The sequence below is a fragment of the Muntiacus reevesi genome, chromosome 6 (assembly GCF_963930625.1).
Source record: "Muntiacus reevesi chromosome 6, mMunRee1.1, whole genome shotgun sequence".
NCBI lineage: Eukaryota > Metazoa > Chordata > Mammalia > Artiodactyla > Cervidae > Muntiacus > Muntiacus reevesi.
In genome coordinates, this window is record NC_089254.1 from 113961515 (window position 1) to 114033603 (window position 72089).

Sequence of the window (72089 nt, forward strand, 5' to 3'; positions counted from 1 at the left end):
CATGACACGGCCGCTGCTTACTTGAAGTATCCAGGCTCACTTACACGGCAGGAAGAATACGAAGTACACACACACACGCACATAGAGGCACTCACATACCCAGGAGCTAATCTGTACTCCTACTAGGGCGGGCAATGGTGAGAGCAGGAAAGACATCACTCTTGCTACTTCTCGGGTCCTCTGCACTGACAGAGCCTGTTTTACCGATTTCACTGTGGAGAGTGCGGGCTTGGAGCTCCCTAGTCTGTGGTTTGCTGTCCAGCACCTTGTGCTTTATTCATTCCACTCTACCCTTTCTCCTCAATACACAGTCACCATTAAGAAATAAGAATCTGCACACCTCACATTCAATTTTCAAATCTGAACAAAGTTAAAGAACACAGAAACTGAGTTATTGTGGAAAAGTTAGTGAGGAAATTTTATTTATTCTTGCAGCTACCGATATGTTCCGATATAGCATAAAAGCTTACTAATTTTAAAAATCAGGAAAACAAAGTGATTCCTCATGACTCTTTTTTGCCTATCACCCACCTCTGCCCCAGCTTCTGTCACACTGGGCTCACCCGATGACATGCCTGTTCTCCTGGTTTGGAGACTTCTTTCACACTCATCACTGTCATCTATGCTCACTACACACCTGAGGCCATGGTAGCCCTTCACATGGTGAATCAGGGGATTTTTCTCCAGTGAACCTGAGGGATGCATTTTTTTTTTTTTTCCTTTTAATAGAAACTTCTCCCATCTGTTCTCTAAAGTCACAGCCTTTACGGATGCTGTAACAAGTGGGTGTGAATGATAGAAAGAGGCTGTTTCCATATCAGTCCCTGAGTTGCCATATGCCTAACAGAGTGGTGGATGTTACTGGCATTAATATTTCCTGGGTGGTGTTAGAAGATCCAGGCTGAAAGCAGAAGCTGGACAATTTGGCAAGACACAGATCAAACCAGGAATGAGAGCAAGTCTCTCATTGTTTCAATGTCAAGACTCAGCCACCACCATCCTCCTCTGCATCCTCATGTAGGACGGTTGAGATACTGACCAGATAAGGTGAGGAGACAGAAACAGTCATGAGAGCCAAGCCTCCAGAGCCCTGCTAGATACCCCAGGCATGAGTCTCCAACCACTCACCTGGGGAGGGGGGGGGGTCTCCTACCAAACCACTGGCATGCAGAGATATGGTGAACCCTCCTCTCTCTGGGGCCAAAACACTATGGGATACTCCCCACATAAACAGGGTAGTAATGTTTCCATTTTACACAGAAAAAAATGAATGTCATGTGCTGTTATACTCTGATTAGACCTATTTGTTCAGTTATTTAATTAATATTCAATTCCTGATATTTACACAAAATCCCAGGAAACCCTCACAGTGATCACTTGGGGAATCTTGACTCCACAGAACAAACACCACTCTGAAACATTTCCATAGCTAATTCTTGACCAAATGCATCAGGCTTTGTTCTCCAATACCCACCAAAGTGGTTTAGAGTTCCCCATCCTTCCTGCTGTGCCTTCCCCTGACTCTCTGGATGCAACTGCCTTCAGTCATCTTGACTCCTCCGCATGTGGGAATCAGGCAACTTTGGAACCCTAACCTTAGTTCCATCATCCTTGGCCTCAGACATGTTGCCAAGCCTCTCTGAACCTTTCCAATGGTGGGTGAAACAGTCTAAGGGGTCATGTGTTGTTGGAAGTTCAGGCACTCTGGTCACACAGATATGCTCTCAAAGCCCCTTGCACAGGAAATAAGCAGGAGCATGTACACCATAAGGCCCCTGGTGGGTGACACAGTCCCACAGGGCCGGCACCCTCATCAAATGCAGAGGAAGTTTAATTTGGGGTGAAATTTAGTTGACAGTTTCAGAGGCATTGATGAAATACTACATGGATTTCTGCCCTACTAAATATTATTGACAGAAACATTCTTCATTTCATAATTTTTGTATAGGAAGGTATTTGTCTCTAAGGAAGAAAAAATAAGCTAATTACTTTCTTCATTGAACAAATCTGTGTGCTCACTCAAAACGTATTCTGACATTTAGTTGACATTCTCCATCTTCTTAAAAGATAATAAATATAATCATTTGTTTCATTTCGCCCTGCTCATCTCCAGGTTTCCCATTGTCCCAGAAGGGTGTGCTTCCTCTGAGTGCAAGTCCCACCCACTCTCTGGTCTTCGTAAGAGAGCTCAGGGCTCAACCACAAGTTCAGCCCTTGAAATAAATACCTCAGATGACCTAGTGGCCCTAGGAGAATGAGAAACTCTCCCCAGTGTGGTGACAACCCTTGGGTTCCCTCCCCAACTAATCTCCTGCCAAGCCTCCCTCCCCTCAGGGTTATCATCCTAAATGACGTCTGTGGGCAGCAGCTGATGTGAAAGAGAAGAGTGTGGCCAGAGGCCCAGCACCGCCTCATCCTCTCCCCCAGCAGCTCTGTTTCTGGGCCTGGCTTCTTTTTTTGTTTGTTTTACCATGAGTACTCTTTCTAGCCATCCTAGGACTTCCTTTAGAATAGTTCTTTAAAGGTTCCTCAACCACCTTTGGCCTCATTTGCCATTGGTATACTTCCCTTCTGGAACTAAATTCAGTTTTTTAGAAAGATTGAGTCCAGGGACTTCCCTGGTGGTGCAGTGGGTAAGAATCCACCCGACAATGCAGGGGACACAGGTTTGATCTCTGGTCTGGGGCGATCCCACACGCCACAGCGCAACGAAGCCTGTGCACCCCGACTGCTGAAGTGTGCATGCCCTGGAGCAGGCACTCCACAACAGGAGAAGCCACCATGAGAGAAGCCAGGCAGCGCAGTGAAGAGGCGCCTCTGCAGGCATGAAGGCCACACTGCCGAAAGCTGGTGTGCAGCAGTGACGGCCCAGAGCAGCCAAAAGAAACTAGTTAACTTTTAAAAGACTGAGTCCAGGGAAAAGAAATGGAATGACATTTCTCTTTATTTTCATTCCTCTTCTGACATTTTGTACCTGATTCTGTTAGATATTTAGAATGCTGACAAAACTCCAGGTCACAGAAAAGGAGGAATTCCTAGTTAGTGTTCAGCGTCTCAGGGAACAGGTACACATCACTTCTGCGGAACAGTCCAAGGAGATGTGAGGGTAGCAATGAATGAAAACCACCAGCAAACCCCAAGAGGAGAGCAGCCCACGGACCCCGGAGCAGCTGTCTGTGGGCTCAGCCAGGGACAGCAGAGGGCCCGCAGGCTGGCTGGGCTTCCTGAGCCCCAGACTGTGGGGAAGGCTGTGGTCTTTCAGTGATGGTTCAGACTCCCCACCAGGAAAACCAGGCCTGACCTCAGCATCTCTGACTCATTACATACCTTCAGGACCCACCCCAAGTCCGCCCTCTCCTCCTCTCTCTCAGGCAGAACAAGTCGACTGCATGCAGTTCAGGCTAGGTCACTGATCATCCTGCGGTGCTAAGGCCAGGGAAGGCCACATAACTCAACACTTATGATTCTTGGGATCATAGGAACTTATCTACTTCCTCATTCAGGGTGAGGAACAACAGTGGCTGTGACAGGCATGACGTCCCAGTTAGGCAGAGGGACAGGCTGAGTCAAGGAGAAACGACACGAGGCTGTCTGTGCGGGAAGCTGACCAGGGCGGCGTGGCCAGCCCCTCTGTTCAGGGGGAGGCGGACGCCCTTGTTGCCAGAAGCAAACGCGAATCAGCCGGGGTCCCAGGGCTGTGACTCACAGCAGGTAATGACTCCAGGTTCTTCGTCCTTGTACCAGGCGGGCACTTGTGAATCTGGGATGGGCACGGAGAGCCAAGCCAGGTGCACGGTCAGCCCATGGAGCCTGCAGACCTTGACACCCACTGGGGCGAACACAGAGAGAAGGGCTGACCGGTCACCAACTCTCAGTGAGGGGAGAAGGTGGGAAGCTTTGGCCTGAGTCTCACTCCTAGGACCTACCTACAAGGTTAAAGACTGATCTGACCGTTACTAGATTCTTCTTAACAGAAGCCCAGGGTTCCTACTATACCCAGTTTCTAATGGGCCAAGGTGAAGTTGGAAGAAGATGTTAGCATCATTCCTTCTTGGATTCATTTGTAAATTTATCCAATATTTATTGGACATTTTTTATCATTAGTGATAAAAAACAAAATCTCTCTTAGAGAAACTCATTCTCTGCTGGTAATACAGAAATTAACCCTTACCACAGGGCAGTGGAGTGTCCACTTGCTCCCCCCAGGAGACTGGAAGTCCTGACAGTCTCATAGGGGAGGGGATGTTCAGGTGAGTCTTTAAAAGTGAGACTTTTTTTAGCTGGAGGTGGAGGCAGCTAGTGTGAAGAGCAAGAACATTTGTAAAAATGAACCTCATTTCCCCCCTTCTCCTCTCAGGTGCTCAGATAGCATGGCACCCTGGGCTATTCTTTGAAATCTCCACGCACCCTCCAGGCATAGAGCATTTCCCTTTTCTCTGTGATTCCCCTGAAACACACTTCTCTTGCAGGGATAGAAAGCTCATTCCTTCACTGGCTCAGGTTACACTTAAATGCTCCCTCCTTGGGAAGAGTTTCCACACCACACATGGAAAGCGTCAGCTCCATCTTTCTCTGTCCACTTGTCCTGCTCTCTCATTTTCTCTCTTATTATTTGTATCTCTGACAGCCTCTAGGAATGGGTCTCTGGTGAAGGGAGATGTGGGGAGAGGGTAGGGTGCTATCTTCTCTCCACAGGCTTTGCTGGAAAAGAAGCTGTTTTTTTTTTTTTTTTCAGAGACAAGGCATGATTATAAGCTGAAGGTAAATTGAAACTTAATTTGAATGTATTAATAAATTAAACATTAAGTGTGGAAGACAAAAAAGCATGAAATCTTCTGAAGCATACATAGCAGAATGCTATCATGATGTCTGGAGGATTAAGGACTTCTTTAAAAAGCCAAACAAATGTGTGAGCAAAAGATGGATAAATATGACCATGTTACAAGTGACAACTGCTGCTCATCAAAAGACATCATAAAATGAGTAAAACAAAAGCCAGGGAGTGGGAAGTGACATGTGCAACAAGTGTAAAGATCTTTCACCAATAAAAATGTTTAAAAAGTAGATGTCAAAAACACATTAACAGGCATTGCATGGAAGGCGAAACATGGAAGGCCAATGAACATTTAAACTGCGATCAATTTCATTTGTGATAAAGCAAATACTAATTAAAATTGCAACAAAACACCATCTCATACCTCACAGTTGAGCAAATATTTATGAGTGACTATGAAAAGGCTGACTCAGATGTGGAACAGAAGAAACTGTCATTCCTTGTTAATCGGGATGTCAACTGCTGTAACATAGCTCAGCTGGACAAGTTCACACCTTTAGTTTCATTAATTGCCATCCAGCTCATAAAGTAGATGCATGTGAATGATATTCCTAACAGCAAAGAGCTGTAAACAGTTCCAACATCCAGCAACAATAGAATGGATAGATTTTGGCCCATTTAAAGTATGGACTACTATATAGCAGTAAAAGTAATTCAATAGCATGCATACGAACAAATGAACCCCAGAAACCATTACCACACACAAAATAAATATTATTTCACAAAAGGATAATTACTGTGATTCTACTTACATAAAGGGACAAAAGAGAAAAATCCTTTGTACTGTTTAGGAACTCAAATGCATGTGCAACTCTCAAATAAAAGACAGGGAATGACATAGAATTGAGATATATGGAAAAATTAGAATCTTTTTAAATGAGAGTGGGTGTTGAGAACATGAGAATTTGCTTTACTATTATTCTGCAAATTATGAACTTATATTACCTACAAGTTTTTCTTTGTATACTTTATTTCTCAGTAAGATTTGTGCCACACATCAAAATAAATTCCAAGTGGCATTTAATATAAAAGTTGATACCATAAACCCTAAGAATAAAGCATAAATATGTATGCAATCTTGAGATGGGGAAGACCTGGATAATAAAATATAAATATATATGCAAGCTTGGGATGGGGAAGACCTTGATAAACTCTGATGGGCTGGGTTTGTCCACCCGGGTAAATGATTTGAAGTTCTAACCTGCAGAGACTCAGAATGTGACTGTATCTACAGATAGTTTTTAAAGAGGTAAATAAATTGAGGCCTTTAAGTTGTGCCCTAATCCAATATGATTCTTGTCCCTGTAAGAAAAGGAAATTGAACACAAAAAGAAACCCCAGGGATGGGTGCACACAGAGGAAGGGGCAAGTGAGGACCCAGAGAAAGTGATGATCTGCAAGTCAAGGAGCAAGTCCTCGAGAGACTCAAGCCCAACCACACTATGATCTTGGATGCCCAGCTTCTGGAGCTGTAAGAAAACAAATGTCTGTTGTTCAAGCTTCTGGGGATATACTATTTTGTTATGGCAGCCCCAGAAAACTAATATATAAGCATTACATTGAATGCCAAACTAAATAGAAGAGTCTTTATGGGTTTTACTACAACACTGCTAAACACTTACACATCAAAAAATAAAAGGAAAATGACAAACTCATAAAACTAGAACACATTTGACAAAAGCCTGACATTACCAATAAATAACTCCTACAAGTGTGTAATAAAACAAGTAATCTAGTAAACAGTTTGGCAAGATACATAAGCTGAAATGTTCATATAAAAAAACACAAATGCTTGTTAGAAAATAGAATAAAAAAGTAACTTCCATCAACAAATTAAGGTTGAGATATTATTTTGTCTTCTATTAAGAGACAAAAGCCTCATAAAATAATAGCACACACATTTAACAAAGATTGTAGCTATCATCCTTAGCAGATCTAAGTATTCAGCATTCCTTCTTGTTTGGTCCTTTGACAGCACATACAGATCAAAAGCTGTAAAAATGATTTATATGTGGCATCAAAATTTTAAGTCTCACCTCAGGGAATTTATACCAAGTAATTAGGTAAAAATTTTGACTATTTTACTTTATAATCTTTACTCTCAACATAAGGATTTGGTTCAAGAAAGTATAGCAGCTTTCACACCATGGAAATGTTTAAACTGGAAAGAACATAAACCAAAATATGAAGCAACCTCATCTCTGATAGATTTTCTGAGCTGTATGCAGGTAAATTTAAATGGTGTCTTTCATTGTCACCAATATTTTTCAAAGTTTGGTATGATAAAATATAGATTGTTTTGATAATAATGTGGTGGTGGTTTAGTCACTAAGTCGTGTCTGACTCTTTGTGAACCCATGGACTATAGCCCTCCACTCTCCTCTGTCCACGGATTTCCCAGGCAAGAACACTGGAGTGGGTTGCCACTTCCTTCTCCAGGGGATCTTCCTGACTCAGGGATGGAACCCATATCTCCTGCACTGCAGGCAGATTTATTACAGCTGAGCCTCCAGGGAAGCCCAAGAAGTCTATAAAGTCACTTCAAAAGCAACAGGAAAGCCACTGCTGAGGAGTCTGAGTAGACTGGGAAGTGGACCTCCCGGGGGTCTGAGGCCAGGACAGGCCCATCTGCATCTGAACCGTGGGCACTCTCACTTGCTCTGCAACCTTGGCTGGGTTTCTGAAAGTGCTAAAGTCTGAGTTTCATCAGCTGCCTCAGAACCTTGTTTCCGGAACTCAAAGGGCTCGGAGTGGGCACAGAGAAAGGCTGCTTCTCACCAACTCCTCCAATCTTGTACAGTTAGAAAGAAGTCGATTTTTAAAATTGAGAGTAATAAGGTCTTTTTGAATCAGGGAGGATGCAGAAGTAGAGACAGGCTAGAGAGATGGAAAGAATCCAAACAGGACGAGAATCCAAAGATGCTAAGCATGATCACCCTGTGCTCAGTATCACGAGTCATTCCCTGGGAATTGGGCGATTGCTAGCTACCCTCACTATGCGAGGAAACCATCACTCTGCTAGCTACCCTCACAGATGTGACGAACGGGCTCATTGGAAAAGACCCCGATGCTGCTGGGACATATCAAAGGCAGGAGAAGGGGATGACAGGAAATGAGGTGATTCAATGGCATCACCGACTCGATGGACATGAGTGTGAGTAAGCTCCGGGAGTTGGTGATGGACAGGGAGGCCTGGTGTTCAAGGGGTCACAGAGAGTTGGACATGACTGAGTGACTGAACTGAACTGAGCTACCCTCATATAAGTGCCAATATATGTCTTAGCTCACGTAATTTCCCACACAGCTCTATGATGCAATACGATTGTCATTTCTGTTCTAGAAGTAAAGAAACAGGTGATTAAAGACAGTAGGTGTCCTGTCCAAAATCACACAAGTAGACAGGGTAGCGATAGGATGTGGAAGTTTGTGTAACTCAGAGCCAGCTTGTGTCCATCTGCCCAGCATCCCTGTTTCTAAATGCATTCGCCCCGACTCACACAAGCACAGTTTACTTCAGGCTTGGGGGCTGAAAATGACTGGCTTCTTACCTCAGCATTTGACAACATTTTGCTTTCTCTTTCAACTGGGTATCAGAAGGAAGAGAAAGATGGAAAACTAAGTTTGCCTGGGACATGTTGCAATATCAGGTCATTTTCCCCTGATTAATGTTGTTTTCTTCCAGTGGTGATCCCTCCTAGTTCTGGATGCTCATCTTTGTTGGCCGGTGCTTGGCTGGTGGTCACGATGCAGGTGCAAGGCCCTTGGAGCCACTTTGGGCATCACCGTCTCAGCTCAGCTGTCTCCAGAGCATCTCCAGATCTAAGTAAGATCATTAAAACACAGCCCTCCCACTGTTTCCCTGAGGCGCCTCTGCCTGCAGTCCCTTCCTGCCCACGAGGAGGGCCTTTCGTATCTACCCACATCTTCCCTTCCCTCTCTCTCAGGAGAGTGGCTTCTGAATTGCTTTTCAGAGGATACATAGTATCGAGTTGCCTTTACTCATTCTAACTCCCTGATACAAAGAAATTCTTCCTACCGCTAGGGGGGCCATGTGTCTTTTAAAAAGATACATTTTTTAAAGAAAAAATGTTAAATTTTGAAGAACTTCTTCCTACCATACAGTCCCATGTATCTTTAAAAAGATACATTTCCCTACCTGCTCATTTCTTATTGTTGGTGTAAGAAACGAGCACAAGCTCATTTTCTCATCCTAGGAAGAGGTCCAATATGGATCTCGCTGTGTGCGCATCGAGGCGTCGGCGGGGCTGCGCTCCTTCTGGAGGATCGGGGTCTGTTCTTCCTAGGGGTCACCGCACTGCTCACTTGTGGGCCCAGCAACCACTTTGGTCCCGCTGTGGCTCGTGTCCGCACATCTTCTTCACCAGCTGTGACCCACCTGACTCCCGCTCTGACTTCTGAGGACCTTTGGGACCACATTGCACCCGCACCAGTAACCCAGAAGGGCCTCCCCAGGTGTAGGTCCTTTCTGTAATCACGCCCACACACGTGCCTTTTGCCACGTGAGTTAACAGAGTCACAGGTTCTGGGGATTAGGACCCGGACATCATTTCAGGGGAGGGGAGCTGTTGATCACACTACTCCTTCTGCACAACTTGAAAGAAAATTACTTTAAACAATTGCAAAGTAACTTCACAAGAGCTCAGAGTATAATCAACTACTAAATTATGATATACAGATAATAACACAATTGGGTCATAATGAGGGTCAGAATAAACAGGCCTAGAAGAATGCTTTCCTAATTTTTCACCAGCAAGAAACAATGATCAGACTGTATTTGGATGACGCCTGTCAGGGCCGTGTCCTGAAGCATGAGGTCGGGGAGGGTGGGTGGGGTCCGCACAGACAGGGCTGAGCCCGGAGAGGTGCCGGTGACCTCAGGCCCAGAATCCACCGGACAGCGAGGCCTGCTGAGGGTTCAGGCAGGAGGACCCCCAGACACTAGGGCGGGAGCTGGGTGGGCAGGATGTGGCTGCGGGTGTGGGGGTCCCTGAGATGCTGAGGCTTCTCACCACCTATTTGTGCAAGTGCCCCACCGTCTTTAACTCCTAGTTACCACGTGATGTCCTGATCTGTAGCGTCGATTCAACACAAAAGCACCACGTTTTAACAGCAGCGTGGCAGGGACTGCAGAGGGCGGTCCGGGCCGCTGAGATCAAGAAGTGAGAAACGGAGCACCGCCGCTGAGCCCGGAGCCCGGGGGACTCCTCCCGCCCCGCCCCTCGGTGATTCCCAGCCCCGGAGCTTCCAGCTCGGGTCCTCTGCGGGGGAGGCCCGGGCGCCCGCACGTCTGAGCTCTGGGCCCAGCGACCGAGCTCGGGGACAGGCCGCGCACCGGTTCTCCCGGTCCTCCGCCCGCACGTTCCCGCGGAGGCGGCCGAGGTCCCAGGTCGGGCCCGGGGAGGCGAGCGGGCGGAGTATACGCGGCCCTGTCGGTGGCCGCGTGCGGGGAGCTGGTGCAGTTTCTTCCCGCGGGGCCGAGCCGGTTCGATCGGAAGTCCTTAGCCCGGCAGAGGAGCCGCTGTGCCGCCGGCGAGCACGCGGGTCCTCCTTCCCGGCCCTCGGGGGATTGGGACCGTCACCGGGGCCCGGAGGCCGCCCGGCTCTCTCCTCGCCGCCTCCCGGCTTCTCGGGACACACCCGGCTGCCAGGTTCCCGCGCCCCCAGCGGCGGCCAGGGGCCCAGAGCTCCTGCGGGGACGGCTCTCCGGATCGCGCCCGGCCCCAGGCCCTCAGTGCGAGTCGCCTGCCCCGTGGCGAAAGCAGGGCTATGTCTTGCTCATGGTCCTTGCTGGCACCTGACATGAGTTGATTCTCAGTCACTATTGAATGGATGATTGAAGGATGAGTGACAGGGGTGTGCTGGAAAGGGCCTGGCTCTGCGATGATCTGGAGATACCACACATCTTTGGAGGATCTGGAGTTTGTCCTAGGTCAATCTCTAACATTCACCAGCTCTGACATGTATTAATCTTTGGGCTAACCCCCAAGCTTGTTCCATTTGCTCCTGGATATTTGATTGAACATTGGTTGTACTCAGTGACTTGAGATTCAAGATTAGGCTGTGGATAAAAAAGTTAAAAGTGACAGCAGTTTGGTTGCAGATAAGTACAGACAAAATAATCTACATAATTTCTGTGATCTCTTTGAGTTACACAATTCAGAGAATAGCCACCACAATCACATAGTCATGCACTTGGCCAGATAGTTTCCTGGGTACTAAATTACTATAGCCAAAGAACCAAGTGCTATTTCTGAAGGTTTGGGAACCAGCCACATTTGGCCAAGGGAGAACTTGACTTATGCCAGTTTTTACCTTTTGCTAAATATAGACACTGGAAAGTGATAGCTGACCCTCCAAGGGGACTAATCAAGCAGGTTAAAACTAGTACTCTAGAAACACAAGGGATCCTCTCCATGGAAATGTCACTTTATTCAAAGCTTTCAACATCCTGTGAAATGGGGAACATACAGGGCAAAACTCTGCCAGCTATACTTGCAATTAAAATTTGCTTGTGGCTTTTTATATGAGTGGATTCTCATTCATATCTGTCTGTAGATTCCAAGATCACAATTAATGTTTCCTGAATTACAGAAGTCAGTGCTGCATCACCTAGGATTAGGGCAGATTCAAAACCAATCTTGTGGTTTAATGTAAAAACAACCTTCTGTAAAGGCCTATAGAACACATGGTAAGCTGACTCTGTGGCTAAAATCTGGGGAAAGTCTCTTAGGGAGTTGTTTTCCTGCCAGATGTTTGATACTCCAAGGGGAGAAGTTCAAGTCTGGACTTGTGTTTCCAAACAGTTGCTCTAATTAATGCAGTGTTTATCAAAGGTGAGGTCCATTATCTCCATTGTTGGAAACAGAGTCATTACTGAATGACCACACATTTTTCTGATGTGGAGTGGAAATGCCCCAGAGCCACACACTAGGCCTGGGAGAATCGGCCCCATGACAGGCGGTGGGAGGAGATCGCATTCCTATCTCAGGGAGTTTATCATCCACTGAATGATCATTCTCACAGGCAGTCCCAAGACTCCACATGGAATGTTGAGAGGGTAACTGATCCAGAACCTACTAAGACCTGCACTAGCCCTGCAGGCCGACAGAAAAAGGGTGATCCAACTTACACGTGGCATCTTAAGATAAATAAATAAATAAATAAACAGAGCACCAAAGTCATCAATACAGGACACAGATGGCTGCTTGCTGTGTGGGTGTGAGGAGTGGGCGGAGGTGGTCAAGAGGAACAGACTTGCAATTATAGAAAAATAACTCATGGATGGGGTCATCATATGTAGCATGGCAACTATAGCTAGTAATACTATTTGTGTGTGTGTGTGTGCACTTAAAAGTTCCTAAAAGAGTGGATTTAAAAAGTCTTCATCACACACATGAAAGTTGTAGGTATGTAAGATGATGGACATGAGATGGACTTATGGTGATCATTTCAGAATATATACAGATAAGGAATCATTATGTTGCACACAGAAAGCTAATATAAAGATAAAAGTCAACTATGCATCAATTAATAAAAACAAGAAAAAGTGGAAGTATGATATGAGCTCTCACAATTGCTGAGAATGATAAAGCATTGAGTTTTGCATTGGGGTCTGAAGTCTTCCTTCCATCAATAGAAAGGATACGTACAGCCTTGGATACAGCAGATGGGATAGGCCTGGGGTTCTGTATTTCTCATAAGCTCTCAGGAAATGCCAATTCCTGCAGATTCCTGGCTGCACTTTGAGTACCAAGATGTTAAAGCTCCTGAGGGCGGAGATTAACTGGGCTGGTTTCTAAGGGATCCAGTTACAATTATGATGAGTACAGCACAGGGGCTTTTTTGGGCTCCATTCCTGACAGTGTGAACAGCTGCGGGGTGAGCTGAGATGGCAATTCTGTGTGCAGAGAGGAGGAAGATGACAACTTTCATCAATCTAGAAATGATGTGGTTTCATGTTCATATACCAACCTCTGCAGACACATGGAGCCCACTAGCAAAGACCTTCAGAAATAAACGCTAAAATAACACTATGATTTTTCAATTATTATTTTGGAATGCTATCCACAATAAATAAACTAGATTAAAACAAAATGATTTTATGCCACAGCTCAAGTTGTTCAAATGCCTGGGAGTTTTTTTCAAGTTTTTTGTTTGTTTGTTTGTTTTTTAATTGGAATGTGTCTAATCTTTTATTTGTTTATTTATTTTCAAGTTTTATCTTGAATTAATCTTGGAGGGCTCAGCAGGAACCCTTCTTAGAAGTGTCTGCAATTACATGAGGGCTCGACCGAGTGTGTCACTGCTTGTCCAAAGCTCTGGTGGCAAATAAAACATAAATGACATAGCAAGGACCCTTTACTACACTTGTTAAAATATGGCAGGGACTTCCTTGGGAAGCTATAAGTTCTTGGTCACCGTGAGGAGTAGAAAGTGAGCCTGCAGAAGACGCAGACGGGCCACAGGCGAGGAGCCAGCCGAGCTCCTCGCCCTCTCAGCTCCTCTGATAAAGGCTCTGTCTGACCCCCAAGACCCTCAGACACGCCTCCCGATGGCCGCGGGTCCTGAGAGGCCTGGTGTGGGCCCAGGTGTTCTCCTCTGACTTGAGGGAGGAAGCGGTGGGCTCAGGAGAGACCCTGGGCGTGGAGTGAGGACCCCGGGCTCGGGCTGGGCCACACACCGAGGGACACCATCCCCGCGCTCCGCTGGGGTCAGCGTCCACGGGGGTAAGATGAGCGGCCCGGCCGCTCTGGGGTGTTTCTCACGGTCTCCTGATGGTGCAACAGTCCTTGGGCCCCAACGAAGCTGGCAGATGTCGGAAGTGTGTGACCTCGGGCAGGACTCAGCGGTAAAGAATCTGCCTGCCAACGCAGGAGGCAGGTCCGACCAAGGAAGCCCCCACACGCCGGAGCAGCTAAGGCCGCGCACCGCGACTGTCGCCGGTAGAGCGCGGAGCCGCAACTCCTGCCGCCCGTGCCTCCCGGAGCCTGCCTCTGCAGCCGGAGAAGCCGCGCGAAGAGAAGCCCGTGCCCCAGCGCTGGAGAAAAGCCCCCACGGGAGTGAAGGCTCGGCACAGCCAGAATAAATGAACAAACAAAATTATTTAAAGAGAAGAGGTGTGTGAGCTCTGGGCCCTGAGCAGCCCCTGGAGCCCGTGGGGAGGCTCTGGCCGAGGCCGTCTCCACAGACGAAGGTGCCGTGGGGCTCGGGGCGCAGCTGGCCCCTGACACCCCGAGAGGACTGCTCTCTTCCTGCCACCGTGTCCGCCGGCAGGCTGGCAGGGGAGCAAGTAATGGAGCCTGTCCTCGCTCAGAAGTCCGTGTGGCCTGTACACGGGGTCTGTGTGAAGCGGCACAGGGCATTTCCGTCTGTCGGTGCCTTCTCTGTCCCTCCCCGGCCAGGAAGCCCCTGGAAGGCAGGGCTGGTGAGCTCTGCACACGGTGATCCTGGGCCCACGAAGCCCCAGCGGCAGCAGACCCTGGAGAGTGACCGGGAGAGGGAGCCAGGGTGTATGCGGTGGAGGGCGAGGGGCTCTGCTGGGGAGATGGGGAGATGGGAATGGGGGCTTCCTAGTGTGAAAGCTGCTCCCCCACAGCATGGACACGTCCTGAGATGAGACCCAGAGGGCCCTGCAGGCCTGACGGGGGAGCCACAAGCCTCAGTCTCTGAGCAGGTGAGCAGTGAGCACCTCTGGGCCTGAGCGAGGTGTGGAGACTGGATTCTGGCCCTCAGGAAGCCCTGGGCCTACGAGGGGCGTCAGGAAGACATAAGTGCCCCAGCTTGTGGCAGGTGCTCACCGAGAAAAGGCACTCAGGACCAGAGGAAAGACCAGGAGTGACGGCACAGCCTGAGGGAGTCAGAGGGAATCAGCAGAGCGGTGGTTTTCAAGCCAAGGCCTCGGAGAAATGCAGTTCAGCAGCCAGGAACCCAGAGCCAGGGGCCAGCAGTAGGTGCAACAGAGAGAGAAAGACCCCCTAAAAAGGCCGATGTGAAGGCAAAGCATTCATCTAAACTCCTGGATGATGTCAAAGGCGGCGTGGACTGCGGGGTGGATGCAGGGGGTGAAGGCTGGCAGAGGAAGGGGGCAGGGAAGAGAGTGAAAGACCGTCAGAGCCTGGCCGTGGCTGCCACTCTCCTTGCAAGGGAGATACGAGTCACTCAGATGCCATGAGTAGAGAACCAGTTAAAGCAGATGAGTTATCACAGGCAGAAAGCTAACAGGAGGCAGAGAAGCTGCAGCCAGAGGGCGGTCAGGAGCCCAGCAAGAGCACCAGTGAGAGGAGCCCAGACTGAACTCAGGAGGCAGAGATCTGGAGGAAGGAAGCCCATCACAGCAGTCCTGGAGGAGGAGAAGGAGGAGGCAGGACAGCAGGAACATGGAGAGCAGCTCCTACAGATGCTGAGGACCCTCGTTGTTTGGTGATGAAGGGAAGCTCAGAGAAGTCAGTCCCTGAAGGAGGAAAGACTTGTCTAATCTCTGTCCAGTGTTTCCCCAGATGCTACTCTCCATCAATTCCCTAATGAAGGCTGTGTTTTAAAACTAAACGAATTACATTACTGTAACCAGTTATAATCATCAAAAAAGCTATGAAAGTGTTTAAAAACTTGATCATTAAAAATTGAAATAAACAAGTGACCAGACAAAGCTAAAATAATGGGCAAATGACTGCACCATTATTTACAATAACCAAGTTGTCCCTTGACAGATGAATGCAGAAAGATAAGGTGTATACACACATATTCCCTGATAGCTCAGTTGGTTAATATTCCACCTGCAATGCAGGAGAGCCCAGCTCGATACCTGTGTTAGGAAGATCCACTGGAGAAGGGAAAGGCTACTCACTTCAGTACTCTTGGGCTTCCCTTGTGGCTCAGTTGGTAAAGAATCCACCTGCAATGTAGGAGACCTGGGTTCAATCCCTGGGTTGGGAAGATCCCCTGGAGAAGGAAAGAGCTACCCATTCCAGTATTCTTGCCTGGAGCATTCCATGGACTGCATAGTCCAGGGGGTATCAAAGAATTGGATACATCTGTGTGCCTTTCACTTCATTTCACTTCATACACACATATACTGAAAGATTATTCAGTTTTCAAAAAGAAGTCAATCCTGCTCTTTGCAGGGACATGTATGAACCAGGAAGGACATTATGCTAAGTGAACAAAGCCAGAGGCAGAAAGAGAAATCCTGTGTAATGTATACAATGAATAAAATAGTCAAACTCATCGATGCAGAGAGTAGATTGTGGTTGCCGGGGGCAAGAGAAGGAAAATGGGGAGCTGCTGCTCACCAGGTAAGACGTTTCAGTTCTGCAAGATACACACCTTCTGGAGATGTGCTGTATATACTTCTCTATAACTAATGACACTATGTTGTTGTGTAGTCACTCAGTCATGTCCAACTCTGTGACCCCGTGGACCATAGCCCACCAGGATCCTCTGTTATGGGATTTCCCAGGCAAAAATACTGGGTTAGGTTGCCACTTCCTTCTCCAGGGTGTCTTCCCAATCCAGGGACTGAACTGAAGTCTCCTGCACCGGCAGGCAGATTCTTCACCATGAGCACCAAGGAAGCTCCAGTGACACTGTGTTCTACACTTAGAAATTTGTTCAGAGTGTAGATCTCACTAGACTACTGCTGAATGTTCTCACTACAACTTAAATACAATATCCACAGAAGATCTGAAAGGACTTACTTCAATAGACATTTCTCTAAGAAGATATACAAATGGCCAACAAGCACAGAGAAGAATGCTCAATGCAAATAAAACTCACAATGAGATACCAGCTCTTACCCCTTAGGATGGCAATTATCAAAAGACATAAATAAGATGTGTTGGTGAGAATGTAGGTGAAAATTGAATCTTGTGCAGAGTTGCTGACAATATAGTATAATACAGCCACTGTGGAAAACACCATGGCCAGTCCTTAAAAATTGGAACTAAAATTACCACATGATCCAGGAATTCCACCTCTGGGTGTATATTCAAAAGAAGTGAAAGCAGAAGTTTGAACAGATATTTGTGCAGCAAGGTTCATAGCTGCATGATGCACAATAGGCCACAGGTGGAAGGAACCCAAGTGTCCAGTAACAGATGACTGGATAAACAGACTGCATAACCTGGAATATTGTTCAGGCTGAAAACATAAAGGGAACTTTGGCACAGGCTACAGCATGGATGAGCTTTGAGGACATCATGCTAAATGAAATAAGCCAGACACAAAAGGGTAAACACTTACGTCCACTTACATAAGGTACCCAGGGAGTGACATTCTCTCAGTCATGTCCGACTCTTTGAGACCCCATGGCCTGAATTCTCCAGGCCAGAATAGTGGAATGGGTAACCTTTCCCTTCTCCAGGGAAGCTTCCTAACCCAGGTTCGAACCCACGTTGGCCACATTGCAGGGAGATTCTTTACTAGCTGAGACACAAGGGAAGCCCATGAGGTACCTAGAGTACTTAATGAATCAAAGTAGTCAAATCATAGACACAGAAAGTGGAATAGTGGTGGGCAGAGGCTGGGAATAGGGAAATGGGGACTGGTTCAGTGGGTGCAGAGTTTGAGTTTTGCAAGAAGAGTTCTGGAGCTGAGTTACACATTAATGTGAACGTACATGTCACAGCTGAAGTGACCACTTAAAGTGGCTAAGAGGCTAAATTTTCGGTTATGTGTATTTTATCTCAATTTTAATATATAAATAATTATTCACTCATCTTTCAGTTATTCAAAAGCCTTACATTTTGCATGATGCACTCAGCAAAAAAAAAAATGTATATTTATGAATAAATAATTATTTACTCAGCTTTAAGTTATGCAAAAGCTCTACATTTTGCATGATGTACTCTGCATATAAGTTAAATAAGCATGGTGACAATATACAGACTTGATGTACTCCTTTCTCGATTTGGAACCAGACTGTTGTTCCATGTCCAGTTCTAATGTTTCCTTCCTGGCCTGCATACAGATTTCTCAGGAGGCAGTAAGGTGATCTGATATTCCCATCTCTTGAAGAATTTTCCAGTTTGTTGTGATCCACACAAAGTCTTCGGCATAGTCAATAAGGCAGAAATAGGTGTTTTTCTGAAACTCTCTTACTTTTTTGATAACCCAACAGATGTCGGCAATTTGATCTCTGGTTCCTCTGTCTTTTCTAAATCCAGCTTGGCTATCAGGAAGTTCATAGTTCATGTACTATTGAAACCTGGCTTGGAGAATTTTGAGCATTACTTTGCTAGTGAGTGAGATGTGTGCAATAGTGTGGTAGTTTGAACATTCTTTGGCATTGCATTTTTTTGGGATTGGAATGAAAACGGACATTTTCAGTTCTTGTGGTCACTGCTGAGTTTTCCAAATTTACTGGCATGTTGAGTGCAGCACTTTCACAGTATCATCTTTAAGGATTTGAAATAGCTCAACTGGAATTCCATCACCTTCACTAGCTTTGTTCATAGTGATGCTTCCTAAGGCCCACTTGACTTCACATTTCAGAATATCTGGCTCTAGGTGAGTGATCACACCATCGTGATTATCTGGGTCGTGAAGATCTTTTTTGTGCAATTCTTCTTTCTGCTCTTGCCACCTCTTCTTAATATCTTCTGCTTCTGTTAGGCCCATACCATTTCTGTCCTTTATTGAGCCCATCTTTGCATGAAATGTTCCCTTGGTATCTCTAATTTTCTTGAAGAGATCTCTAGTCTTTCCCATTCTACTGCACCAAGGGCAACTCATATTTAAATATTTCTAAACACACTCATCATATCTTTTAAAATCTTTTGGATAGCTTTAGTCTTGGACATTTTCCAGCTTTACTCTTGGGAATCAGTGTGACTTTTCCTTTCAGAGAGCATTGTTTGATATGCTTGGTCTTTTCCCACAAATCTTTTCCCCAGGGTTAGTTAGTAGAATCAGATAGTGAGTCACCTTTTTCATCAGATGAAATGTGGATAAGAAATAAACTTGTTTTAAAATAAATATTTGTACACAAAGTGTAGAGACCTAGTCACCAAGCTTCTCACTTCTTTCCAACTCAACATGCAATAGACTCTTGTTGTAGCCTCCCAGCTCCCAGGGACAGCCATGCCCGTGAGTTCTGGCCAAGCTAAATTGAGTAGAAGTTCCACTGACTCTGAACAGGCCTGGCCTCTGAAAATGTCCCAGAAGGCATCCTTTCCCCTTTCTAGCTGAGCAGAATAGACACAGTGCCAGGGCCAGATTTGAAACCACAGGTTTTGATGACAAACCTATAACTCAAAATTACCATGGCCCTTAAACCTTTTCTTGAAAGGAAATCAATAAGCAGAGTCACTTGACATTTGGAAGCCTATGTTCAAGTAAAGGTAAGATTTTATGATGTTCATGCAGCTGATATTTTCTTGTTTATATGCTACAGTGAGTAACTTTACCTTACAGAATTATGGATTAAAAAGTAAACCAAAATTCTTTAAAATTATGAAATAGAAAATATTTTTTTGAATATTTGAAAAGATAAAATATACATTTGTTTATTTAAGAAACATTCAGCATGCTGTCTCAAGCATTGTTTTAGAATTTCAAGATGTACATTTGCGCCTGCATGCTAGGTCACTTCAGTCATGTCCGATTATGTGTGACCCTATGGACTGTAGCCCGCCAGGTTCCTCTGTCCATGGGATTTTCCAGGCAAGAATACTGGAATGGGTGCCCTCCTCCAGGGGATCTTCCTGACCTAGAAATCAAACCCATATATCTTACAACTCCTGCATTGGCAGGTGGGTTCTTTTACCACTAGAGTCACCAAGATGTACATACACCAAGATGTATATGCATTAAATATAATCCCATAATTTTGCTTTCAGACATTTTATAGTCAGTATAAACATACAAAAGTGGCCACCACTCCTGCTTCGGATAATTGAAGCTGACGTGTGGTGGATATGGGTGGAGAGGCAGGAGGTGTGGATCATCTTTGTTTCTGGGAACACTCTTCGTTCTGGCTTTTGACAACAATTTCAATATACAGAATTTTGTAAATCCAACTGGAGCCAAGCAACTTCTCAGCTCAATCTGTGAAACCGTAATCCATAATCTGTAGCAACCAACCCAGATAGCCCGGTCACAACCCCTACAGTATTAAACTTAAATAGTCAGACTTTAATCACTGACTGACAGCTTCCTTATTTTTAATCATCCTTCCTATTTAGAAGCAAAAGGGGGAAACCATATATGTCCCTCAAACTCACATAGAGGAGGCCCATCTTCTATCCAGTCCTCCCCCAGCTTTCCTGCATCACAATCTCTGATCACAATATGCTTCCTTTTTTCTACCAGAAAACCATCCCATGCCTGTGCCTGACTCTGGGAGATAGCAAAGGATAGAAAGGCCTGGTGTCCTGCAGGCCATGGGATCGCAAGGAGTTGGACCCAACTTAGTGACTGAACAACAGCAACCACAATGCCCGAGTCTCTGCCGAACAAAAGGGGTGGTAACTGAGTCCTTCACATGATGGAGCAAGAGTGCAATAAACAGTGCTCGTTCTCTTTAGGGTGATTTTTGTTTGCCTACAGATGTTAGAAGAGAAAACCAAATAAAAGTCAGGACAATATGTGCTGCTTCTGTTAAATCTTTAAAAAAATAAAAGATCCTTTATCTATCACAATTTTTAAGTTGAAATCTAATTCACACAAAATTTATTCTGTAAAATGTACAACTGATCTACCATCTGTTTGCAAAGTTGTGCAACTATCACCACTACCTAAATCAGAGCATTCATCTCCTCACAAAGAAAGCCACTATCCATTCAACAGTCACTTCCCCTCCCACCTTCCCCCCTCTTATGACAATTTGTGTGCTTTTTGTCCCTAATGACTTGCCTGTTCTGCATGTTTAAAGTGCGTGGGTTTGTACAACAGTGGCCATGCATGCTGGTTTCTTACACTTGGTGTTATGTCTTTGAGACTCATCTACGGTTTAGCACATGATTCATTCTTCTGTTACTTGAGAATTTTCCTTTCTAGGCGATTATAATACACACGCACACACAACGAAGTTCTTTTCTTTTAAATTTTGAAAAGCTCGCAGAATATAAAATTACCATTATGGCAGTGTTGCGTGCTCAGCCCACGTCACTAAGAACTGTCCTTGTGCAAGGACCCTCTTTGCCGCACCGGCCCTGAGCCATCAGTGAGCAGAGCGCACCAGCCCAGCCATGACACCCCATCTCGGGGCCTCCGTACCACCCCCCGACCAGGACTCCACACAGGCCTCCTCACGGCGGCCTAAGGAGAGAACTCCATGCGGGGGGCAGTGGTGGCGAAGGAGAGAGAGACCCAGGAGAAGGACAGGAGAGGTGGGTGGAAGAGCCTCCCATGTTGAGCTGCCAAGGCTCAGTGGCATGCTCACCAGACCAGCCGTGCTTAACTGCTGGGATCAGAAGCTGTCAGACGGGTGGGGGAGGTGTGACCGTGGATGCCAGCAGCTTCATCCAGACACCCTGACAGTCTACACTGCAAACCTGCCAGGTCCAGGTTCAGTCCCCGAGCCAGTTGCAGAGCCCCAGAGCACCAGCCTCATGTAGTGGGGCTATGCCAGCCACGCCCTCCAGAGTGCCACATTCCCAGCTCTCAGGAGAGTCCTCTGAGCTCCCAGGAGATTGTGTCCACTCAGGATGTATGACAAGTTGCATTAGGCTGGGACCAGTTGGAAGTGGCCACAGTGAGACCAAGTTTCTCTGTATCTCTTCTGCTCCTGAAGCGCCCACTTTCTCTTACTCGCTCATACCTTGCTTTCTCCAGGCGTCCCCCCAAATACAGCCAGGCTGCAGGCAGGTGTTTCAGGGCAGAGCAAGAGCTGCAGTGTCTCATGGTGAGCAGGGCTGGCCACAACTCACCCTCGACTCTGAGAGAGCATCACTGTGGGTCAGAATCTGACCCTCTGAAGTCACAGGCGCCTGCTCCTGGGTCACACAGGGGCCTCAGAGCTTAGGCTTGTCTTGTGCCCTCTCCAGCTGTCTCTAAAGGATGGACCATCTAGCGAGGCAACAAACTGACCCCTGGTAATCACAGTCAGATTGGTTAAGGACAAAGGGGGTGTGGTGGGGCGGTGGGAACGCGGGTGGGACCTGCGTACTTCAGTTGGTTTCCCACCCCCCACTCCCCTGACCTTCTCCTCCTCAATATCCTACCCCGTATTGGGCTTTCTTGGCCCAGACACAGCAGACGTGATCATTCAGTTACTCAATATTCAATGGAATAGTCACGTAAAAAGAAATAAAACTGAACATAAAATCCATCCAGACAGTTAATATTTTAGATGAGGTTAGTGTCAGAGAAGATCCTGGGCTCTGGGTAAATATCCCCCTGAAACTCTGGCCCTGGAAAGAGGGAGAAGAAGATGACACCTTTGGTGAATGTGACCTAAGCCTGGTTTGTGTTTAACCAGCTCATTGATTTGATCATTCATCATCATCATATTTTCTGAGCCCCATTCTGTATTGTCGAGGTCCTCACAGGGCTCACAAGCTGGAGAGCTCAGTAAAGTGTGGTTAAAGACTTGAGGGGCCCTGGGTGAGGCAGAAAATGGTGCGGGCAGAGCAGGGGATGGAGAAAGGCATAGTGGACCAGGTGAGGTCAGAGCTGGGTCTCCAAGGGTGAGTGATCAGTTAGCTAGGGCCTGGCTCTGAGCAGGACTCAAATAGACAATGAATGACTAAATGAATGAAAGTGGACATCTTCCCGAGAGAGCAAGAGTGCCAGCTCTACTGTAACTGAGTCCAAGCTTGTACTGCTCACCTCATGACAGGCCAATTAAGTGAGAGATGAGCTGTTGGGGCAAGGAACAGCAGCTTTATTCAGAAACCCGGGACTCTTGCCACAAGGACCCATCTTACCTGAGTTAGAATCAGGCTTCTTTCATATTTTTACTAAAAGGTGTGGGAGGGAGGGTTAGGAAAGTCAAATATTTCTTCATTCCAATCAGCCTCCAGAGGGGATGGGTTCATTTCTGCCTCCCTGCTGTGACTCACAGGAGAGTCTGCTCAGGAGGTTTCCTGTGAACTGAACAAAGATATTTTAGCTTGGTGCCCATTACCTGGGATGCAGGGTTCCCAGAGATGGAACTTTATGTATAAGCTTATAGGCAACATTCCTTTAGCTGCTGCCTCATAGTAAGTAGACTATGAAGGGTCCTTGTCTATGGCGCTTTCAGGCCAAAGCTCAGAACTGCAGGCACACGGGGGCAGTGGGGAGAGGCCCCGTGGGGTGCCCACTCCACCCCTCACAGTCTTGCTGAGGAAGGAGCCTGTGTCTTGACTCCCCGGGTCACCTGTCTGTGCTCTTCTCTCTGACAGGGCTGTCAGAAGCAACAGCCAGCCTTACTCCTCCCTGATCAGGCCCGAGGACACCAGCTGCCTCACCTGAAAGGGATCAGGCTCCCAGTCATGTTTAAAGCTTTGTGACCCCATGGACTATAGCCCGCCAGGCTCCTCTGTCTATGGGATTCTCCAGGCAAGGATACTGGAGTGGGTTGTCATTTCCTTCTCCAGGGGATCCTCTCGACTCAGAAATCAAACCCAGGTCTCCTACATTACAGGCATATTCTTTACCATCTAAGCTACCACAGACATGCATAAGAAACTGCTACCTCCCAAAAGTCGGGTCAGAAGCCTGGGTGTATGGTTCAGGCTCTACGAGGCAATTCACATCTTCCTAGTATCTCCTCTCCTCTCCCTAAGAAACTCATGTTTCAGGACACCTCTAACCAATACTCTGCTTTTGGTGGGATCTAGTGCTCAGAGGTTAATATTTTCAGCCCAGAGAGACACAGCCTATGCTTTAGACATATGAAGCCCTCCCATCTAGCCCTAATCCATCTAAATGTCTCCCGTTCCCCAGACCCCACACCAGCAGACAGTCCCTGAGTCTGTTCAGCAGACAAGCTCCCACAGTGTCTGGCGCTGAGGCTCCTCCCGCCCCCGTGTCCCCTCGGCCCTGCACGATGAGCCCACAGTCTTGGGAATGGAGGGGCACGCCTGTGCTTCTTCTGGGGCTGCTGTTGGGCCTTCTTCCTTCTTCAACCAGAGCAGGGAGCTGGGCTCATCCACGCCTGGGAGTGGAGGGGAAGTAGGGGATGAGCGGTCAGTCCCTCTGTCTCCCGCGGCCCTGGGGGAGGAGGCGCTGGGGCGGAGGGCGAACGGGGGCTTGGCCTGCTCAGCGGTCAGGATTCAGGGCGCATTCGGGGCAGGCTGAACCTACTGGGGAATGTTGATGGTGACAAGCTCTTTCCATCTCTGTAAGAGCTGGTCCAGCTCACGAAGCTCTCTCAAAACTAGCACCTGTATACAAACAGCCTTCATCTGGCAACAGGGGGTGGGCTGAGTATTTCCCAGGAAACTCCTCTCTAACCTCTGGGAAACATTCTGACAGGGTCTCTGATGATGCAACAGATGTCCAGTTTGGTTAAGAATCAAGAAGGACTCATTGTTTGGCCCATGCATCCCCATGCTATGTAGCAGCCTTATGGGAGGGGAGTTTGGGGGAGAAATGACACATGGATGTGAACGGCTGAATTGTTCCCTTTGGTTTTCACCTGAAAGTATCACAGCACTGTTTGCTAAAGGGCTATACCTCAAATAAAAACAAAAGTTAGAAAGACAACAACACGTGACCAAACACTCAGGAAAAGAAGACACTGGATGATTTGGACATTGGCTTCAAAAGTACATTTTGGTAACAGAGAAAACCACAGTGTTTTAAAATCCTAGTTTATGGTTTAGAATCTATGATATTTAGATGACTCATCAATTGTTTATTACAGGCACCGATAAAAACACAAGCTAAAGGCTAACCGGTTTTAATATCATTTTTTGTTTTCATAAAGTTTTCACTGTAGACTAAAACCAGGGCACATGATATCTGTTTATCTGTCTCCCTCCCTCCATCTCCCTCCAGTGAGTTAGCTCCACCTCTCCTGCAACACACACCTTCATTCTATAGGAGAAGTGATAACACTCGCTTGCACTCGTGTAAGTGAGGAGGTGACGCGCGGTGATGGAAGGAAGGAGACTGGTGGGAGACCCGGCCTGGCCTCAGCCTGGGGGCTTTACCCAGACACTCGCTCCCCAGTTCCCTGCTGACCCGTAACAGGGGCCTGGAAAAGCCTGTGAGGACCCCTGGCGAGGAACCTTCAGGCACGTGTCACCATTTACATCGTGAGCGTGGAGTTCCCAAATCTTCAGATTGCTGATTTTTTCTGATTTCTTTAGTCTTCATTAGTCTTCTCACCAGGGGTGTCGCTAACCAAATCAGCCTATATATTATGAATATTAGCATATATTATTGGTTTATAGATATTATTATAATAAAATAATAGTACATCACATTTAATATTTAGTTGCATTATATATACATGTTTATATAGCATTATGTTAAAATAAGTTAAATTAATAAATATAAATAAACTAGCATAACAATATGAGTGTATATTACTCCTCAGAGGCAGGCCTCTCCCTTTGGTATGGTCAGCTCTTCCTACTGACCATATTTTCTTTGCCAGAAAGCAATGAGGACTGAGGCCAGAGTGAACGTGAGGGGAAGGCAGGCAGAGAAGACGCGTCCTGAAATCACAGGGGAGACACAGCTGAATCACTCAGGTGAAAGGAGTGTGCTCCCGAGACCCACCTGCCCTGCGGGCTCAGTGAGGGCAGCGGGTGCGGCCCCTCACCCAGCCCCTCGGCCCCTCCTGGGGAGGCCGAGCAGGAGGAAGCCTCCTCCAGGGGTCTCCCCTCGGCTCCTCCCCGGGCCCTCTCATCCTCCCCAGCCTCTGCTGCAGCCTTTGTCCTTTGCTGCCAGCAGGCCCGTTCACTGCCCTCCACTGCTATCCTACCGGCTCTCTTCCCTTCCCTTCCTGATTCTCTGGGCTGCTAGCGGCCAGGCTGGAGATGCAGGCATCACAAGACCTCCCTCCAGCCAGTGAGCTGTCCTTGCCCCGCCCTCCTCCTTGAGAGCGTTGTTAATGGGGTGCCTGGGTTTTATTACTGAGGCTTCCCTTGCTCTCAGATTCCTCCCTTGCAGATGCTGAGATGTGCAGGGCAACCAAAGATATTTCTGCATTTTCCTGAATGTGGATGCTAGATGAACCTGGTTTGCTTAGAGCAGAATCATATTGTTCGAAACAAAGATTTTTATATCCCCCCAAACAGGAAATGATGACATCTCAAAGTCATACTGTTACACGACAAAAGCAAGTTATAAAACAACACACTTTATTTGTCTAGCTGAACTAAAAATTGATACTATATTATCTGTGTAAATATATACATTTACACAAACATATATATATATATATTTTGAAAATGATTTTTAAAACTGGAGGAATACATACAAATGAAGCACAGGTACCTTGATACGGATGAAAGAGAAACTTTACTTTTACTCTAAATTATCCTGTATTTTTGTGTGTACTTTTTATTCAGGATGAACTTGAACAAAAGTGTATGTTGTTTGTATTAAATAAACACTTTACATATGATTGTACAGAACTAGCTTATCATAAAAACCGAACCAATGTATTTCAGAGCCAAACAAATGATAAGCTATGTGGAAGAGACTGAATATTTGCTGAAGGGTTAAAGACAGAATGAGCACACGAGCAGCCCAATCAACGAAAGGCGGGCTGCACACTGCTGTCTCCTCCAGTCACTAGAACATCCCTTGAACACTTGCTGGGCTTAAGTCAGCCTGGAAATCAGTTACCTGTCCAAGGCAAGTCAGAATTTATGCCAGGCCCATAGGAAAGATATGTCTTAACTAATTTCGCTGCCAATATCTCTGAGGGGAAGAATATGTACACTTTATTCTCAAAACTTATTTTGGCCTGTCCTACAATGGATTATTTCATTAAAAACAAAACACTCAAACCAACATTGAAAACCACCGTTTTGGTGTACCTTAAAGCTTTTGCCATTTTAGAGCTTTCTCTTTTTCTGTCACCTCTTAAACACACGCAACATAAATACAGTGGAGTCCCCAGCAGGAGCTGCTACTCAGGGAGCTCTGGGCCTCAGTCCTACTAGGAGTTAAAGTGGCAAAGAGCATTTTTGCTCCAGAATTCTGAAGGCATTTTGGTGTTGGATAATCTGGACCTGTGGAAACCTGATACTGTTTCTCACCAGTGCCGCAGTTCAATGATTTTCAATATCTTACTTTCTGTAAGCAAATATTGAGAATGCTCAGGAGAGAGCATAAATATAATGACATAACTCGTTATAAATGGCATATAAGTAGAAAGTGTAGTTAGATGTGAGTCGAACTTACCTTAAAATCCTAGTTCCTGTGGCTCTCAGTCCATAAGGCTCAGACTACATCCTTTGGGCATTTCCATGGAGTGGACAGTAGGGGGCACTTTCAGCCTGCTTAAAAAACAGTTCACCGGCTTTGGCTTGTTTGCTTGCTTTTTAACTGTTTTACCACCATTGCACAGAAAACAAAGCGATTTAGTACATAAGTGTATGAAGTCCAGATCAATGTCTTTTGGAGCAATTTCAGACACAAAGCCATTTAACTGAATCTGTAGGAAGCATTTACAAATAACCACAGAAAAGACTTTACCTTTCTGCAGACCCAAACTGCAAAAAGAAAGTGAAAGTCACTCAGTCATGTTGGACACTTTGTGACCCCTTGGACTGCAATCCCGCCAGGCTCCTCTGCCCATGGAATTCTCCAGGCAAGAATGCTGGAGTGAGTTGCCATTCCCTTCTCTAGGTGTCCGTAGCCGCCCGGGTGCGCCCAAACCGTGACAAGGTCACGTGACGAGAGAGGAACCTGCAAGGCAGCTCTTTCTCACACGGAGCTGCCCCAGGGGCCCAATATGTCCCCTCAGGAGCCGCCAGGATGAGAAAGGAATCTGCAAGGCAGCTCTTCCCCTCGAGGTTGTCCCCATATGTCCTTTTCTTCCTTCTTTCATACTGTTGTTGGGCTTTCTATTAATTTTTGCACATATAATATATAGTAATAAGACCTCCCTGGAAAAGTCCAAGCATTTTTTGGAAATGCTCATGATTGCTCTGGCTCAGGACACAAACATAAACATCAAGTCAGCAAAGAAAAGGCCACAGGTATAGTTTGGCTGCTTGCTTAAAAGATTATAATGTTCTAGAATAGAAAAGAGTAGAGGCATTTAGATTTAGAATTAGATGTACTGCATCAGTTTACTTGCTCCTTGGTTGAGAGGGTTTTCATTATTCCTATTTCTTTGCTGCTATTTGTTCATTGTTTCCCTTTCTTTAAACAACATGATATTACGGGTATTTTTGTAGAGTTAGGAAATGGGGTACATAGATTTCAATAGAAGATTTATATTAACCAGCTTCACTGCCATTATCTCACTGTTAATAGAGGTGTTTTGCTGCTTTAGAGGTGTTTTTGCTGTTTAATAGTTAATCATTGTAAATTGAGATTTTGTGGTTTCAGGTAAAGAAAAGTATCAGGTTTTTCTCATGGTACTATTCTCAGAAATGTCAAACATGTTACTGTGACCCTTCCCATGTATTGTTTTATTGTCCAAAGAATTTACACTGTGCCTGAGATTTGTAGGACATTATTTTTCTTAGAGTGAAAATGTTAGGCCATGGAGGCAAGAAGACTATATATGGGGCATTTAAAAATAAACCCTGTAATTGGAAACATTCTAGATGAATGCATAGGGAAAACATGGGAAAGAAAAATATTGACAGATGCATGAAACGATATCAGATGTATTATGTGGTGACTTAAGGGGGAGGTAACGGTCATTCTATACAAACTGAGCTAGCCTAAAAAAAAAAAAAAAAAAAAAAAAAACTACCTCTTATACCCAACCTTCTGTGTGTGTCTCTCTTCTTCCTCGCCGACACCACTCATCCCTTGGGTATATCTGGGCCTGCCGGGCTGGACCTCGGCATCTAGGGAATCTTCCCAACCAAAATTATCCAGTAATAAAATGTTTTTGGTGTTTGTGTCACAAATGCTCTTTGCTGCTTTAATTTCTGATAATGACAGAATCTCAGGTCGATCTAGGCCCTGTCCTAAACTAGTTTGTGTCCTGTAACGCTGGTCAGACACATAGACTTTACAAAGTTTGGTTTTTCTTGTTTGGAAACAATTTCACGCAGCTCACAAGTGAAAAGCAAACTACTAGACCATAAAATGTTCCAGTAGAGTACAATCAAATGCTGTTGATTCTAGGTACTTCACAGGATGTTTTAAGCCTTGTTAGCTACCAGATTATCTTGATTCTGAAAGCTGGGTTTACTAGGGACTGGTAGCAATGGAAGTGTGATGAAATCACTGCAGCAGTGTTCTGCTCCAATGCACAGGATCTGGACAGACTAGGAACAATGATAAAATATTCTGAAGTGGTGAATCCAGGGCATTTAATCTTATCTGAACAAAAGCTTGTGCACTGAGGCATTTTATGCATCACTTCAGAGCAGACACAGTCTCCCTAGGCTCTCCAAATCTCTCAGGTTAAGAGCTCCTGGCCCAGGAGTGAAAGAAAACAAAGGCAGCCCTTCCATCTTCCCATTCCGACCTCTGGTCCCATCACAGCCTCAGCCCTGAGAGGGACGGTGGAAGCTCAGCTCGCTGTCCCAGCCGCACGGCTGCCAGATGAGTTACAGGCGCAGCCCAGCCCAACGGCCTGCTGCTTCCTGCCTGCTGCCCGGCGTTGTGAGAAGGCCCCAAGGAGATCTAGGAAAAGCAAAGGGGAGTCCAACTCAGCAGAGCAGACCGGAAGCACGAGGGAGCTAAAGAGACAGGAAGCACGAGTCAGGTCAAGGAACGACCCACTTCCGGCTGTGCTGATAAAGGACGTGGCCGAGCGTCCTGCTCCCTCCGCGCACGTCTCTGCGTCTGCAGGCACTTCCGGTTTGCCCCACCGTGAGAGGCGACTGCTTGTCAGAAGGCAGATCTTCTCTGTCACCAATACACTGTCTTTTCCTTGCTGTCAGACCTGTAATCTGGCAGTATATGCTCCTTGTTCTATTGGCTGCTAACATTTCTGTAAAAGGAGATCTAACTGTCAAGAGTTCAAAATTCCAGTGGTCTGTGAAGTCCCACCCCCCAATCCACTCTCCAGAGTTGTGTTTGAATCAGGTAAAAATGCTCATTACAGACTTAGGATTGAACATACCAATGTGAGAACATGAATGAATTTAGAACTTTTAGAAAGTCTAATTGTAAAGGTATTTGTTTATCTTTAAAGCCCAATGAGAAAATTTTACTCTTGCTTTTCTTGTCTGAGGAATAAACATGGGCAGATACTGAAAAAATGTTACAAAATTTGAGGCTTTGAAGAATGGAATTAAAAGAAAATGGGTCTCATGAAGAGTAACTCCTTTGGGATGGAGAAGCTGAGAGGAGAAACAAATTGATTCAAGAGAAGATCTTATTATTAGAGCTGAGGTCATTTGCCATTTAGTCAAATTTACTTTTCTGCATGCCAGATCACCTTATACAGACTTGTACAGACACACAATACAACCACCATCTCCACTGATACACAGAGGGGTGCCCTGGCCACAGCTTCAGGCCACCTTGTGGGGCACTCAAGATGCGCAGGACTCCATCCCATGTGTCCTGGGGAAGAGATTCCCATGAGGTCCAACCACTGAGCCTAGTTTTAGTGTGTTTTCAAACAGCCCTTTAAATCCCCGAGGGCAGCGCTTCTCTCTCTCACCACATAAAATGTCCCCCATGTTTCACTGCTCCTCTTCAACATGGCTGCTGGTTTTGTAATCAGTCTTAAGATATGGTCACCTGATTCTAATATTTATTGTTGTGCTGAAGTCAGTCAAGTGCTTAATGTCTTACTAGCATATTAATACGTCAGATTCAGAGGAATAATTCAAGTATGTAGTCAAATGATTATCCTATCCATATGAAGTATATAAATATAGTCTCTGGGCAATGGTGAAGGACAGAGAAGCCTGGTGTGCTGCAGTCCATGGAGTCAGGAAGAGTTGGACATGACTGAGTGACTGAGCAATGATAAAACATTATCTCAATTCATAATGAATATACAGTGCATAGGGGAAAGTGGGAGAAAAGTATTTTAAAAATTGGATCGAGCTTAGCTAATAAAACTAGTAGTGGCAAATGTTGTTTGAGGGAAGAACATAATGAATTATGAATTAGGAAATTTTCCTCTTATGTGAACGGAAAAAATCAAAAGTCACAGAACATTCTCATGAGAAGACATATTTACTTATCTATAAACTGTTCATTTTCTGTCAACCTACTTCCATTTTAAGAGTTTGTGGGGTTTCCAGTACGGCTCATGGTAAGGAATGCTGCCAACGCAGGAGACATGAGTTCAATCCTGGTCCAGGAGGATCCCGCGTGCGTCAGAGGAACTAAGCCCTTTCACCACAATCATTGAGCCTGTGCTCTAGAGCCTGGCGTCCACAGCTGCTGAGCCCACGCTCTGCCACTACTGCAGCCCATGACGGGAGAAGCCGCTGCGAGGAGAAGGCCGTGCACCGCACCCAGAGAGTGCGCCCCGCTCACCGCAACCAGAGCGAAGCCCGTGCAGCAGCAAGGACCCAGCACAGCCCCACCCAAGGAAAGAGCCTGTGCAAGAACAGCCGAAGCCCACTCCGTGCTGTCCCTCCCCGCCCCGCGGCCTGAGCAGTGGGCGCTGCAGGCCGACCCCCGGGGGCACTGCGGAGTGGGCAGCGAGCCCGCCTGCCCGCCTGTGGACTAGGCCACCACCTCAGATGGAGCCGCGCTGCACCCAGGTGCTGACGTCACCCATTCACCGTGACGTCCTCCTCGGTCAGAGCCTGCTCACTGCCGCCTGCCTTTCCCTTTTAATCTCTTCAGAGTGTGCAGACGTGGCGATCAGACACGACCTCCCAAGAGTGTTCACAGGAAACGGTGCCGCGCTCGGGCAGAACTGCCCGGGTGAGCACCCGATATCAGACCCACCGACTGAGCCCCTTTATGCCGGGAATGGGTCGTCTCCAGAATGCAGGGGAGAGTCTGTGTCACCCAGGCCGATGGTGAGACGTTCACAGGAGTCTTGGCTCCTGGACGCTGCCTGGGGCTTGCTAGTGGAGGCTCCAGGAGTGAAGCGGCCGACCACAGGAGCGGCGGCAGCAAACCGCAGCACAGCTCGCTGGCGAGGGTTCCTGGAGGACGCAACGGTGACAGAGCTGGGTTTTCAATGGCAACAATGGCCTGAGCTGCCGACAGAAGTTTCTCCCAGGTTCTCTTCGGATTCCTAATGTAGACGCCCTCACTTTTCCTTCTGTAGATGTACTGCTCCACTGGGAAGTAAAGGTTGGTGCCACCTAAGGGCTCCTGCTGCAAGGAACGTGATGATGTCCCCCTTCATTTACCGGACATCAAGGACCCAGAATAGTGTAAAAGATTCACTTCGAATTATGACAAGAATCCTGACAGTGCCATATGGACCACTGTCTGGGTAGTGTGGAAAAAGCCTGAGAAGATGTTTTAGAGAAGCCAGATATTCTTTCTGATAAAACAGACTTGACTTTCATTCAGTTGGTAGAAATGACACTATGAGCTTTACTCTTTAGAGGTTTAACATTTTTTATAATGTTTTGACATTTATGAGAAATTTATAATACATGTACAAGGTTTAAGAACCTAAAAATATAAAATATTTTATATTACATTGTTCCTCCTACTCCCTCACTTCTTGTGAAAGCTCTGCTACTTTCACAGTCAGTCATGGTGTTTTGTTTCCTAGGAATCTTTCCAGAGTTTTGAATTTATTAAAAATTATTTATTTGGCTGTGCCAGGTCTTATTGTGGCCTGCAGGACCTTTTCCATGGGAACTCTTAGCTGTGGCATGTGGGGCCTAGTTTCCTGACAAGGGACTGACCTCAGGCCCCTACAATGAGAGTGCAGACTCTTAGCCACTGGACCAGGAGAGATGTCCCAGAATGTCATTTATGCAGACATAAGCAACTATGAATATCTGTTTCTTCTTCATTCTACATGGTGGTGCTAGTGGTAAAGATCCCACCTGCCAATGCAGGAGACAGAAGAGACTCGGGTTCAATCCCTGGGTCTGGAAGATCCTCTGGTGAAGGAAATGGCAATCCACTCAAGTATTCTTGCCTGGAGAACCTCCATGGGGCAGAGGAGCCTGGTGGCCTACAGTCCACAGAGTCACAAAATGTCAGACATGACTGAATCACTTAGCACACAACCACATTTAAAACCATAAATAGAAGTAAACTGTGCACAATGTTTTATTATATCTTATTTATATTCAGCTGACAGCATCTTGGGGAAAACTCTCTCTTGAGACACTATTTTCTGCAAATCAATCCACTGAATGGATGAGGTACTATAACACACTTTACTGGTCCACATTGGAATAAACACTAATATTCAATTAGATCTTGACATCACAAAAAATCAATGTAATGCATAACCTTAGCCTTTGTTATTCCACTGCAGGAAAATATATAAATTCCTAATGCATTGAATAATGCCCAATGTTCATGTGGGACTGAGAATCCTCAACAGCCAGAGTGAAGAAACCTCCTTGAATATGTGGGGCATTCAACCAAGGCACAAAAAAATGCATGTATTAGAGCTGAAACTTAGAAAAAAAACAAAGAAAGAAAGAAGGAGAGAGAGAGGGATGAAACTAATCATAAGCCTTTAAATAAAGGGCACATAGACTTGTACTCACAAACCTTAGCAATAATCCTGAAAAGTGTTTGTTATGCAACTAACCATTGCCTACCTGGAAAAAAATAAATTAACACTTTCAGAAAACATAGCAATAAAAGAAAACAAAAGCATTTCTATTACCCAGGAAACTTTAAGACATTTAAGTGTCCTGTGTCAGACAGCAGGTCTGATGTATATTTCATATTATCTCATACCACTCATAAAAAATGAAAGTAAACCCCTTTATATACACTTCAAATATTTTAGAATATTCAAGAAATTGACTACTTTTTGGAAAAATGTGAATTGTCAAGATAATTATTTAAAGCAACTAAAGCAAAATAAAAATGAGCAAGGAAGACCATAACATAAAAATTTTTGTGAATTACTTCTGAAAATCATGTAAAAGCTATACAAGCAAAGAACAACTGGCTACAAAAGTACCACATAGTTTTAGAGAATCAAGAATAGAAGAACAGGAGAAATCTGTATTTTGTGAATATAATTTAACCCTGCTGTCAGAACTTGACATAAGTGACAGAAAACAAAAGCACACACCAATTTTACCTACTATTACTGGCCTCAAAATCCTAATCTATTAAATACTAATAAATGATAAATGAACATTTGTAGAGAAACTCTCCATCTCTAAAAAACATAGGTGTACTCACAATTTTTTGTTCTTTTAAAATAACTCAAGTTTTATATTCTAAGAAGTGCTTGCTCCAGAAGATGTGGAATATACGTACAATGGAAAACTACTCAGCCATAAAAGTGAATGAAATAATGCCATTCACAGCAACATGGATGAACATGGTGATTTCATATTAAGCGAAGTAAGTCAGATAGAAAAACACAAACATCGTATGATATCACATATGTGGAATATTGAAAAATGATACAAACGGACTTATTTACAAGCCAGAAGTAGAATCACAGACATAGAAAATAAGCTTATGGTTACCAAAGAGGATCACGGGGGATGTGGGGAGAGGCAAATTAGGAGTTTGGGATCAATATGCACACACTACTGTATATAAACTAGGTGGACAACAAAGACCTGCTGTGTAGTGCAGGGAGCTATACTCAATATCTTGCAATGATCTATAATGGGAAAGAATCTGAAAGAATATACAGTCTCTCAAAGAGACATGCCAAATCTTTGGGACCCCAGGGTCTGTAGCCTGCCAGGCTTCTCTCAAAGGAGGGTCACAAAGAGCTGGACTCAGCAGAGGGACTAACATTACATCCCTACTACTACGCTCGTTCTTAGCCAACTGGAGAAAGACATGAACTTCTTATCAGTGCCGCATTAAGTTTTGCTCTAAGATGCCTGCCATATAGGCAACAATTTGAACATATTCTGAATTTGAGCTGTGCTTGCAAGTCACTTTGTGAGGACAAACAGCTGGTAGATGGCTGACCCAGAGGATCCTAACCAGGCAGGAAAACACAGAACACACTTAACACACAATAAAATAGCAAACTGACCGAGGACATGGCAGCAAGTCATGCTCCTTCGTTCTCCACTTGCCCACACGTAATTGTCTACAGTCTGCTGTGAGTCTTGGCCACTGTAGAATAGAGTGTATTAATAGGAAATTAAGACAAAATAAGGCAAACAGATCAGGAGACAACTGTCATTGAAAAGAGAGTTAATGGCTTACAGCTCCCAAGAGGAGGGACAGGCCAAGCCATTGGGCCATACGGGAAAGGACCGGCTTGTCTGGAGAGGGAGGAAGGGGAATTCAGTACAGGGCCCTTTACTGTGACTCCTCAGGAGGCAACAGTGAGCGGGGTGTGCAGGTTCAGGACTGACAACTGTGTGTGTTGCTAACGGCCATCCTAGGTGCCTGGCTATGGTGACAAGGGATGGGGGACTGTGGCCCGGACCTCCTCAGAGACACGCCCGTAGTGCTGAGAGGGAAGGATAATGTCCAGGACGAGAGAGGAAAAAAATAAGTCACACACCAAGGAGGAAACCAACAGTTATTCTCCTCCAGGAGGGAAATGTGTTTATCCCTTAAGTTATAGTGCGTTTTCAGCCCCTCAATTGGAAAGATGACAGTAGAAGACAACTAGTGTAATTAAAGTAGCAAAAGAGAATGAAAACAAGCAAAAAAAAAAAATAATAAATGAAATGAACAGAAAATACAAAAAAAAATTAAAAAATGAACGAAAAAGAAAAAAAGAAGTAAAAGAAGAAGAACAAGAAAGAAAAAGACAACTAAGATTGAAAAGGAGCTGAAGAAATAAATCCAAAGTTTCAGCGAGACTATGGCTTTCTGAAGGAGCTCGCCTTGGACCATGACCAACAGCCCTGAAGGGAGAAAAGCATTATGTGCCACACTCGCGGCATCTTTTGGTGCTAGGACCCTGAACGCTAGAAGAGTGGCTAGTGAGAAAGCATAGGAATTGGAGTGGACCTCAGTGGAGGGCAAAGGTGAGGCAAGGGTTTACTGTTGTCCGGGGAGGGGCTGTCCTCAGGCAGGGGTCTGGGGTCGGGAGACCCCTCAAGGGGAGAGGGTAGGTGGGCAGACATATGTTTCCACAAGTGTGTTAGGATCTGCAGGGTGACCCCACGGATTTCCTCCCCAGCCCGCTTGTGTGTGCGCAACGTGGAAGCCCTGCAGTGACTCTCTAGCGGGCAAGGCTGGAAGGCCAAAGGCCCCCCGACTCATTTGCATCCTGAGCCCTTTGGTCCAGGGCCAGATCGGAAGTGCGTGCGGGGCTTCGTCATGGGGAATTCCCCGAGCAAAGTGTGGGCGGTGGGATGTCGGGAGTGGGAGTGAGCACGCCCTCGGCCGCCTCAGCCAATGAGGAGCTTGCGCGTGCGGGGGTGGGGCTGTGGGAAAGCCATCAAAGGCCCGAGGGGGCGGGGCCCAGGCCCTTTCTCGGAGAAGCACCTTCTGAGGGGAGGAGGCGTCGTCGTGCAGCTGCAGGTAGGAGATGGAGAGACTCGTGGGCCTTGTGTGCAGAGACCCGGGGCTGCTTCTGCGCACGGGGGTGGTGCGTGTCCGTCTCCCTTCAACGTCTCACCCGGAGGGCAAGGTTGTCGGCCCAGCGCCGCTGGTGCAGATGCCCTTTGGGGACCCTCTGTCCCTGAGGGGCCGTCGCCGGCGGTTGGGAGGCCCCTGCAGGGTGACTGGATTCCTGGGTCAGCAGGGCTGGCGCCTGGCCACCAAGTCGCCCTGAGTTGGAGGGGGCCGTGGGGGATCGGGGCTGGGCTTCAGAATCTGGGGAACACCTGCTACGTGAATGCAGCGCTGCAGTGTCTGAGCCACACGCCGCCCCTGGCCAGCTGGGTGGTGTCCCAGCAGCACGCCACCCTCTGTCCGGCCCGCACCTCCTGCACGCTCTGTGCCATGCGAGCTCATGTGACCCGAGCCCTCCTTCACCCGGGAGAGGTGATCCGGCCCCGCAAGGACCTGCTGGCGGGCTTCCACAGACACCAGCAGGAAGACGCCCACGAGTTTCTGATGTTCACTCTGAATGCCATGCAGCAAGGCTGCTTGAGTGCATCCCAGCCGTCGGGCCATCCCTCCGAGGACACCACCCTCATCCGTCAGATCTTCGGCGGGACCTGGAGGTCTCAGATCCAGTGTCTCCACTGCCTCGGTGTCTCGGACACGTTCGACCCTTATCTGGACGTCAGCCTGGATATCACGGCGGCTCAGAGTGTGGAGCAAGCTCTGAGAGAGCTGGTGAAGCCCGAGAAGCTGGACGCTGAAAATGCCTATGACTGTGGCGCTTGTCTCCGGAAGGTGCCTGCCACCAAGACGTTGACTTTGCACAGCACGTCCCAGGTCCTGGTGCTGGTGCTGAAGCGGTTCACACAGGTGAGCGGGGCCAAAAGGGTCAGGAAGTGTGCTCTCCCCAGTGCCTCGACCTGCAGCCCTACACGTCTGAGCGGAAGGCAGGGCCACTGGGCTACGTGCTCTATGCCGTGCTGGTGCACTCCGGGTGGAGTTGTGAGCGAGGACACTACTTTTCTTACGTGCGAGCGGACAACGGCCAGTGGTATAAGATGGACGATGCCAAGGTGAGCTCCTGTGACGAGAGTGCTGCCCTGAGCCAGCTCGCCTACGTCCTCTTCTACCCCCGGGAGGGTGCGTGGCAAGCCGGTGCTGGGGGAGGGGCAGAGCCCCCCTGACAGCCGACCCCACACACCCCGGGGAACCTGACCCCGCCGGCCCCGGGGAGCCCGCGGGAGACGCCAGCGGCAGAGCTCCTGGGTCGCAGGTGTCCCCAGGGGACACAGAGGTCGAAGGAATCAGCTTAGAGCGGTGGAGACGCCTCCAAGAGCACAACCGGCCGAAGCCGGCCTTCCACCTCCGGAAGATCCAGTCGGCGCTGCCTGCCGGCGCAGTCGTGATTCACCAGTCCAAACACGGAGGAGGGAGAGACGGCAAGCTGCCTGGACAGGAGCACCACTGGCTCGACCTTCCCAGCACGGACAGCCCGCCTCCGGGCCCGAGGAGCGTTGGCAACGGCCCTTGTGCCAGCGGGAGGGCCCGAGCGACCAAGAGGAAGAACAAGAAGCCGCGGCCATCTCTGGGGCTGTGGCGGTAGGTAGGCTCGGAGGCACATGCGTGCAGAAGCCCGCGCACACTCTGCGTGCGGCACGCCCTGTGTGACCCACCAAGAGTTCCGGCGAGGAGCGAGTTCCTCTCGGCGGTGTGGCTGGTGCAGCCTCCTGGAAAGAGGCGGGGCCTGCAGTGTGCCCAGGGCCACGCTGTTCACCTGGATCGTGCTGAGCTGCCGAGCTCTCGAGGGCTGCCTCTGCTGGCAAGTTCCTGGAGAGGATGGGGTGCGTGATGGGGTCTGAGCTCGGTCCGAGGTCCTCGCACTCTGCGCGGGTGGGAGAGTCCTCTCTGGATGGGACTTTGGGTATGGGTTTGCCTTTCTTTCCCCCTCACTATCACCAACAATCTTCATCCGCCCCATCACCTCAAATGGATTTGCTGCTTGCCCCAACCATACCCTCTGAAGAAGAAGGAGGCGGAGAAGAGAAGGAGAAGATGAAGAAGGTGAAGAAAGAGAAGAATGGTAATTGGAGTGGCGTGGCAGAGGGAATGGGAAAAGCGCCTGATGTTTGGGGAAATCCGTGCAAAAGAGAGACAAATACTGGCTGATCTGGCTCTCTGTGACTTGGGAAGGAAGCCAAAGGACAGCAAAGTTGTGAGCATGTGCGTCATAAGGCACAAAGCAGTAGTGTCCTGGGATGGGACGGGGCAGCGGGAGGTGGGAGGGGTGCAAGAGGGTAAGGATGAAAGCATCTTTTCCTAGTAAGGATATACAGAATCAACACTTCAGCTGTGGGAATGCTGTGGACTGTGGAACGCCCATAGTGCTAGAAGGCAAACGTAATGTCTAGGCCGAAGAGCAAACAAGCAAACATGTCACACACCAAGAAGGAAACCAACAGTCATCCTCCTCCACGAGGGAAATCTGTTTATACCTTTAATTATAGTGCGCTTTGGGTCCCTGAATTGGAAAGATGACTCTAGCAGTCAACTAGTGTAATTAAAATAGAAAAAGAGAATGAAAACAAGCAAAAAAAGAAAAAGAAAATGAACAGAAAATACAAAAAAAATTAGAAAATGAACGAAAACGACAAAAAAAAAAAAAAAGTAGGATACGAAGAAGAAAGAAAGAAAAAGACAACTAAGATTGAAAAGGAGCTGAAGAAATGAATCCAAAGTTGCAGCAAGTCTATCACTTTCTGAAGGAGCTCGCTTTGGACCATGACCAATGGTCCTGAAGGGAGAAAAGCATATGTGCCACACTCATGGCATCTTTTTGTTCTAGGACCCGGAATGCTAAAAGAGTGGCTAGTGAGAAACCATAGAAATTGGAGTAGATCTCAGTCACAGAGTTACATTGAGGCAACTGTTTATGTATGATGTAATCAAATCCCTTGTGTTTATACAGTGTAGAAAACAACTAAATTCAACGCATTTAGGTCTGATAGAGTGTGTGAAGAACTATAGACGCATGTTCTTAGAATTTTATAGATCACAGTGACCAAAACTCTCCTCCACAAAAAGAATTGATTGTCAGAGGAGGTCCTACAAAGAACTGAGAAAAGACCAGAAGTGAAAAGCAATGGAAATAAGGAAAGATATACCCATCTGAATGCAGAGTTCCAAAGAATACAAAGGAGAGATAAGAGGATCTTAACTGAACAATGCAAAGAAATAGAGGAAAGCAATAAAATGGGAAATAGTAATGATCTCATTGAAAAAATTGGAGATATGCACAATGTGATACTTGCCAAGCTAAATTTTATTTGGGGCAAAATGAGGACTGCAGCCCAGGAGACAGTACCTCAGATACCTCTGAGAGACTACTCCAAAGAGGCAGTGGGGGAAGGTCACTATATAAGCCTTTGGTGAAGGTGAGTTCAGTGCAATCAAGCACTTACTTTACAAAAGGTTTTCTGCTGGTCATGAGGAGTTCATGTCACCATGAAGGGATTTAGTGTTTTTCTAGATATGAAGAAATGTAAGAATTAGGATCAAGAAATCAGTTCCTGAAAATATCTGACTCTCTAAAAGACCAGTTTCCCCGGAACACAGAGTGTTTTGTTCTCCACCGTGAATTTCCCTCAGCGGATGTTGAAGGCCATCCACTTCAGCAGCACAGTGTTCAATCTCCGCCGAAGCAGCTGGCAAATTCCCTGTTGTAGTTTTGCTGCTGCTGCTAAGTCACTTCAGTCGTGTTCAACTCTGTGCGACCCCAGAGACGGCAGCCCACCAGGCACCTCTGTCCCTGTGATTCTCCAGACAAGAACACTGGAGTCGGTTGCCATATCTTTCTCCAGTGTGTTCAGGCATGCTAAGTCGCTTCAGTCGTGTCCACCTCTGTGCAACCCCATGGACAGCAGCCCGCCAGGCTGCTCTGTCCAATGATTTCTCTAGGCAAGAATACTGGAGTGGGTTGCCACTTCCTTCTCCCCTGTTGTAGTTCAGCCTCTGGCAAATGCTCTTCACAAGTGCCAATTTGTAGCTGGCATAGATGTCACGTGAAAGTAGTAGAGAAAATATTGAAAAAGTAAAACAGAGATGCATTAAAACGCACTGTTAGGTGTCAACCACAAATTGGCACTTGCAATGGTCACTTGCCATCTACCTCTACAAGGGTTAAATAATGTGCTGCTGTAGCTGCTGATTTTCAATACCCCCTGAAAGGAGCTCAGGGTGGAGAGCAGAAATGAAGCCCTCTGTGCTGTGGAAAAAACTGGTGGAACAAGTCTTCAGAGAGACATTTTCAGGAATCCAGTTTATAAGGCCAACTCTAGTGTCTCCTCATCTCTAGAAAATGCTAAAATCCTTCATGGTGGTTCATTTCCTAGAAGGGGAAGTAAGATCCTACTTCAAGACTAAGACTGTGCCCCCAGTGCAGGGGGCCCAGGTTCCATCCCTGGTTAGGGAATTAGATCCCACTTACCACAACTCAAATATCCCATGTGCCACAGATAAGTCCTGGCACAACCAAGTCAATATAAATAAAAAGACTGCTATTCCTTCCAGAACAAAAACACAGAATCCTGGCCCCAAACAGCTGAGATGCTTATCAAAGGAATGATTTCAGTGAGCCCGAGACTCCTGTATCTTCCCATACATAGAAAAATGCTAAATTCATTCACCTGAGATATCTGGTTTTCTTTTAATTAACAATAATCTTTGATGTTCTGACTACTTGTCCTTTGTTGCAAAACTTCTATATAACCTGGCTCCTCTCTCACCTCACAGCACTTCCCTTAGGTTTTCTTGAGGTGCTGCCTTCATGTCCTGAAGTCCTAAAACTTCCTGCTAAATAAAACATAGCTCTAAACTTTTAAGTTGTGCATAATTTTTAAGCAAGGACTTCACTGTCTTTAAAGGAATAAAATTATTTGTAATATATGTAATATATACTTCTTTTGGGGCTTCTGTGGTGGCTCAGATAGTAAAAAAATCCACCTGCTAATGCAAGAGATTCAGGTTTGATCCCTGGGTCTCTTTGGGGAAGCACGCTGACTGAAACCACCCACCCTGGCCAGGCACCATAGTAACCATTTGCATGAGTTGTTTTACGACAGGAGATCCTGGTAAGGAACACAGAACTAATAAGCCACCACCAACCGGAAGAGTGCGGGAAAGGTCAAAAGGAGACATCACGTGTCCCACCACCTCCCAAAATCCTCCTCTCTGACATCCATCTTGGCTGAGCAATGCATGCACCACCAGGAAGACTCTGAGTCAGATGATTGGCTAAAGACAACCCGGAAACGAATCCCATCACCATAAAACCGAGACTGAGAGCCACGCAGCAGAGCAGTTCTCCCGGGTTCCCTCACCGCCTGCTCTCCGCCCGGGCGCCCTTTCCCAATATGATCTCTTCCTTCGACAGCACATGTGTCTCCTCGGACAATTCAGTTCCGAGTGTTAGACAAGAGCCCACTTTCGGGCCCTGGAAGGGGTCCCCCTTCCTGCAACAGGTGAGGAAGGTCCGCTGGAGAAGGAAATGACAACTCACTACAGGATTCTTGCCTGGGAAATCTCATGGACAGAGGATCCTGGTGGGCTACAGTCCACGGGGTCACAAAGAAACAGACACAACTAAGTGACTTACAACAACATCTGCAACAACGACATCTGCTTAGACTTGCTTATGTCTTATCTATCACATCTGTCCATGGAGGATGCTTTATGTAGACCTGAGAAAATGTGTATTCTGGTTTCGTTGGATGGAATGTTCTATATATGTCTCTTAATTCAATTTGGTCTAAAGTTCGGTTTAATTCCAACATGTCATTCTTGATTTTCTCTTTGGATGATCTATCCATTGCTAAGAGTGAGATGTTGAAAACCCTTACATTTTTGTAATGTTGTCTATTTTTTCTCATATATATCTGTTGTTAATATATATATATATATATATATATATATATATTTTGCTTAAAATACTTACGTGATCCAATGTTGTTTTATATATTTGCATATGTATACATGTGTGTGTGTGTGCACGTGTGCATGTATGTATACTTTTTGATGTATTAATTCCTTTGTCATATAATGGCCTCCTTTGATGTTTGCTCTTGTTTCTTCTTAAAGTCTATTTTGTCTGATATAAGAATTGCTATGCCCCCTTTCTTTCTGTTTTTATTCTTGTGAAATACCTTTATCTATTTCCTCACTTTGAACTTTTGTATCCGTAAAGCTGAAGTGAGTTTCTTGTAGATAGAATATAGTTGGTTTTTTTTTTTCTTTTTAATCATCTATGTCTTTTTATTGGTGAACCCACTCTATTTGCATTTAGACTGGATATTGATATGTAAGAACAGACTCCTGCCATCTGAGTGATTGCTTTCTGTTTGTTTTTTGTCTCCATTGATTCCTTTTCCCTTTGTTTCTGCCTACTTTTGTAAATTGGTGGCTTTTCATCATGGTATTGTTTCCCCTTTCTATATTTCTTGCATCCACTCTAGACTTTTACTGTGGTTACCATGAAGCTTACTTTATAATTTTATACCTAAAACAGTTTGTCTTGTGCTGATTGCAGCCTCTCTTTATTAGCCAATAAAGTTGCTCACCATTTAACTCTTCCTCTGTAATGTTCTGATGTCACAGTTCTCTCTTTTATGCTCTTTGTTTGTTAATAAGGTATCTTAGCTGCAGTTACTTTTAATCATCTTTTCCTTGAACTTTTATACTTGAAGTTGTTAATGTTCTGTTGTTCTAAGTAATCAGAATTAACTAAATCTGACTATATATTTCTACCTTACCTAGTGTGTTATATACTCTTGTGTGTGTTCATGTGTTACTTTGCATCTTTTTCATTCTGCTTGAACTTCTACAGCATTCTTTGCAAGGCATGTCTGGTGGTAGTGAACTCCCTCAGCTTTTCGTTAAGAAAGCCTTTGTTTTCCCATCATATCTGAAGGATCAGTTTGGTGAATAGAGTTTTCCTGGTTGGCAATTTTTATTGCGCTGCCTTCTGAATATTTCATTTTACTGTCTCCGGCATGTAGTTTTCTTCTGAGAAATCCGCTAATATCCTCTTGGGGTTTCCTGTGTCAGTTACAGTCATCCCTTTAAGTAAATCAGACATTCCTATTTTAGATAGGAAAATTTAATCAGTATTTTGTAACAACAGTAAGGAAAATTGTCATGGTCTGGGTGCCAGTTGGAAAAGAATTTCCTGACATGAGACAGAGTGAGAGGGAAATGAAGTTTCTTAGAGTGGGAGACACCATTGGAGCTGCGGGCCAGCTCAAGAGAGAACCGTCGTTGAACAGGGGTCCTTAGTCCAATTTTATACCCGGGGTACAGGGAGCAGGATAGGGGTCTTGCCGGTCATTTGCTGATTGGATGAGACGCATCTCCTGGGGGGAAGGGGGAGGGCAGAGAGTAAGGCAATGACCTTCTCCCTATGGGGTAGGAGGGGAGACAGGTTATATTGCTCAAGAGGACCTGGAATCTGTTAATAGTTTCAACATGGGGCAGGGAAGGACGATAAGGGTCTGGTTTTCCATTCCTGCATTCCATTCCTCCTTAGTTTTATCTGCTCTTCCGTCCTTGGGTCACTACTTTCATCCGTCTCTTCATTTTTAGGGCCAATTCTTTGGCCCCTTTTGATACCCTGCTCACGTGTAAGTAGCTAACTATTTCCCTTCTCAGGCATTTGGGAACCCAGTCTCAGGGGAAAGGGGGCGATGACCACTCTGACTTCTTCAGGCTGTACAGGGGCGTTGTGCCTTCATGGAGGGAGATGAGAGTCCATGGAATGATAAGGCGGCTTGTTTCAGCATTGTCTGGGTGTTGGCCAGGAATATTCTTGTCAAACTTTTTCTTGGAGATTTGTTATATTCTAGAAGAAGCAAATTTAACAAGAAAGTTAAAGATACATGGCCCAAAGATTAAGAGAAGTAGAAAAGCTCCCGAGGAGCTAGCCAGGAGAACCAGGACTAGACATTGGTTCGTGACATTAGTGTTTCTCTAGGTACAAGAAGATGCAAGAAGTTGGTCTCATAAAAATCTTTATCTGAAAATATCTGACTCTCCGAAGGCCAGTTCTTCTGGGTTTTCCCCAGAGCACAGAGTGCCTTATTTCTTATCTCTATCCTGAACTCCTTTCAAGGGGTGTTGAAGATCAGCAGCTTGCAATGGTCATGATGTAATCTTTGTAGAGACAGCAGGCAAGTGCCAAGTTCCAGTCAGCAGGTTCCCATCATAGCCACATATTTGACCATGCTTTGGGGGCATTTCATGGCCCTTGTGTCCCGGGTCTAACGAGGATTCCATTGACAGGCCACTCTGTGCTGTTACTAGATCACACCTTGCAAGCAGCAAGTCTCTGGACCATACCTGTCTTACTAGCCTCTTGGCCCAGGAGAATATTCCCACTTGTTGCTTCTTCCCATATCTTGAATTACATTATTACAGTCATTGGTCTCATATGGAACTGCATGTGAGCATTTTATCACAGGTCAGTCACACATTTAGTAATATAAGAAACAATCTTCTGAAACAAGCAACATGGAAAATAATATAGCTAGCAGTTATTAGTAAGGTCACAAGCCAGAATTTAAGTCAAGAAATTTCATTAGGTAGAGCCCAGTAGTGCCCAGGTCATCTGACATTGTTAAATGATTATAGTCAGGAGTCAATCTTCTGGTTGTACATCGTGGAGGATCTGACGTTTATCCAAAGATTAGTTACTGAGATAAGCTTTTAAAGCAAACTTAGAGTGTCCTTTTTAGTAACTTAATTAATTAAATCTTTTAGCAATATAACATAACAACAAAGAACTATCTCAGAAGTGAGTCGTGGTAAATACAGACCTTAACTAACAAAATTGGAACTTAATATTAAGTGAAATATAATTTTTTTTTTCATTGTGAGGGCTTTAACCCTGTAGCCAGGGAAGGCTTTAACCCATCAAATAAAAATGAGGTTTGTCAGGGAGCCAGGAAAAGCCAAGCGGCTGCCTTGGATTTCCCATAGCCCTGACTCTTTGATTTACAGCTACTGTTCCTGCATTTTTAATTCCCCATTTTAGGAGTAGATTGTTGTCATGTTTTAAGGACATCAGAATAGCAAAAGAGTAACAGTGAGGGGTTACTTTTTTGTGGAAGCCGAAGGAGCTTTTACATGTTCCATAAATAATGCTTATTTACATTACCAAGGTAACAAAAGATTTTAAAAAATACATAAATCACTTAAAGGCAAAGAAATTCATGGTCTCTTTTTGAAAACCTCATTCTAAGAAAGCTTCATTCTCTTAACATAGAGAGTAGACTAAATTCCAGTCTGGTACAAACTTACCAGATAACAAACAAAATGTGTTTATCGGTTAATCTTAGAAGTATTTTCCATCAATCTTGAAGTAGCAATATTCTTGCAAAGGCATCAGAATGAGACCATAGAATGTATGTTTAAGATCTGAATAAATTGCATTTGACAAATTAGCCTGGTCATTGCTGTGATATGTAACACTTTAATATGATAACTAGAATTATAACTAACAACATTTTACCAGGGCATATCAGATTTTCATGAATTTCACATAATTTCTAGGATATCTATATTAGTAACATCAACCAAACAATATAACCTAAGATTCATCACTCCTCCAACAGTACGTCCCAGGTAATTTAACATGTCAAATGAACTCAGGTAGTTTAATCTCTCTCTTTGGGTTGTCTCAGGGGCGCCCTGAAGCATCCCAAAGTTAGCTAGAAGTCAAATGATTTAGGAAATGTATTCAATAAATATCAAATGGGCTTATAACACTCAGTCGGATAGGATCATATAAGTCACTATGAAACAGTATTTACTCACTTAGCCAAAGTTAATAAAATATTTCAAAGGTAAACATAGACAGATCACTTCAGAGATAAAGAAACTTAAAATCCATTATCAAAGGCAGTTCAACATCTCAAAAAAACTTGTGTTTATGCACAAAACTCTTCCCTTTGTGTCCACTTTCCTTAAAACCTTCTCATCATATTCTGTATCCATTACTTTGTTCTCCCATCCTGAAACAGCCACCTGTAAGTCAGACCTACTTCCTTCTCTCTTCATAAAATGTGATTTCATTCCTCATACCTTCTTTACTGAAAACACACAACCTACTTTCCTTAAGCAACCAAGAACTGACCTTTATAGTAGCATTCTATAGATGGGTAAACATAATTACCAGTGATTATTTCTAAAGAAAATTCTAGAGAACATCTCAGGATGGCATCAAACATTATTCATTAATAGTCCAAAATCACTAGTTTCTCTCTAAGAGGAAGTTAGTGTTCAGTAATGAATGTTTCAGAATCTTATTTTATTTGGAAATGACCTAGCTATTCAATAAACTTATCTCAGTTTAGCACACTCCTAGAAATTCAAGTTACCCCAATCTTCAGACTATTTTAGACACACATTCCTAAAATATAATTATTCTTAATAGTTTATCTAAAAGTTCATACCTCATTTACATTTTTTAGGAGTTTGCTTTTGCTTTTGTTTTTCTAGAGGTACTTTCCTTGTTGACAAACTTGTAACAGATATAACAATATTTAACTTATAATAAACCTAGGCACAATGAATATATTATGCTTAATGTTAATGACTCTTAGACATGTCTATATTAGATTAGCAAGCAAACATTAATACTAGATATTTAATATTGAATATGTCCCAGTTCACGTGAATCTGATATTCATTTAGGTTAATTTCTCTTGTATTTAGAGTTGTCTGATTTGTAAACATTTACTTTTCTTTGAAGTGAAGTGAAGTGATGTCGCTCAGTCGTGTCTGACTCTTTGCGACCCCATGGACTGTAGCCTAACAGCCTCCTCTGTCCATGGGATTTTCCAGGCAAGCCTACTGGAGTGGGTTGCCATTTCCTTCTCCAGGAGATCTTCCCGACCCAGGGATAGAACCCGGGTCTCCTGCATTGTAGGCAGACGCTTTATCATCTGAATCACCAGGGAAATGTGACCCTCAAATATATGGCCAGCTGACTTTCAACCAGCATCCTGAAAGGGTAATCTTTTCAACAAGTGTGGTGGAACAACTAGAGAGCTGTTAAGTGAAACAAACCAACCAACTACCCCCGACCCTTACTTTAAGAATTTTCATTCTTCAACTTTTCTTTAGGTCAATTAAATTAGAACTCATTTACCATTTTGGCAATATTATTAAAAAACAAAACAAAAGACACACACTGAGACATACATAAATCCAGACAGACAGAAATCTCATAGTTTTCCACTTGATATTTAAAATATCTCTTTGACCTCCCCCCCCCCCCTTTTTTTTGAAGTTCTAATTTGCCCAAGGCTGAGGTCTCAGGCAAAGTGGGCTGTGTATTTCAGGAAAGTGTTAACTTCAAGCTTTCCCCTAGGCAGGCTTTTTAAGAAACTTGTTGTTTTTAATCGCATATGCAAAAAGAACTGGTTTTGCAGTTCCCAAGAAAAAAAAAATTTTCACTTTAACCAGTTTTCTCCAGAGTCTAAAGACTATCATGACCAGCCTGTGTCAGAAAGACACCTTTCCTTTCTATCGTCATAGTTTTATACCTAAATTATAGGCCAAATAGTGCTCAAATTGACTCTGATATCAGGAGCATATCACCTGATAAAAATCTTGGATTGTTCCTCTGGTGGGAAGGGAAGTGTTTGTCCCATCAGAAGGATCTGAAGGGTTAAGGGAATTTGCAGGAGTGGGGGAAGCTTGGTCCTTCCCCACCCTGAGAAACAGAAGTCGTTACAAGGGAATTCTTTCAGATGTTCAGGGGTGGGGGAAGCTTGCTTCCCTCCCCACCTGAGAGATGAGCATAGTTTGAAGAGGATCTTTAGGGTGTTAGGAGAGCTTTTGATCCTTCAGTCTTTTGAATATAGGAGAAAGACCTGGACCAAAGGGAACCTCAGAATCCTTTCTTAGAGATCATGTGGGTATGAAAGGTCGAGTAGGGGTCGTCTAGGAAACCTGATGGAGAGAGAGGGGGACAGGAGACAGGGAGGCAACAGGAAGACATGCGGCATGAGTCCCTGAAATCCAGATTCCGACTGAGGGCCACGAAGGGCTGAACGTAAGGAAATTCTGAGTTCTCTCACTGCTTTTGGCAACAGCTAGTGTGCCTTTCAGAGGCCATTTTTTGGGGGTCCCCCATGGCTCAGGAGCACCGCCGTGGCGACAGCGCAGGAGTATGGCCGAGAGGAGCTACCCCACATCCAAGGTAAGGAGCAGCAGCTGCGCTTTGCTGGAGCAGCCATTAAGAGATACCCCACGTCCAAGGTAAGAGAAACCCAAGTAAGACAGTAGGCTCTGAGAGAGGGCATCAGAGGGCAGACAGACTGAAACCACAATCACAGACAACTAGCCAATCTGATCACATGGACCACAGCCTCATCTATCTCAATGAAAATAAGCCATGCCATGTGGGGCCACCCAAGATGGTCGGGTCATGGTGGAGAGGTCTGACAGAATGTGGTCCACTGGAGAAGGAATGGCAAACCACTTCAGTATTCTTGCCTTGAGAGCTCCATGAACAGTATGAAAAGGCAAAAAGAGGACATTAAAGATGAAGTCCCCAGGTTGGTAGGTGCCTGATATGCTACTGGAGATCAGTGGAGAAATAACTCCAGAAAGAATGAAGGGATGGAGCCCAAGCAAAAACAACACCCAGTTGTGGTTGGGCCAGTCACAGAAGCAAGGTTTGATGCTGTAAACAGCAATATTGCATAGGAACCTGGAATGTTAAGTCCATAAATCAAGGCAAATTGGAAGTGGTCAAACAGGAGATGGTAAGAGTGAACATAGAGTTGGACTATAAAGAAGGCTGAGCACTGAAGAATTGTTGCTTTTGAACTGTGGTGTTGGAGAAGATTCTTGAGAGTCCTTTGAACTGCAAGGAGATCCAACCAGTCCATCCTAAAGGAGATCAGTCCTGGGTGTTCATTGGAAGGATTGATGTTGAAGCTGAAACTCCAATACTTTGGCACCTCATGCAAAGAGCTAACTCATTTGAAAATGCCCTGATGCTGGGAAAGATTGAAGGCAGGAGGACAAGAGGATGACAGAAGACGAGATGGTTGGATGGCATCACTGACTCGATGGACATGAGTGTGAGCAAGCTCCAGGAGTTGGTGATGGACAGGGATCCCTGGTGTGCTGCGGTCCATGGGCTCATAAAGAGTCAGATGCGACTGAGTGACTGAACTGAACTGAGGTTGTATTGGGGCCAGGCCTTTTGCAGGGCTAAATTTTCCAGGTTCTGAGAATGTAGCCGAGGGGTGAGTCTGAGAGAGGCTCCCCGGATGTCCCAGAGCCCATCTCAGCCTGCCTGCCATGGGAATCGAGAGTCACCGGCTGACAGGAAGGTGTCCCTTGTGTCCCAGCGATCTCCCCGCGCGATTAACGCACGAACATGGCCGGCCGACCCGACAGTCGCGCCCGACATTGAGAGGGGACCCCTGAGAACCGAGCAGCGGGGGCACCGTGTGACCCGGGCAGAGACAGCCAGGTTCCATACTTTGCACAGGTGCACGGGGAACTTTCTCCAAAATTGACCATATGTTAGGCCAGAAAATAAGTCTACTATAAATAGACTCAAGTCATAAAAGGAACTTTATCCTGTCACAATGCAATGAAGAAAAAATTAATAGTAGACGGAAAATTGGGAAAATTCACAAGTATGTGAAGATTAAATACACTCTTAAATAACCAGTAGGCTAATAATAAAAAAAAAAAAGAACTTAGAAAATACCTGGAGACAAATAAAAATATAAACAGAACATACCAAAATGTATGGGATTCTGCAAAAACATCACCAACAATGAAATGTAAAGCTGCTAATGCATGCATTAAAAAGAAAGTTCAAATAAGTAACCTATCTTTACATCCAGGTAGAAAAGGGAGATCAAACCAAAATCAAAGCTAGAAGGAGGAATGAAAATAGTAAAGATTAGCTCTCAGATAAATATACAGAAGAAGAAAACTAAAGAAATCAATTTTAAACAAAAATTACCTCAAATAAGTTAACAAAAGCAACAGATCTTTAGCTGTATTGACTAAGAAAAAAGACAACTAAAATCAGTAACAAATGAGGAAACATAACTGCTGATATGACAAAATAGAACAATAAGCAAGTACTCTAACCTAGATGAAATTCTATTATTTAAGCCTCAGTCTGTTGTATTTTATTCTGGCAACCCTAGCAAACTACCATAGCTTTATGCACTTTCTTGTAAATAAACGTTATGAAAATAGTGCCAAAACCCACAAAGTTTATAAAGTATCTGAAAGAAGGAAAAGAGGAAAGGACGAATTACCTGTGGTGTTGAGAAAATTTTTTTTCTTTGTTTCTGACCAAACTTAAAATAGAAATGTCAAAATCACCAGAAAAGACTCATCAATAGACATTTTAAAGTAGGCAAACAACAGCTGTGGTAAAACAAACTGGAAATTCATTCAGTTGGTAAAAAATAGTAAAATAATATAGTAAAATAAAAGCAGTAAAATGCATTTTATTCTTTGGAGGTTCTAAAAAATTCAATTTATTGAAAATTCCAAAGAGGTTATAATACAGGTACATGATTCAAGATACTGAAAATATACTTTGCTTTAATTTGTGCCTCCTATCATCTAGCCTGTTTTTCCAGGGCCATCTGCCTTCCACAGGTAGTATTTTGTTCCTTATGGATCCTTCTAGAGTTCCTTATAAGCAAACACAAAAAATATATTTCTCCTTCATGCCCTAATTAAAAACACAAATAGTGGTATATTAAGCATGGCGTTTTGTTACATGCTGCTTTTATTTATTTGACAACATCTTGGAAATTGTCCTCTATCAGCATATAATTTCCTGAATGGAAGTGCCCTGAATGGATGATGTACTATTATAATACACTTTGCCCATCCACATTGGGATTAACACTGATATGCAACAATCTGTTTACATTACAAACAATGCTTCAATGTATAACTTTGACTTGTGTTATTCTGCTGCTAGCAAAAAAAAAAATTGTAGGATATATTTCTAAAGGATTTGTAACCTGGAGTATTTGTAACTGAGAGAGCATTTGATAAGATGCTACCAGTAAGATCCTTCTGAGCCAGCAATGAGCCTTTCTCTTTAAACTGCAAATTCTCTATGACAGCACTCCTGCACCTGTGTTTAAAGCTGCTTTCCAACGTGTTCTAACCTTCAGAAACCCCCTACAGTCTTCCCCTTCATCAGCACTGCCCTTTATTCTCAGTGCGGTTACTACCTCACTGGGTACATGCCTGCTGTCTCCACTCTTCTCTGGGTCCATCACTGCTCAACTCACTCCATTAGAGCTGGAGCCAGTGTGGCCAGATAACTTGAGTGTAGAGAAATGGGTCATAGATGGTCTGAACCAGGGAGCCTGGTGCCCAGGAGAGAGGGAGGGACTGTAAAAGATGTAACTGGGGAGAAGGAACGGTGTATTAGGTTTTTATTCAGGTGAAGATTCTACAGAGCCCAGCCATGGGAGCAGGAGTCTTGGTTGGAGATAAATCCTTGGAAATTTGTATCCAAACATCACAGCTGAAATGGGAGGGGGGCATTCCAAAGGGAAGAGCATGTGAGTGAGTCTGCTGTGAACCTTCTGTGAGTGCTGGGGAGAGACACATGGGGAAGGACGCAGCAGAGAAGCAGGAAGGCAGCAGCAAGCGTTCCGAAAGGAAGGAGAGCGTCCTGGCCATAGGACGTGTCACAGAAGCACATGCCGCAGAAGGTGGGGGTAAATGGAAAGGGGGGTTAGAAGTCATTAATCCTGGCAAGTTGCTTCATGACCAGCGAAGGGCAGAATCAGACAGTAGGATACAGAAAGACAGATAAAAATTGGTAGGTAAAACCCATTCATGTTCACGTTGAGATTTTGTTAAGATGCTCTTTTAAGGAACATAGAAATACAATCTCAGATGGGAATCCTAGGATCACAGGCTGCCAGCACTGAACTAGGCCCTGACCCTGCCCCGCCCCCGCCCCCCGCCCTTCTCCCCTTCACCAGGCATGCCTCACTCATCTCAAATGAGCCAACATGTGTTTCTACCCTCCAAGTTGGTGCCCATCTCAGGGCCTTTGTACTTGCTCTTCCCTCTGCCTAGAATGCCGTTGTCCTAGAGCTTAAAGTGATTGCTGTTTTCTGCTCATCTTTTGGCAGCTCAGATATTCACCTCTCGGATGAGCATTCTTGGACCACCCCATCTAATGCTGGTGTTTCCCCTTTACCATACCATGTGATCCTGATTTTTTCCATCATTGTTGTTTAGTCACTAAGTCATGTCTGACTCTTGCGACCCCATGGACTGCAGCCTGCCAGGCTCCTCTATCCATGGGATTTCCCAGGCAGGAATAGTTGAGTGGGTTGCTATTTCCTTCTCCAGGGGATCTTCCTGACTCAGAGACTGAACCCAAGTCTCCTCTTGGCAGGTGGATTCTTTACACTGAGTCACCTGGGAAGCTCAGTTTTTTCTTTATAATGCTAATCAAAAATTTCCCCCAATTAAAATTTTTATTTATAAGAGTCTGTGTACTCCAGAAAGTCACATGAGGTCAGGGTCCCTATCTGTTCATCTATTAATGTGCCTCCAGTGATTACAATTCTCTGTTGATAAGTATTTATTGAGTAATGAATGCAAGAGCTTTAAAGTCCCTTTAATTCAAATCCATGGATTAGAAATGAGAAGTGAGCTGCCAAGTGTCACACAGGCGGTCACCTCAAGCCAATCCAGAGATAGTGAACTGAACACTTTACAGCAGAATGAACTGCTAGTGGCTGAAAAAGAAGATGGACACTGGGATTCAGGAAAAAAAAAAAAATTCTCCACAATATAACCTGTGGAAAATTTTGTGTGACTTATTAGACCAGCAGATCTTATTATGAAAAAGAGGAGCAAAAACTGCCTCAGTGACTTGATAGTACCTGAAGGATTGAAATTCAGAGACTTCTAAGACCTACCCAGGATTTATTGGCATAACGTTCTTCTAGGGGGGCAAAAAAGCCATCTAAGTGTGTCTCCTGATATTTCATTTTATTTTAACATGTTCATGAGCAAAACAAAGAATATGAAACAAAAGACACCTTCAAGCATGTGTGGCTAGGCGATTTTTAACTATTGATACAAAAGTATAATTTTCTCTTAAAATGTGATTTTTGCTTCCAAATACAGAATGTCTGGACTTCCTCACCTACCACTGGTAATTAGAAAGCTGAACAAAATACATGAAATGAGCCTTGAGTCACAATGCTTGGCCAGAGACAACCTGGAAACCAACCCATCACCCTAACACCTGAGACTGCAAGTCACGTGGCAGAGTCCCCTTGGGTTTCCTTTCAGTTTCAGTTCAGTCCCTCAGTCGTGTCCGACTCTTTGCGACCCCATGAACCGCAGCACGCCAGGCCTCCTGTCCATCACCAACTCACCCTGCTGCTACCCTCCTGAGCACCTCTTCCCAAGCAAGTCTCCTGCTTTGTCAGCATTGTGAGCCCACTCTAGGGCCCTGGAAAGGGTTCCCTTCCTGCAACGATCAGAGGAACAGTGTCTGGACTTCCTCATCTACAATTGGGAATTAGAAACTTGAACAAAATACATTAAACAAGTGTTCTCACACCCTGAACAGCAGGCAGTGTTAGGGTTCCAGGGCTAGGTGCCTCGAGTGAAGCTGGACACACATGTCAACCTGAGGACTCCGCAACTCTCTGCCTTCAGGCAGTTTTCACGCTGCAACTACAGGTCAAGGGGCTCATAAACATTCCTGCTAAAATCTGAATTGAGAACACTGGTGAGTTGGGAGGCCTATGATCTGTGTGGCAGGGTATTAAAAAGGAGGGAGCTACTCAGAGAGAAAGTTTCACAGCTGCCTGATGATCCCTTTAAGTCTTTATCAAATATCAATCTGAGGACACACAGGTCATTTCATAATGAATAAAAACACAAAAACATAAAACATTGGTCTCACAAGCAAAAAATATAACAATTCCTTCTACATTAATTTTTTTTTTCAAAATATGGTAATTAAATGAAGGCTAGTGAGCAGTACACTCATAAATAAATGCATATGTTTCTAGAAAGCTATTTTTTCAAGATGTCAATAAACTTCTTGTCATTCCAAGTATAGAATTCTACTAAAAAAGTGAAAAAAGTAGTGTGGAAATATGTCTTTGCATACAAAAGGCATTCAAATAGCTGTAGTATCTTTCTTAAAACTTTTTTTAATTGGGGGGAAATTGTTTTACCATTTTGTGTTGCTTTCCCTACAACAATGCAAATTAGCCATAATTATTTATATATGTGTGTATATATTTGTATATCACTTACTTCCTGAGCCACTCTCCCCCCCTTGAATAGTGTTAGTTTTAGGATGGAAAAGTTATAAGGAGCCCTATATTTAATGTCTAAATAGTAAGGAAATCATTAACAACGTCACGATGTTCCTGACTCAATATTATGCTTCCATTATCATGTTTATGAAGATTTAAAAATACAGATCAGTAAGTGCATTTAGCAGCTACTCTTTGCATTGCAAGGGATCAGCCAGAACACTTGCATTAGGCTGAGACTAGGGGTCCGCATAGGAGTGGTAGCACAACAGGAAGGCACATCCTGCTCAGAGCTTGTGATGTAGGGGAGCTGGAGGCAGGCTGGACAGGAAGAGGGGCACCCATGGGATTGCTTAGAGGAACATATTCCCAGCGATTTGTTTCTAATTGGAAAGGATACGGGAGACAAGAGTCACTGACCCAGACCAGACCTTGAGGCCTCTTGCTGCAGTTTGAGGGTCTGGACTTCCAGAATGGTTGCTGCAGGGCATGGGGCAGGCCCCGTGGTTTGTAGAGAGTTCCCTCTGCTTTCAAATCAATATTTAGACATTCTGAAACTCCTTTTCGGTCATCTTCAACTGAGCAGCTATTCTGTGGATAAACTTATTAATTACAGACAACGGTAGTAATTACAGTAACGTAATAATAGTAGTAATTTTCATTATTATAAATTTTACTCCAGTAACTAAACGCACACATGAAAAATATAGCAAAATCGCAAAGCAGTCTGGCCATCTCGTCGACCTGTCTGTGTGACCACCCAGCCACAACCAAGCAGCATAAACGCCAGTGGTGTAAAGGCGGATCACAGGGCAGAGACACCACAGCACCCACGCTCCTCACTCATTTCCTCCTAGTCCACCGCAGGTTGCATTCCTCTCCCCAAGCGTCCTCCCATCCACGCGTGTTCAGAGGCTCTTCCAGGACTAAAGTTAGCGCCAGGCTCGCGTCTCCCCTCGTCTCTCACCGAACGGCCCCTGCCGCTTTCTGCGTCTGAAACATCTGTTTGGAGCGTCTGACCACGGCACCCGTACGGGACTGAAGGCGCGCACTGGGGGCCTCCTTGCTCGCCCACCACGTTCCCTGTTGTCAGGCGCGGTGAGGAACCCGTGTCTGGGGTCTACATAACCGCCGAGCCCATAAGGGGAACAGAAGGGGACCAGAGGCGTTTCCACAAAGACGCAGCCTAGTCTGCGAACGATCCGGAGCAGCTACACGCCCCTAGGCCCTGGTGCGGATCTGGCCCAACAGGGCGGGGACGCCCGAGAACAGGGAACGCGGTGAGGCCCCAGCCCAGCGTGTACTTGTTCCGCGCGCCCGGCTCGGCTTTACTCCAGGGGAGGACGGCCGGCGGGAACTCAGCGCCGTCCGCCAACGCAGACACACGGCCACTCCCAGGCGAGATGAGAAAACCGGAAAATGTGGACCGAGAACAACGCGCGGGGCACGTTCACTCTCTTCTGTGCGCGAGGCATAGCCCAGGCGGCCCCGCGGGCAAAGGAAGCTTCCGAAACGCTCCCCAGCTCCTAGACACACGGAGCAGCCTCGCCACGTGTCACCCCCTTCAGATCCACCGGGAGCAAGACGCGCATTAGCCCTGAGACGGGGACCCGGCGCACCCGCTAACGAGCACCCCGAGCACGGACTCGGCCGCGCTGGTCAAGCCCCGGAGCTTGGAGCAGGACTGCGGAGGGTAGACGAACGCCCCTAAAGGTGGCCCAGCAGCCTGGCCGGCTAGCCACAAGCGCTCCGGCACGTAAGACCATCTCCCTGCCCGCTCCGAGGCCCCGCGGATGGAGGGACTCGGGGAGATGCTGGTCGACCCGAGTGATCAACAGCAAACTCCACAAAGCTACATCGCCAGGCCACCTTAAAAGTACCTGCAGATCCAATCTTCAGCAGGAGCAGGCCTGCCCAGACCTCCGCATCACCGGGGTTATCGCTGCCAGTGCGGCGGCCTCTGGAGCTCTGCGCCGCGTTCGCCGGCTGAATCGCAGCCCTAATGAAGGCCGCCGAAGGAAAGGAACACTCAAAGCGGCCGCCAGGGGCGCCCGACATCCAGTTCGAGCGCACCCGGGACGAGTTGCCGTCGACGGCAGGCCGCAGCGGCACAGGACGCCCGAACACCCGAGCTCGCCCGGGGCCTCTGCCTCGGAGGGGGCTCCCCACTCGGGACAGCGCGACACGGAGCGCCCCAGGCGGCAGACAAAGGCGGACGGAGAGCGGGAGGCCGCGGCGGAGAGGCGCTCCCCGCGAGATTGCAGGGCCCAGGCCAACCTGGGCAAGGGAGGTTCTGCCCGCGGCTGGGCTGTGTGAGCTCTAAGCTCAGTGAAAGGAAAACAGAAACAAAGAAACCACGAAAGACATTTTATTCTGTAACTTCAGAGTTGAGATGTTACTAAAGTATAAAAAGACAAGGCTCAGAAACCATAAAGGAAACGCCTGAAAAATTGACTACCTAATCGGTCCTTTAGTCTTTACCAAGCAAAGTCAGATGACAAGAAACGGGTGTGCGGAAACATTAATGCGACTACATGGATATTAAGTATGTTGATATTAGCATTAGTTAACAACAGAATACTTAGGAAACATGGCAAGAGACCAGTTAAGTAAATTGTCGGTGCATTCACATAACACAAGACTATCAATTTGCTTTTCGGTTTATTGCTGTTATTTAAATAAGTTACATCTATAGGTAATGACCTAGAAAGACGTCGAGGGCAAACTATTAAATGAAAACGATTTTAGCACTTCCAGTGGTATATATATGCATTTACCTTTTTAAAAAATGAAGTAGAAAAGTAAAGAGTTAGAATAGCTAAAGCGATTTTAAAAAGCAAGAATCAAGTCTTTCCTATACCCTGGTGTCTGGACAGAAAGACGTGCCAGAAACAAAGAGGGGCCACACCACGTGCTTTTCTGCTGCCACCTACTGTAGTCTTGGGACAGGCAGCTGGCATCTCAGCCCCTGCACCCCTCTGCTCCACTAACACCCAGAGCCCCTGCAGGCATCAGAACGCTGACTCTGCAGGCCTGGGATCCCTGTGTCCACAGTCTCTTCCTTCACATCAGGAGCCTGTAGCAATTCACTTGGTTTGCCCAATCATCCATGCTCAGAGCTGCTGGCTCTAACATACGCCTGTGTAGTCCTTCTCTCCATAAGCTTTGAACTGATATCCCAAGGGAAGGCCATTTCCCTCACAAAGCAGGGATGAACCACGGGAACAACTGGAAATTTGCACCTGGACCCATTATACAAACTCTGCGTCCACACTCAACTCCCAAAGACACTGCCGTTTCCACTGTGCTCTTTGCATGGCATGGCCATTGCTTACTTGAAGCATCCAGGCTCACTTATGTGGGAGGAAGAAATACAAAGTACACGCACACAAGCATGCACGTGCGCGCGCGCGCACACACACACGTAAAAACGTACCCCAGGAGTTAATCTGTACTCCTGCTAGGGTTGGCAATGGTGGGAGCAGGAAAGAGATCATTGTTGCTATTTCTCGGGTCTTCTGAGTTGACAGACCCTGGCTGTTTTACTGATTTCACCCTGGGAGAGTGCGGGCTTGGAGCTCCCTAGTCTGCAGTTTGCTGTCCAGCGCCCTGCGCTCTATTTGGTCCACTCTACCCTTTCTCCTCAATACACAGTCACCATTAAGAAGTAAGAATCTGCACATATTGCATTGAATTTTCAAATTTGAACAAAGTTTAAGAACACAGAGAGAAATTGAGTTATTGTGAAGAAGGTAGTGAGAAAATTTTATCTTTTTTGTAGCTTCCAAAATGTTCAAGTATAGTCTATAAAAGCTTAATTTTTTTTTAATTAGGAAAATTATATAACCCCTCGTTACTCCTTCTTGCCCATGACCACCTCTGCCCCAGCTTCTGTCACACTGGGCTCACCTGACAGCATGCATGTTCTCCTGGTTTGGAGACTTCTTTCACACTCATCACTGTCATCTATGCTCACCACATACCTGAGGCCATGGTAGCCCTTCACGTGGTGAATCAGGGGGTTTTTCTCCTGTGAGCCTGAGGGATGCATTTTTTTTTCTTTTAATAGAAACTTCTCCCATCTGTCCTCTAAAATCACAGCCTTTACGGATGTTGTAACAATTGGGTGTGAATGATAGAAAGAGGCTGTTTCCATTACAGTCCCTGAGCTGCCATATGCCTAACAGAGTGGTGGATGTTACTGGCATTAATATTTCCTGGGTGGTGTTAGAAGATTCAGGCTGAAAGGAGAAGCTGGACAATTTGGCAAGACACAGATCAAACCAGGAATGAGAGCAAGTCCCTCTCATTGTTTCAATGTCAAGACTCAGCCAGCAAAGTCCGCCTCTGCATCCTCATGCAGGACAGTTGAGATACTGACCAGATAAGGTGAGGAGACAGGAAACAGTCATGAGAGCCAAGCCTCCAGAGCCCTGCTAGATACCCCAGGCATGAGTCTCCAACCACTCACCTGGGGGGGCGGCCTCCTACCAAACCACAGGCATGCAGAGATATGGTGAACCCTCTTCTCTCTGGGTTCAAAACACTATGGGCTACCCCCACATAAACAGGGTAGTAATGTTTCCATTTTACACAGAAAAAAATGAACATCATGAGCTGTTATACTCTGATTAGACCTATTTGTTCAGCGTTATTTAATTAATATTCAATTTCTAGGATTTACATCAAATCCCAGGAAACCCTCAGAATGATCAATTGGGGAATCTTGACTCCAGAGAACAAACACCACTCTCAAACATTTCCATAACTAATTCTTGATCAAATGCATCAGGCTTTGTTCTCCAATACCCACCGAAGTGGTTTAGAGTCCCCCGTCCTTCCTGCTGTGCCCTCCCCTGACCCTCTGGATGCAACTGCCTTCAGTCATCTTGACTCCCCCCAGTATAGGAATCAGGCAACTTTGGAGCCTTAACCTTAGTTCCATCATTCATGGCCTCAAATATGTGGCCAAGCCACTCTGAATCTTTTCACTGGCAGGTGAAACAATCTAAGGAGTCATGTCTTGGTGGAAGATCAAGCACTCTGGTTGCACAGAAAAGCTCGTAAACCCCCTTGCACTGGAAAGAAGCAGAAGTATGTACATCATAAGTCCCCCACAGAGCAAACATGCTCATCAAATACAGAGGAAGTTTAATTTGGGGTGAAATTTAGTTGACACCTTCAGAGACATTGGTGAAATACTACATAGATTTCTGCCCTACTAAATATTATTGGCAGAAACAGTCTTCATTTCATAAATCTTGTATAGGAATGTATTTGTCTTTAAGGAAAAATAATTAAACTAATTATATTCTTCTGAACACATTTATGTGCCCACTCAAAGCATATTCTGACATTTACTTGATGCTCTCCATTTCACCCTGCTCATCTCCAGGTTTCCCATTTTCCCAGAAGGGTGTGCTTCCTCTGAGTATAAGTCCCACCTATTCTCTTGTCTTCATAAGATAGCTCAGGCCAGAACCATAAGTTCAGCCCTTGAAATAAACACCTCAGATGATCAAATGGCCACAGGAGAATGAGAAACTGTCGCTAATGTGGTGAGAACTTGAGTTCCATCCCCAACTAATCTTCTACCAAGTCTCCCCCTGGCTGAGCGTTATCATCCTAAATGATGTCTGTGGGCAGCAGCTGATGTGAAAGAGAAGAGGGTGTCCAGAGACCCAGCACCGCCCCATTCTCTCCCCCAGCAGCTCTAATTCTGGGCCTGGCTTCTTTTTTTGTTTGTTTTACCATGAGTACTCTTTACAGCTATCCTAGGACTTCCTTTAGAGTAGTTCTTGAAAGATTCGACAACCAACATTGGCCTCACTTGTCACTGCTATACTTCCCTTCTGAAACTAAATTCAGTTCTTTCAGAAAGATTGAGTCCAGGGACTTCCCTGGTGGTGCAGTGGGTAAGAATCCACCGGCCAATGCAGGGGACACAGGTTTGATCTCTGGTCTGGGAAGATCCCACACACCACAGAGCAATGAAGCCTGTGCACCCCAACTGCTAGGGTCCAGCCTCGGCAGGATCCAGGGGGTACCCTCGGGATGAATGGCGTTGGCGAGAGAAGACACATGAGACCCGCCTTGATAGGGCCAAGTCTGCGAGGTGGAGAGAGAGAGAGAGAGAGAGTGACCAGACGGGGGGGTGCAGCCGAGTCTGGCAGGGTCTGGCAGTGCTTTATTTTTTATCGTGGCTTTTCTACCCTAAGTTAGCACATCTCTAAGGGGAAGATAGTTTAACATTACATCAGCTTGTTCTTCACGAAACCAGGTTATTCCTGCATACTTCTTTGTTTATGAGGGTCTGTACATTATCTTCCGGCCTTGGGGCCCATTAACATTTTATGCAGGTCAGGTGAATATAAACCTATTTTCCATTTCTGTGGTGACCTTAACTGAAAGGTAGTAGTCTCATAGGGTAGCAGTACAGAATAGAAGTATAACCTTGTTAACATAAAAATTAATCCTTCTGCAGAAGTTGTCAGCTGAGTTTATCTAAGAAGATTACCCCACACTGACTCTGTGGCTTTGTTGAGGCAGACAGCCTCTGCCTAGCACTCCTGGGTGACAATTAAGAACCATCTCATTGTTACCACACCAGGATTAAGCTCTTATTTTTCTACATCTATAACTATATTAACAATGGTTTCTATAACACAACCTTAGCACATTAAGAGCAAAAACACAGCAAGCAAATGTTAACCGAATAACTACTTTTAGAATAATTTTTTTTATGTTTTCTAATAGGGCTTCCTCACCCACGAAGGGCTCTATGTCTATTAGGGCCTTTATATGATCAGGTTCTTTATGTTTTCTTATGATTAGGGTATTATAGGCAATCATGCAGATTAGCAACAATGGCATAAATGCATTTGGCAAACAAGCTAAAATGCCAGCAAAGGAGTTTAAATTAAAGCATTCCTTTCACTCTGGATAATGTCATAAAATACCAACACCCGAGAAACTTATTGATTGAAGTTTTAAATCAATTCTTCTTTGGGAAGAGATCGGGGAAGGCCTTCTGCCTGTGTCACAGAAATTAGGGAGTAGTCTATTGAAGCAAGCATCAGAAAGACAGATATAATCTTTAAGGTGAGCACCGGGGGCAGCTTTTTGGAATCCCTGAAAACCTGATCCGCCTTGCCTGTCAGGTTTTCTCCCTCATGGCCTTGTCATGGGTGGGATCTCATGCGCCGGCTCCCAGCAACCGACTACTGAAGTGTGCACACCCTGGAGCAGGCACTCCACACCGAGAGAAGCCACCACAGAGAGAAGCCAGGCACCGCAGTGAAGAGGCGCCTCTGCAGGCATGAAGGCCACACTGCCGAAAGCTGGTGTGCAGCAGTGACGGCCCAGAGCAGTCAAAAGAAATTAATTAACTAGTTAAATTTTTAAAAGACTGAGTCCAGAATAAAAAAAATTTTTATGACATTTCATTTCTCTTCATTTTCATTCTTCTGCTGAAATTCTGTTCTTGATTCTGTTAGATATTTAGAATGCTTACAAAACTCCAGGTCACAGAAAAGGAGGAATTCCTAGTTAGTGTTCAGCATCTCAGGGAACAGGTACACATCACTTCTGCTGAACAGTCCAAGGAGATGTGAGGGTAGCAATGAACCAAAACCATCAGCAAACCCCAAGAGGAGTGCAGCCCACGGACCCCGGAGCAGGTGTCTGCGGGCTCAGCCAGGGACAGCAGAGGGCCCGCAGGCTGTCTGGGCTTCCTGACCCCAGACCGTGGGGAAGGCTGTGATCTTTCAGTGATGGTTCAGGCTCCCCACCAGGAAAACCAGGCCTGACCTCAGAATCTCTGACTCAGCACATACCTTCAGGACCCACCCCAAGTCCGCCCTCTCCTCCTCTCTCTCAGGCAGAACAAATCGACTGCGTCCAGTGCGGGCTCGGTCACTGATCATCCTGGGGTGCTAAGGCCAGGGATGGCCACATAACTCACCACTTGTGATTCTCGGGATCATAAGAACTTACCTACTTCCTCATTCAGGGTGAGGAACAGCAGTGGCTGTAACAGGCAGGATGTCGCAGTAAGGCAGAGGGACAGGCTGAGTCAAGGAGAAACGACAGGAGGCTGTCTGTGTGGGAAGCTGACCAGGGTGGTGTGGCCAGCCCCTCTGTTCAGGGGCAGGCGGACGCCCTTGTTGCCAGAAGCAGACGCGAATCATTTGGGGTCCCAGGGCTGTGACTCACAGCAGGTAATGACTCCAGGTTCTGTGGCCTTGTACCAGGCGGGTACTTGTGAATCTGGGATGGCCACGGAGAGCCAAGCCAGGTGGACGGTCAGCCCATGGAGCCTGCAGACATTGACACCCACTGGGGTGAACACAGAGAGAAGGGCTGACCGGTCACCAACTCTCAGTGAGGGGAGGCAGCGGGAAGCTTTGGATTGAGTCTCACTCCTAGGACTTACCTACAAGGTTAAAGACTGACCTGACCATTACTAGATTCTTCTTAACAGAAGCCCAGGGTTCCTACTATACCCAGTTTCTCATGGGCCAAAGTGAAGATGGCAGAAGATGTTAGCATCATTCCTTCTTGGATTCATTTGTAAATTCATCCAATATTTACTGGACATTTTTATCACCAGTGATAAAGATCAAAATCTGTCTTTGAGAAGCCCATTCTCTGCTGGTAATACAGACAGTAACCCCCATCCAGGGCAATGGAGAGTCCACTCGCTCCGACCAGGAGTCTGGAAGTCCTGACAGTCTTAGAGTGGAGGGGAGACTTAGGTGAGTCTTTAAAAGTGAGACTTTTTTAACCTGGAGGCAGAAGCAGCTAGTGTGAAGAACAAGAAAATTTGTGAAAATAAATGTCATTTCCCCTCTTCTCCTCTCAGGTGCTCAGACCACATGGTACCCTGTGCATTTCCTTGAAATCTCCATGCACTCTCCAGGTACAGAGCATTTCCCTTTTCTCTGTGATTCCCCTGAAACACGCTTCTCTTCCAGGGATACATAGCTCATTCCTTCACTGGCTTCAGGCCTTTACTTAAATGCTACCTCCTTGGGGAGAGTTTCCACACCACACATGGAAAGCATCAGCTCCATCTTCCTCTGTCCACTGTTCTGCTCTCTCAGTCTCTGTCTTACTTTTTGTATCTCTGACAGCCTCTAGGGATGGGGCTGTGGGTGAAGGGAGATGTGGGGAGAGGGTAGGGTGGTATCTTCTCCCCACAGGCTTTGCTGGAAAAGAAACTGTTTTTCTTCAGAGACAAGGCATGAATATAAACTGCAGGTAAATTGAAACTTAAATTGAAGGTATTAATAAATTGAACAATAAATGTGAAAGACAAAAAACATGAAACCTTTTGGAGCATACATAACAGAATGCTATTATGATGTGTGGGGGATGAAGAACTTCTTTGAAAAGCCAAACAAACTGGTGAGCAAAAGATGGATAAATATGACCATGTTACAAATAACAACTGCTGCTCATCAAAAGATATCATAAAATGAGGAAAACAAAAACCAGGGAGTGGAAAGTGACATGTGCAACAAGTGTAAAGACCTTTCTTTTCACCAGTAAACATTTCTAATAAGTAGATGTAAAAAATACATTAATAGGCATTGCATGGAAGGTGAAACATGGAAGTCCAATGAACATTTAAAATGTGATCAATTTCATTTGTGATAAATTAAATACTAATTAAAATTGCAACAAAACACCATCTCAGAGCTCACAGTTGAGCAAACATTTATGAGTGACTATGAAAAAGCTGGCTCAGATGTGGAGCAGAAGAAGTTGTCATTCATTGTCAATCAGAATGTCAACTGTAGTGACCCAGCATAGCTGGACAAGTGAACACCCTCAATTTCATTAATTCCCATCCATCTCATAAAGTAGATACGTGTGAACCATATTCTTAACAGCAAAGAGCTGTAAACAATTCCAATATCCAGCACAATAGAATGGATACATTTTGGTACATTTAAAGTATGGGCTATTATATAGAAGTAAAAGTAATTCAATGGCTTGCATATGAACGAATGAACCTCAGAAACCAATACCACACACAAAATAAATATTATGTCACAAAAGGATAATCACTGTGATTCTACTTACATAAAGGGCCAAAAGAGGAAAAGCCTGTGTACTGTTTAGGAACCCATGTGCATTTGCAAATCTCAAATTAAAGTCAGGGAGTGTCATAGAATTGAGTTATACAGAAAAATTAGAATCTTTTTTAATGAGAGTGGGTGTTGAGAACATGAGAATCTGCTTTACTATTTTTCTGAAAATTATGCACTTTTATTACCTACAAGGCTTTCTTTGTATAATCTATTCCTCAGTAAGATTTGTGCCACACATCAAAATAAATTCCAAGTGGCATTTGATATAAAATTTGATGCCATTAACCTTAAGAATAAAGTATAAATATGTATGCGATCTTGAGATGGGGAAGACCTTGATAATAAAATATAAATATATATGCAAGCTTGAGATGGGGAAGACCTTGATAAACTCTGATGGACTGGGTTTGTCCACCTGGGGAGATGTGTTAAAGTTCTAACCTGCAGAGACTCAGAATGTGACTGTATTTGCAGACAGAGTTTTTAAAGAGGTAAATAAATTGAGGCCTTTAAGTTGTGCCCTAATCCAATATGACTCTTGTCCTTATAAGAAAAGGAAATTGAACACAGAAAGAAACCCCAGGGATGGGTGTACACAGAGGAAGGGTGAAGTGAGGACCTAGAGAAGGTGGTTGTCTGCAAGTCAAGGAGCAAGTCCTCAGGAGAATCAACCCCAACCACACTATGATCTTGGATGTCCAGCCTCTGGAGCTGTAAGAAAGCAAATGTCTGCCATTCAAGCTTCTGGGGATATGCTACTTGGTCATGGTAGCCCCAGAAAACTATTATATAAGCATTACATTGAATGCCAAACTACATAGAAAAGACTTCATGGGTTTTACTACAACCTTGCTAAACTCTTACATGTCAAAAAATAAATTCAAACTATAATACATTTGACAAAAGCTTGACATTACCAATACATAGGTCCTACAAGTATGTAATAAACCAAGTCATCTAGCAAAAAGTTTGGCAAGACCCATAAGCTGAAATGTTCATGTAAAGAAATACAAATGTTTGTTAGAAAACAGAAAGAAAAAAAAAAGTCAACTTCCTTCAACAAGTTAAGGCTGAGATATTATTTTGTCTTCCATTAAGAGACAAGAGCCTCATAAAATAATAGCATACACATTTAACAAAGATTGTAGCTATCATCCTCAGCAGATCAAAGTATTCAACATTCCTTCTTGTTTGGTCCTTTGACTGTACATATAGATCAAAGAGTTGTAAAAATGATTTGTGTTTGGCACGGAAATTTTAGGTCTTACTTCTGGGGATTTATCCCAAGTAATTAGGTAAATATTTTGACTATTAGAATATGTACTCTAAAATAAGAAATAATCTTTATTCTCAACATAAGTATTTGGTTCAACAAAGTATAGCAACTTTCACACCGTGGAAATGTTTAAATTGGAAAGGTCATAAACCAAAATATGACACGAGATCATGTCTGATAGTAGATTTTCTGAGCTGTATGCAGGTAAATTTAAATGTCATCATTCATAGTTACCAATGTTTTTCAATGTTTTCTATAATAAAATATAGATTGCTTTGATAATAATGTGGTGGTTGTTTAGTTGCTAAGTCGTGACTGACCCTTTGTGAACCCTGTAGCCCTCCAGGCTCCTCTGCCCATGGATTTCCCAGGCAAGAACAGTGGAGTGGGTTGCCATTTCCTTCTCCAGGGGATCTTCCTGACTCAGGGATGGAACCCATATCTCCTGCACTGCAGGCAGATTTATTACAGCTGAGCCTCCATGGAAGCCCAAGAAGTCTATAAAGTCACTTCAAAAGCAACATGAAAGCAACTGCTGAGGGGTCTGAGTAGACTGGGAAGCGGACCTCCCGGGGGTCTGAGGCCAGGACAGCCCATCTGCATCTGAATCGTGGGCACTCTCACTTGCTCTGCAACCTTGGCTGGGTTTCTGAAAGTACTGAAGTCTGAGTTCTGTCAGCTGCCTCAGAACCTTGTTTACAGAACTCAAAGGGCTCAGAGTGGGCACAGAGAAAGGCTGCTTCTCACCAACTTCTCCAACCTTGTACAGTGAGAAGTAGATTTTTAAAGCTGAGGGTAATAAGGTCTTTTTGAATCAGGGGAGATGCAGAAGTAGAAACAGGCCAGAGAGATGGAAAGAATCCAAACAGGACCAGAATCCAAAGGATGCTAAGCATGATCACCCTGTGCTCAGTATCACGGGTCATTCTCTGGGATTTGGGGGGTTGCTAGCTAACCTCACTATGCGAGGAAACCCTCACTCTGCTATCTACCCTCACAGATGTGATGAACGGACTCATTGCAAAAGACCCCAATGCTGGGAAAGATCGAAGGCAGGAGAACAGGCTGACAGGCAATGAGGTGATTCAATGGCATCTCCTACTCGATGGGCATGAGTGTGAGTAAGCTCTAGGAGTTGGTGATGGACAGGGAGGCCTGGTGTTCATGGGGTCACAGAGAGTTGGACATGACTGAGTGACTGAACCCAACTGAGCTACCCTCATAAGTGCCAATATATGTCTTATCTCGTGTAATTTCGCGCAAGCTCTATGATGCAATAGGATTGTAATTTCTGCTCTATAAGTAAAGAAACAGGTGATTAAAGACAGTAGGTGTCCTGTCCAAAATCACATAAGTAGACAGGGTAGCAATAGGATGTGGAAGTTTGTGTAACTCAGAGCCAGCTTGTGTCCATCTGCCCAGCATCCCTGTTTCTAAATGCATTTGCCCCGACTCACACAAGCACAGGCTTGGGGGCTGAAAATGACCGGCGTCTTACCTCAGCATTTGACAGCATATTGCTGTCACTTTCAACTAGGTATCAGAAGGAAGAGAAAGATGGAAAACTAAGTTTACATGGAACACATTGTGGTATCAGGTCATTTTCCCTGGTTAATGTCTTCTTCCAGTGGCGATTCCCCTGGTTCTGGATGTTCATCTTTGTCGGCCGGTGCTTGGCTGGTGGTCAAGATGCAGGTGCAAGGCCCCAGGAACCCTCTTGGGCATCACCGTCTCAGCTAGCTGTCTCCAGAGCATCTCCAGATCTAAGAGAGATCATTAAAACACAGCCCTCCCACTGTTTCCCTGAGGCGCCTCTGCCTGCAGTCCCTTCCTGCCCAAGGGGAGGGCCTTTCGTATCTACCCACATCTTCCCTTCCCTCTCTCTCAGGAGAGTGGCTTCTGAATTGCTTTTCAGAGGATACATAGTATCGAGTTGCCTTTACTCATTCTAACTCCCTGATACAAAGAAATTCTTCCTACCACTAGGGGGGCCATGTATCTTTTAAAAGGATACATGTTTTAAAAGAAAAAAATGTTAAATTTTGAAGAAATTCTTCCTACCATACAGTCCCATGTATCTTTTAAAAAGATACATTTCCCTACCTGCTCATTTCTTATTGCTGGTATAAGAAACGAGCACAAGCTCATTTTCTCATCCTAGGAAGAGGTCCAATATGGATCTCGCTGTGTGCTCATCGAGGCGTCGGCGGGGCTGCGTTCCTTCTGGAGGATCGGGGTCTGTTCTTCCTAGGGGTCACCGCACTGCTCACTTGTGGGCCCAGCAACCACTTCGGTCCCGCTGTGGCTCGTGTCCGCACGTCTCCTTCACCAGCTGTGACCCTCCTGAGTCCCGCTCTGACTACTGAGGACCCTTGGGGCCACATTGCACCCGCACCAATAACCCAGAAGGGCCTCCCAGGTGTAGGTCCTTTCTGTAATCACACCCACACACGTGCCTTTTGCCACGTGAGTTAACACAGTCACAGGTTCTGGGGATTAGGACCCGGACATCATTTCGGGGGAGGGGAGCTGTTGATCACACTACTCCTTCTGCACAACCTGAAAGAAAATTACTTTAAACAATTGCAAAGTACCTTCACAACAGCTCAGAGTATAATCAACTACTAAATTATGATATACAGATAATAACACAATTGGGTCATAATGCGGGTCAGAATAAACAGGCCTGGAAGAATGCTTTCCTAAATTTTCACCAGCAAGAAACAATGATCAGACTGTATTTGGGTGACACCTGTCAGGGCCGTGTCCTGAAGCATGAGGTCGGGGAGGGTGGGTGGGGTCCGCACAGACAGGGCTGAGCCCGGTGAGGTGACCGGTGACCGCAGGCCCAGAATCCACCGAACAGCGAGGCCTGCAGAGGGTTCAGGCAGGAGGACCCCAGACACTAGGGCGGGAGCTGGGTGGGCAGGATGTGGCTGCGGGCGTGGGGGTCCCTGAGATGCTGAGGCTTCTCACCACCTATTTGTGCAAGTGCCCACCGTTTTTAACTCCTAGTTACAGCGTAATGTCCTGATCTGTAGCGTCGATTCAACACAAAAGCAGCACGTTTTAACAGCAGCCTGGCAGGGACTGCAGAGGGCGGTCCGGGACGCTGAGATCAAGAAGCACGTGAGAAACGGAGCACCGCCGCTGAGCCCGGAGCCCAGGGGGACTCCTCCCGCCCCGCCCCTCGGTGATCCCCAGCCCCGGAGCTTCCCGCTCGGGTCCTCTGCGGGAGAGGCCCGGACGCCCGCACGTCTGAGCCCTGGGCCCCGCGACCGAGCTCGGGGACAGTTCGCGCACCGGTTCTCCCGGTCCTCCGCCCGCACGTTCCCGCCCCCACGACTGTCGCCGGTAGAGCGCGGAGCCGCAACTCCTGCCGCCCTTGCCTCCCGGAGCCTGTCTCTGCAGCAGGAGAAGCCGCGCGAAGAGAAACCCGTGGCCCAGCGCTGGAGAAAAGCCCCCACGGGAGTGAAGCCTCGGCACAGCCAGAATAAATGAATAAACAAAATTATTTAAAGAGAAGAGGAGTGTGAGCTCTGGCCCTGAGCAGCCCCTGGAGCCCGTGGGGAGGCTCTGGCCGAGGCCGTCTCCACAGACGAAGGTGCCGTGGGGATCGGGGCGCAGCTGGCCCCTGACACCCCGAGAGGACTGCTCTCTTCCTGCCACCGTCTCCGCCGGCAGGCTGGCAGGGGGGCAAGTCATGGAGCCTGTCCTTGCTCCAAAGCCCGTGTGGCCTGTAAACGGGGTCTGTGTGAAGCGGCACAGGGCATTTCCCTCTGTCGGTCCCTTCTCTGTCCCTCCCCGCCTTGGAAGCCCCTGGAAGGCAGGGCTGGTGAGCTCTGCACACGGTGAATCTGGGCCCACGAAGCTCCAGTGGCAGCAGACCCTGAAGAGTGACCGGGAGAGGGAGCCCGGGTGGATGCACCGGAGGGCGAGGGGCTCTGCTGGGAGATGGGAGATGGGGAGGGGGCTTCCTAGAGTCAAAGCTGCTCCCCCACAGCATGGACACGTCCTGAGATGAGACCCAGAGGGCCCTGCAGGCCTGACGGGGGAGCCACAAGCCTCAGTCTCTGAGCAGGTGAGCAGTGAGCACCTCTGGGCCTGAGCGAGGCGTGGAGACTGGATTCCGGCCCTCAGGAAGCCCCGGGCCTACGAGGGGCGTCAGGAAGACATAAGTGCCCCAGCTTGTGCCAGGTGCTCACCGAGAAAAGGCACTCAGGACCAGAGGAAAGACCAGGAGTGACAGCACAGCCTGAGGGAGTCAGAGGGAATCAGCAGAGCGGTGGTTTTCAAGCCAAGGCCTCGGAGAAATGCAGTTCAGCAGCCATGAACCCGGAGCCAGGGGCCAGCGGTAGGTGCAACAGAGAGAAAAAGATACCCTAAAAAGGCAGATGTGAAGGCAGAGCATTCATCTAAACTCCTGGATGATGTCAAAGGCGGCGTGGACTGCGGGGTGGATGCAGCGGGTGAAGGCTGGCAGAGGAAGGGGTCAGGGGAGAGTGAAAGACCATCAGAGCCTGGCCGTGGCTGCCACTCTTCTTCCAAGGGACATACAAGTAACTCAGATGCTATGATTAGAGAATCAGTTAAAGCAGGTGAGTTATCACAGGGAGAAAGCTAACAGGAGGCAGAGAGGCTGCAGCCAGAGGGCGGTCAGGAGTCCAGCAAGAGCACCCAGTGAGAGGAGCCCAGACTGAACTCAGGAGGAAGAGAGCTGGAGGGAGGAAGCCCACAGAGCAGTCCTGGAGGAGGAGAAGGAGGAGGCAGGACAGCAGGAACATGGAGAGCAGCTCCTACAGAGGCTGGGACCCTCATTGTTTGGTGAAGGGGAGTTCAGAGAAGTTAGTCCCTGAAGGAGGAAAGACTTGAGCTCAAATCTCTGTCCAGTGTTTCCCAGATGCTACGCTCCGTCAGTTCCCCAACAAAGGATGTGTTTTTAAATTAACATGAATTACATTACTGTAACCCAGTTATCATCATCACAAAAGCTATGAAAGTGTTTAAAAGCTTGATCATTAAAAATGGAAATAAACAAGTGACCAAACTGAGCTAAAATAATGGGTAAATGACTGCACCATTATTCACAATAACCAAATTGTCAGGGCCAAATGCAGAAAGATAATGTACATACACACATGTTCCCTGATAGCTCAGTTGGTAAAGAATCCACCTGCAATGCAGGAGCGCCCAGCTTGATTCCTGGTTCGGGAAGGTCCACTGGAAGAGGGAAAGGCTACCCACTCCAGCATTCTTCGGCTTCCATTGTGGCTCAGTTGGGAAAGAATCCAACTGCAATGTTGGAGACCTGGGTTCAATCCCTGGGTTGGGAAGATCCCCTGGAGAAGGAAACAGTTACCCATTCCAGTATTCTGGCCTGGAGCATTCCATGGACTGCATAGTCCATGGGGTCTCAAAGAGTTGGATACGTCTGAGTGACTTTCACTTCATTTCACTTCATACACACATATAGTGAAATATTATTCAGTTTTCAAAAAGAAGTCAATCCTGCTCTTTGCAGGGACATGTATGAACCAGGAAGGACATTATGTTAACTGATCAAAGCTAGAAACAGAAAGAGAAATCCTGTATAATGTATATGATGAATAAAATAGTCAAACTCATCGATGCAGAGAGTAGAATTGTGGTTGCCAGGGGCAGGAGAAGGAAAATGTGGAGCTGCTGTTCACCAGGTAAGACGTTTCAGTTCTGCAAGATACACACCTTCTGGAGATGTGCTGTATATACTTTGTCTATAATTAATGACACTATGTCGTTGTGTAGTCACTCAGTCATGTCCAACTCTGTGACCCCGTGGACCATAGCCCACCAGGATCCTCTGTTATGGGATTTCCCAGGCAAAA

The 72089-nt window shown here is 45.9% G+C and overlaps 1 long non-coding RNA gene and 1 pseudogene across 1 annotated transcript; one reads left to right on the forward strand and one right to left on the reverse strand.

Moving 5' to 3' along the window:
- Positions 1 to 32848: 32848 nt before the first annotated feature.
- Positions 32849 to 56829, reverse strand: LOC136171088 (uncharacterized). The gene is made up of 4 exons (XR_010663741.1): positions 56733 to 56829; positions 35010 to 35092; positions 33542 to 33591; positions 32849 to 32990 (listed from the first exon to the last, which is right to left on the reverse strand). It is a non-coding gene; the product is annotated as an uncharacterized lncRNA (long non-coding RNA).
- Positions 36468 to 56447, forward strand: LOC136171065 (ubiquitin carboxyl-terminal hydrolase 17-like protein 6; annotated as a pseudogene).
- Positions 56830 to 72089: the final 15260 nt, after the last annotated feature.